Source organism: Coregonus clupeaformis, chromosome 8 (assembly GCF_020615455.1).
Source record: "Coregonus clupeaformis isolate EN_2021a chromosome 8, ASM2061545v1, whole genome shotgun sequence".
NCBI classification, from domain to species: domain Eukaryota; kingdom Metazoa; phylum Chordata; class Actinopteri; order Salmoniformes; family Salmonidae; genus Coregonus; species Coregonus clupeaformis.
Window position 1 is genome coordinate 60,358,752 of NC_059199.1, and position 70,019 is coordinate 60,428,770.

General features: G+C 45.9%; 4 protein-coding genes, 1 long non-coding RNA gene and 1 other non-coding gene across 6 annotated transcripts; 2 read left to right on the forward strand and 4 right to left on the reverse strand.

Annotated features, from left to right (window-relative positions):
- Nucleotides 1-1,740: 1,740 nt before the first annotated feature.
- Nucleotides 1,741-15,943, reverse strand: LOC121559233 (transcription factor E2F3). Its single transcript, XM_041872521.2, has 7 exons — nucleotides 15,452-15,943; nucleotides 10,466-10,571; nucleotides 6,076-6,295; nucleotides 5,579-5,740; nucleotides 5,222-5,336; nucleotides 3,103-3,280; nucleotides 1,741-2,594 (listed from the first exon to the last, which is right to left on the reverse strand). The coding sequence occupies exons 1-7, from the start codon at nucleotides 15,698-15,700 to the stop codon at nucleotides 2,302-2,304; spliced, it is 1,323 nt and encodes a 440-aa protein (XP_041728455.1). The 5' UTR covers nucleotides 15,701-15,943; the 3' UTR covers nucleotides 1,741-2,301.
- A 1,918-nt stretch (nucleotides 15,944-17,861) lies between these two features.
- On the reverse strand, nucleotides 17,862-22,525 carry LOC121559235 (serum response factor-binding protein 1-like). Its single transcript, XM_045222294.1, is given in 6 exon segments — nucleotides 17,862-19,472; nucleotides 19,962-21,140; nucleotides 21,266-21,460; nucleotides 21,881-21,926; nucleotides 21,928-22,309; nucleotides 22,513-22,525. Coding segments are annotated over 6 exon segments (1,851 nt in total). The 3' UTR covers nucleotides 17,862-19,436.
- Nucleotides 22,526-22,887: 362 nt separating this feature from the next.
- LOC121559234 (macoilin-1-like) lies at nucleotides 22,888-33,380 on the forward strand. Its single transcript, XM_045222120.1, has 11 exons — nucleotides 22,888-23,149; nucleotides 24,363-24,504; nucleotides 24,932-25,058; nucleotides 25,405-25,528; nucleotides 25,820-25,998; nucleotides 27,306-27,906; nucleotides 28,220-28,378; nucleotides 28,687-28,869; nucleotides 30,968-31,088; nucleotides 32,538-32,712; nucleotides 33,128-33,380. The coding sequence occupies exons 1-11, from the start codon at nucleotides 23,070-23,072 to the stop codon at nucleotides 33,328-33,330; spliced, it is 2,094 nt and encodes a 697-aa protein (XP_045078055.1). The 5' UTR covers nucleotides 22,888-23,069; the 3' UTR covers nucleotides 33,331-33,380.
- Nucleotides 31,341-31,417, reverse strand: trnaa-agc. The gene has a single exon. It is a non-coding gene; the product is annotated as a tRNA-Ala (tRNA).
- A 1,926-nt stretch (nucleotides 33,381-35,306) lies between the features above and the next one.
- Nucleotides 35,307-38,034, reverse strand: LOC123491539. Its single transcript, XR_006661368.1, has 3 exons — nucleotides 36,217-38,034; nucleotides 35,379-36,129; nucleotides 35,307-35,348 (listed from the first exon to the last, which is right to left on the reverse strand). It is a non-coding gene; the product is annotated as an uncharacterized LOC123491539 (long non-coding RNA).
- A 311-nt stretch (nucleotides 38,035-38,345) lies between these two features.
- LOC121559238 (low density lipoprotein receptor adapter protein 1-A) lies at nucleotides 38,346-56,856 on the forward strand. The gene is made up of 9 exons (XM_041872526.2): nucleotides 38,346-38,537; nucleotides 45,919-46,061; nucleotides 46,467-46,579; nucleotides 47,034-47,148; nucleotides 51,798-51,897; nucleotides 53,920-53,985; nucleotides 54,857-54,993; nucleotides 55,088-55,122; nucleotides 56,291-56,856. The coding sequence occupies exons 1-9, from the start codon at nucleotides 38,453-38,455 to the stop codon at nucleotides 56,442-56,444; spliced, it is 948 nt and encodes a 315-aa protein (XP_041728460.2). The 5' UTR covers nucleotides 38,346-38,452; the 3' UTR covers nucleotides 56,445-56,856.
- The last annotated feature ends 13,163 nt before the right edge of the window (nucleotides 56,857-70,019 follow it).

Genomic DNA, 70,019 nt, shown 5'->3' on the forward strand with positions numbered 1-70,019 from the left:
GCCAAGGCCATCTCCAGACTGGTAGCCAAGGCCATCTCCAGACTGGTAGCCAGGGCCATCTCCAGACTGGTAGCCAGGGCCATCTCCAGACTGGTAGCCAAGGCCATCGCCTGACTGCCTTAAAAAGCAGCTTCTGGTACAGTACCTTAGAATGGCTTACATTTAAAATACCCATTTCTGTAGGCGACAATAGAGCATATAGTTCCATTCAGGACATGTCTGTTCTCCGACATACTTTCATATCAGTCAATTGACTCAAAATGACTTCTTGGTAAGTTCTGTCATTAACCCTTAAAAGTCGTACACTACACAAAGGAACTAGGGTGTCATCTGGTAAAGCACTGCTCCAAAACCAAGTAGGTTTAGCCCTCAAAAGACAAGCAATGCCCCCAATCGAAAGCGGAACATATTTTAGTATTAGCGATTAGTAGTACGGTTGGGTAGTCTAAAGTTTACATGTCTATACCAATCGAAGGGTAAATTAAAAAGTTGATCTACATTTTTCATCAATGGGTTAATGTAGTAAAAAAAAAAAAAAAAAACATTTTAACTCATTAAAATATCTGGCACAAAAACATTCATTAGAATCCATTTGTATATTTTAATTAAGCAACAAAATTGTATTTCATGTAGAAAGCTATTTGGGAACCCTGAGAAATGACTGAAGCCAAGAGTTGGTTCATAAGTTAGTTATTCAATAAGTAAAATGGGTGGTAGCATGGCTGCAGTGGCTAAAACAAAATGGGGGCTCGTCCACGTGACTCTTATAGGTGTGTGTGTGTGTGTGTGTGTGTGTGTGTGAGAGAGAGAGAGAGTGAATGCGCTGGATATCGATGCAGTTTATGGATGGCAGTAGAGGACACAGGTAAACAGGAGCAATATTCACGTCCTCCTCTCAACAAAAAAAACATGCACAAATATGTGTAGTAAACCGTTGCATCAGGAGAACTGACGCATCCTAGGGTCATCTTTCACTACATACTGTGGTTATCCAAACAATACCAGTCAGTATTGTGTCAGAAGGCTCCATGTGGAAGACCAGGGGACTCGCAAAAAATCGATGCCCAGGCAGACATCACCATCCTGGGGCATAGATATCAGGTCTGTTCCACTCTGGTGAACAGAGAACCAGGACCTATCCTAGGGTCCACTACATCACATTATAAAACACAAGTTCACAGATAACAGTCACACAATTGTAGATATGGGTAAGAATCTGAGTCCAGGGGGTTAACATCCATAACCTACATGGAATCATGTAGTAACTCCAAAAATATATTTTATATGAGATTCTTCAAAGTAGCCACCGTTTGACTTGATGACAGCTTTGCACACTCTTGGCATTCTCTCAACCAGCTTCATGAGATAGTCACCTGGAATGCATTTCAATTAACAGGTGTGCCTTGTTAAATAAGTTAATTTGTGGAATTTCTTTCCTTCTTAATACGTTTGAGCCAATCAGTTGTGTTGTGACAAGGTAGGGGGAGTATACAAAAGATAGCCCTATTTGGTAAAAGACCAAGTCCATATTATGGCAAGAACAGCTCAAATAAGCAAAGAGAAAAGACAGTCCATCATTACCTTCAGACATGAATGCCAAGAGTGTGCAAAAGCTGTCATCAAGGCAAAGGATGGCTACTTTGAAGAATCTAAAATCTATTTTGATTTGTTTATCACTTTTTGGTTACTACATGATTCCATATGTGCTATTTCATAGTTGATGTCTTCACTATTATTCTACAATGTAGAAAATAGAAGAAAATAATAATAACACTTGAATGAGTAGGTGTCCAAACTTTTGACTGGTGCTGTATATGTCTGTAGGGACAATCTGTGCTTTCAGACGAGAACAGTTCATTAAGAGAAGTCCGCTATGGGGAGTGATGTGTGTGGGATGTTGTTTTGCCTGTCAGTGCAAGTGTCGGACAGACCAGAAAGGCAGGCTTTTGAGAAGGGGTTTGTCCGTTCTTTAGGCTACAGAATTCTCCCCTACAGGAAGTGTCTGAATGGAAACAGGCTTACTTCCTTTGATCAACTCTATACCAAGAGCAGGTAATTCCTTTCTCTCATCACTGACCAGGGGTCAATTACACAGCAGGTTCTCTATGAGCAGTCCAGTCAACAAGGTCAAGAAAACAAAGTCTGTCTCCAAAATGGCTGCTGAGCTGCATTCCATAGAGCCCACTGGGCTCTAAACTAGTTATTTATAACTGTAAAAAACGACCACATTGGGACCATGAGTCTGGCTCCAAAATGGCCAAACTCAAAACCCCCAGAATGGCCGCTGAGTTTCCATTTCACTCAATTACAGAGCAGGTCGTCTAGTGGAAGCCGGTCCAGATCGTAGGAGAACAGGTCGCTGATGCCTTCGTCTTCCCCCAGGCTGAGCAGGTAGTCATCCCCCCCGGGGGAGAGGGGGAGGGAGGGGGAGAGGGTAATGAAGGGCTCCTGGTCGACGTCCTGGAGGGGGAGGAGGGAGGAGAGGGAGGAGGGCAGGGGGGAGACAGGAGTGACCGTCACCGCTGAGCATGCTGGGAGCCTGGACATGGCATTGGATAAACTGTTACTGGAGTCACCGGCGGAGTTATTACCCTCTGGTGAGAGAGCAAGAGGGAGAAAAACAGAGTGAGTGAAAGAAAGAAGTAGTTCACCCAAATAACCAACCCACCACAGAATTAGGTCTCAAGGTTTAGCTCACCCATAGAGATAGATAGAGAGGACTCTAGGACTCTGTTTAAGCATGGGCAGCACCATTGAGGACTTTGATCATTTTGAAGTAGTCAACTGGGCGCGACTTCAAATGGGTTTTAAGGAAAGATCACATGATTCCAGCCAGGTGAACAGGAGGGATCAGCCAAATAATTATACTTGTCAGCAAACACTCCATAGCTGTAGGCGGAAGTACACCGTGGCTTTATACCTGCTCAAAAACTACAGGTGGCAGTACGCACCCTTTCAGTTTGTTTGCCAACTCATAAGTATTGGAAGAAGAAAACGGACTACTTCAAAATGGAGATGGCCTCAATGGTGCTGCCCGTGCCCACAGACGTCATAACGGGACAGATACAATGACGCGATGTCTATCTGAGTCTATGGGCTCACCTTGTGACACCTTGAGGAAGGAGGAGGAGTTTCCATTGACATACGATGAAGATGAGGGGGGATGTCCATTTCCGTTCAGCGTCGAGTTGTTTTTCAGCGGGGAGGAGGGGGCGTGATCATCAGAGCACAGGAAGACTTCTATTGGACCCTGGGTGCTGCTCAAGTGGACCTGGAGACTCTGATAGGTCAATCAATAAATTAATCAACCAATTATACACTACATGACCAAAGGTATGTGGACACCTGCACGTCGAAAATCTCATTCCAAAATCATGCGCATTAATATGGAGTTGGTCCCCTCCTTTGCTGCTATAACAGCCTCCACTCTTCTGGGAAGGCTTTCCACTAGATGTTGGAACATTTCTGCGTGGACTTGCTTCCATTCAGCCACAATAGCATTAGTGAGGTCGGCACTGATGTTGGCCGATTAGGCCTGGCTCGCAGTCGACGTGCCAATTCATCCCAAAGGTGTTCGATGGGGTTGAGGTCAGGGCTCTGTGCAGGCCAGTCAAGTTGTTCCACATCGATCTCGACAAACCATTTCTGTATGGACCTCGCTTTGTGCACGGGGGCATTGTCATTCTGAAACAGGAAAGGGCCTTCCCCAAACGGTTGCCACAAAGTTGGAAGCACAGAATCATCTAGAATTTCTACTGCCAATGTTTCTCTATGCAGATTGCATGGCTGTGTGATCGATTTAATACACCTGTCAGCAACGGATGCGGCTGAAATAGAATCCACTAATTTGAAAGGCTGTCCACATGCACTATATATATACAAAAGTATGTCAAATGAGCCAATCAATAACTGTCTGCAGAATCAGCCAATCAATAACTGTCTGCAGGGACTCGACACTAGAGGAAGTGTGACCACGATCACAGTTTGGTCTCTATTTACATTTACATTTTAGTCATTTAGCAGACGCTCTTATCCAGAGCGACTTACAGGAGCAATTAGGGTTAAGTGCCTTGCTCAAGGGCACATTAACGTCATTTAGCAGACGCTCTTAGCCAGAGCGACTCACAAATTGGTGCGTTCACCCTATAGCCAGTGGGATAACCACTTTACAATTGGGGGGGTAGAAGGATTCCTTTATCCTATCCCAGGTATTCCTTAAAGAGGTGGGGTTTCAAATGTCTCCGGAAGGTGGTGAGTGACTCCGCTGTCCTGGCGTCGTGAGGGAGCTTGTTCCACCATTGGGGTGCCAGAGCAGCGAACAGTTTTGACTGGGCTGAGCGGGAACTATGCTTCCCGCAGAGGAAGGGAGCCAGCAGGCCAGAGGTGGATGAGCGCAATGCCCTCGTTTGGGTGTAGGGACTGATCAGAGCCTGAAGGTACAGAGGTGCCGTTCCCCTCACTGCTCCATAGGCAAGCACCATGGTCTTGTAGCGGATGCGAGCTTCAACTGGAAGCCAGTGGAGTGTGCGGAGGAGGGGGGTGACGTGAGAGAACTTGGGAAGGTTGAACACCAGACGGGCTGCGGCATTCTGGATGAGTTGTAGGGGTTTAATGGCACAGGCAGGGAGGCCAGCCAACAGCGAGTTGCAGTAGTCCAGACGGGAGATGACAAGTGCCTGGATTAGGACCTGTGCCGCTTCCTGTGTAAGGCAGGGTCGTACTCTCCGAATGTTGTAGAGCATGAACCTGCAGGAGCGGGTCACCGCCTTGATGTTGGCGGAGAACGACAGGGTGTTGTCCAGGGTCACGCCTAGGCTCTTCGCACTCTGGGAGGAGGACACAGCGGAGTTGTCAACCGTGATGGCGAGATCATGGAACGGGCAGTCCTTCCCCGGGAGGAAGAGGCTTTATGGGGTGTGTGTGTGTGTGTGTCTGTGTGTGTGTGTGTGTGTGTGTGTGTGGTGTGTTTGTGTGTGTGTGTGTGGTGTGTGTGTGTGTGTGTGTGTGTGTGTGTGTGTGTGTGGGTGGGTGGGTGTGTGTGGGTGTGGGTGTGTGTGGGTGGGTGGGTGTGTGTGTGTGTGGGTGGGTGGGTGGGTGTGTGTGGGTGGGTGTGTGTCTGTGTGTGTGGTGTGTGTGTGTGTGGTGTGGGTGTGGGTGTGGATGTGTGTGTGTGTGTGTGTGGTGTGTGTGTGGGTGGGTGGGTGGGTGTGTGTGTGTGTACCTCAGCAGGGTCTGGCACCTCCAGTCTGGTTTCAGCAGGGGCTTTGACCATGATGACTGTCTGGTCATTCAGACTAGGAATCCTTTTCACGTCATCATACGATATGTACGCAAACGTACCCAGAGGTTAAGGAAAGAGTAGTCACACACTCTGGACAAGAACACACACAGGACAAAAACACACTTAAAACACAAGTGTGCTGAGAAATAAATAAATAAACTGTAAACGCAAACCGATTCACACACAGGACAAGAGCACACACACACACACACACACACACACACAGGACAAGAGCACACACACACACACACACACACACCATTACATCCACACAGCAGGGTTGTAAAGGAAGGCTATTTCCTTGTGGGTGTGTCTTCAGTCATCTGTTGGACGATGAGTGTGCAGGAGTGTATGAGTTCATCCAGTCTCTTCTCCTCTTGGGTCAACTCCAGCAGCTCTTTACCCACAGACCCAGGGGTCTGGACACTGGCCACTCCCTCTGGAGACAGGCTACAGCCCCTGCACAGAGAACGGCACGTTTAAACACACAGGAGGAGAGCACAGGAGGAGAACACATGTTTAAACACACAGGAGGAGAACACATGTTTAAACACACACGAGAGAACACATGTTTAAACACACACGAGAGAACACATTTAACACTCAAATGGGAGAGAACACACATTCCACGCACACATTCTTTCACACACGTTACACCCGTCGCACTGCCGTGCCGACTCCAATCTTAACGGCTCGGATATTGTCCTTTACAGCACGGTTCCAGCAACTATGGTGCATTTCTAACCAGACCAGTGCAATACAACTTGGTCGTACACAGACCCCCCCCCACTCACATCCACTGGATGTTATTCTTGGACTTCTTCTTGATGAGATGCACCCCCTCCAGTACGTTGGTGATGTCATAGAGGCGTCTCTTCTGGACCTTGAGGGACTCCGCAGCCCGGTTGAGATCCACCACCCCATCACTGGACTGGCCCAGCAGCTGGAGAAACTTCTGGGTCAGGAGTCCTAGAGAGGTGTCATACCTGGTCTTCTCTAACGGGGAGGGAGGAGCTGGAGGGAGGGGAAAGGAGACGGGTTAGTTAACAGACAGGAGCTGGAGGGAGGGGAAAGGAGATGGGTTAGTTAACAGACAGGAGCTGGGGGGGGAGATGGGTTAGTTAACAGATAGGAGCTGGGGGGGGTTAGTTAACAGACAGGAGCTGGAGGGAGGGGGAGAGGAGATGGGTTAGTTAACAGACAGGAGCTGGAGGGAGGGGAGAGGAGATGGGTTAGTTAACAGACAGGATCTGGAGGGAGGGGAGAGGAGATGGGTTAGTTAACAGACAGGAGCTGGAGGGAGGGGAGAGGAGATGGGTTAGTTAACAGACAGGAGCTGGAGGGAGGGGGAGAGGAGATGGGTTAGTTAACAGACAGGAGCTGGAGGGAGGGGAGAGGAGATGGGTTAGTTAACAGACAGGAGCTGAAGGGAGGGGGAGAGGAGATGGGTTAGTTAACAGACAGGAGCTGGAGGGAGGGGACAGGAGCTGGAGAGAGGGGAGAGGAGATGGGTTAGTTAACAGACAGGAGCAGGAGGGAGGGGAGAGGAGATGGGTTAGTTAACAGACAGGAGCTGGAGGGAGAGGGGATGTGTTAGTTAACAGACAGGAGATGGATGGAGGGGAGAGGTGATGGGTTAGTTAACAGACAGGAGCTGGAGGGAGGGGAGATGGGATGGGTTAGTTAACAGACAGGAGCTGGAGGGAGAGGAGATGGGTTAGTTAACAGACAGGATATGAGGGAGAGGCAATGGGTTAGTTAACACAGGGTTTCCCAAACTCGGTCCTGGCCCCCCCCTCCCCGGGTGCACGTTTTGGTTTTTGCCCTAGCACTACACAGCCTCTTCAAATAACCAACTCATCATCAAGCTTTGATTATTGTAGTGTTAGGACAAAAACCAAAACATGCACCCAGGGAGGCCCCAGGACCAAGCTTGGTAAACCCTGTGTTAACAGAGTTAGTGGATGGTTTCAGTAGACTACTAGAGTTAGTGGAGGGTTTCAGTAGACTACTAGAGTTAGTGGAGGGTTTCAGTAGACTACTAGAGTTAGTGGAGGGTTTCAGTAGACTACTAGAGTTAGTGGAGGGTTTCAGTAGACTACTAGAGTTAGTGGAGGGTTTCAGTAGACTACTAGAGTTAGTGGAGGGTTTCAGTAGACTAGAGTTAGTGGAGGGTTTCAGTAGACTAGAGTTAGTGGAGGGTTTCAGTAGACTACTAGAGTTAGTGGAGGGTTTCAGTAGACTACTAGAGTTAGTGGAGGGTTTCAGTAGACTACTAGAGTTAGTGGAGGGTTTCAGTAGACTACCAGAGTTAGTGGAGGGTTTCAGTAGACTACCAGAGTTAGTGGAGGGTTTCAGTAGACTACTAGAGTTAGTGGAGGGTTTCAGTAGACTACTAGAGTTAGTGGAGGGTTTCAGTAGACTACTAGAGTTAGTGGACAGTTTCAGTAGACTACTAAAGTTAGTTAGTGGAGGGTTTCAGTAGACTACTAGAGTTAGTTAGTGGAGGGTTTCAGTAGACTACCAGAGTTAGTGGAGGGTTTCAGTAGACTACTAGAGTTAGTGGAGGGTTTCAGTAGACTACTAGAGTTAGTGGAGGGTTTCAGTAGACTACTAGAGTTAGTGGAGGGTTTCAGTAGACTACTAGAGTTAGTGGAGGGTTTCAGTAGACTACTAGAGTTAGTGGAGGGTTTCAGTAGGCTACTAGAGTTAGTGGAGGGTTTCAGTAGACTACTAGAGTTAGTGGAGGGTTTCAGTAGACTACTAGAGTTAGTGGAGGGTTTCAGTAGACTAGAGTTAGTGGAGGGTTTCAGTAGACTACTAGAGTTAGTGGAGGGTTTCAGTAGACTACTGGAGTTAGTGGAGGGTTTCAGTAGACTACTGGAGTTAGTGGAGGGTTTCAGTAGACTAGAGTTAGTGGAGGATTTCAGTAGGCCCAAATGAGAGGGGGCTACTAGAGTTAGTGGAGGGTTTCAGTAGACTAGAGTTAGTGGAGGGTTTCAGTAAGCCCAAATGAGAGGGGGCTACTGGAGTTAGTGGAGGGTTTCAGTAGACTAGAGTTAGTGGAGGGTTTCAGTAGACTACTAGAGTTAGTGGAGGGTTTCAGTAAGCCCAAATGAGAGGGGGCTACTGGAGTTAGTGGAGGGTTTCAGTAGACTAGAGTTAGTGGAGGGTTTCAGTAGACTACTAGAGTTAGTGGAGGGTTTCAGTAAGCCCAAATGAGAGGGGGCTACTGGAGTTAGTGGAGGGTTTCAGTAGACTAGAGTTAGTGGAGGGTTTCAGTAAGCCCAAATGAGAGGGGGCTACTGGAGTTAGTGGAGGGTTTCAGTAGACTAGAGTTAGTGGAGGATTTCAGTAGGCCCAAATGAGAGGGGGCTACTAGAGTTAGTGGAGGGTTTCAGTAGACTAGAGTTAGTGGAGGGTTTCAGTAAGCCCAAATGAGAGGGGGCTACTGGAGTTAGTGGAGGGTTTCAGTAGACTAGAGTTAGTGGAGGGTTTCAGTAGACTACTAGAGTTAGTGGAGGGTTTCAGTAGACTACTAGAGTTAGTGGAGGGTTTCAGTAGACTACTAGAGTTAGTGGAGGGTTTCAGTAGACTACTAGAGTTAGTTAGTGGAGGGTTTCAGTAGACTACTAGAGTTAGTTAGTGGAGGGTTTCAGTAGGTCCAAATGAGAGGGGTCTACTAGAGTTAGTGGAGGGTTTCAGTCGGCCCAAATGAGAGGGGGCTACTGGAGTTAGTGGAGGGTTTCAGTAGACTAGAGTTAGTGGAGGGTTTCAGTAGACTAGAGTTAGTGAAGGGTTTCAGTCGGCCCAAATGAGAGGGGGCTACTAGAGTTAGTGGAGGGTTTCAGTAGACTACTAGAGTTAGTGGAGGGTTTCAGTAGACTACTAGAGTTAGTGGAGGGTTTCAGTAAGCCCAAATGAGAGGGGGCTACTGGAGTTAGTGGAGGGTTTCAGTAGACTAGAGTTAGTGGAGGATTTCAGTAGGCCCAAATGAGAGGGGGCTACTAGAGTTAGTGGAGGGTTTCAGTAGACTAGAGTTAGTGGAGGGTTTCAGTAAGCCCAAATGAGAGGGGGCTACTGGAGTTAGTGGAGGGTTTCAGTAGACTAGAGTTAGTGGAGGGTTTCAGTAGACTACTAGAGTTAGTGGAGGGTTTCAGTAGACTAGAGTTCGTGGAGGGTTTCAGTAAGCCCAAATGAGAGGGGGCGACTGGAGTTAGTGGAGGGTTTCAGTAGACTAGAGTTAGTGGAGGGTTTCAGTAGACTAGAGTTAGTGGAGGGTTTCAGTAGACTACTAGAGTTAGTGGAGGGTTTCAGTAGACTACTAGAGTTAGTGGAGGGTTTCAGTAGACTACTAGAGTTAGTGGAGGGTTTCAGTAAGCCCAAATGAGAGGGGGCTACTGGAGTTAGTGGAGGGTTTCAGTAGACTAGAGTTAGTGGAGGGTTTCAGTAGACTACTAGAGTTAGTGGAGGGTTTCAGTAAGCCCAAATGAGAGGGGGCTACTGGAGTTAGTGGAGGGTTTCAGTAGACTAGAGTTAGTGGAGGGTTTCAGTAGACTACTAGAGTTAGTGGAGGGTTTCAGTAGACTACTAGAGTTAGTGGAGGGTTTCAGTAGACTACTAGAGTTAGTGGAGGGTTTCAGTAGACTACCAGAGTTAGTGGAGGGTTTCAGTAGACTACTAGAGTTAGTGGAGGGTTTCAGTAGACTACTAGAGTTAGTGGAGGGTTTCAGTAGACTACTAGAGTTAGTGGAGGGTTTCAGTAGACTACTAGAGTTAGTGGAGGGTTTCAGTAGACTACTAGAGTTAGTGGAGGGTTTCAGTAGACTACTAGAGTCAGTGGAGGGTTTCAGTAGACTAGAGTTAGTGGAGGGTTTCAGTAGGCCCAAATGAGAGGGGGCTACTAGAGATTATTGAGATAAGAGAGGTGGTTGTTTTTTCTACTAAACTGAGCTAAATGCACAGTTAGTCTAGCCTCATATACCAGACTGATTACCGCTGCACTATCAGTTAGCGAACCATTCATGTAAGCTCGCGAGGTTACTGTAAGTCGTCCTGGATAAGCAATGCTGAGCTGTAATTCACTCTGGATAACAGTTTCTGCTTGATGACAAAAATGTAACATCACTTAGCATGGTAACTAAACTACCCCCATACTGTCCCCCCTCCCCCAGTGAGTCTTACTCTTGGTTCTTCTGAGGGAGTGTGTGGTGGTTCTCTTAGTTCTGGGTTTACTGATAGTCTCACTGGTGTACTGGTCCCGTTCTTCCAGCTCCAACCGACGCTTCGCCTGAGACAGAAGAGTTATACAAAGTTGAAAATCTGGATCACTTCAGATGGAAAATAACCAGTCCTCAAGGGTCAAAGCACACATCGTCTTCCTGAAGTTTGCCTAGGCAGAGACCTGTAAATAGTTTACATTTAAAATATTTGGAAAGTGGGTTTTTTTTGTCTTCCGTTTTTTTTTAAATCACTATATCTTGTGGTCTTGACTCTGAGTTGCAGGATAGTGATGCAAAGTTATGGCTTGACAGCTAGCTGTTTGGATTTAAATAATGCAGGTTTTTGTTCAATTTGTTTGGAAGTATTACACCAAGACTGCATGCTGTGTCCAGAGAAAGTTCAGGGACTGTTCAGGGAATGCGCCTAACCACTGCGGAGTTGTGGTGGCTTTTCCCACTCTTTTCAGCAGCCGTGGCATCACCCAGGAAGGGGCTACATTCCTGTCAATGGAGGACCAGTAGCAGAGGAGCGGCTCCAACGGAGTGACTGATCATTCAGAGAAGCGGCTCCAATGGAGTGACTGGCCATTCAGAGAAGCGGCTCCAATGGAGTGACTGGCCATTCAGAGAAGCGGCTCCAATGGAGTGACTGGCCATTCAGAGGAGCGGCTCCAATGGAGTGACTGACCATTCAGAGAAGCGGCTCCAATGGAGTGACTGACCATTCAGAGAAGCGGCTCCAATGGAGTGACTGACCATTCAGAGAAGCGGCTCCAATGGAGTGACTGACCATTCAGAGAAGCGGCTCCAATGGAGTGACTGACCATTCAGAGAAGCGGCTCCAATGGAGTGACTGACCATTCAGAGGAGCGGCTCCAATGGAGTGACTGACCATTCAGAGGAGCGGCTCCAATGGAGTGACTGGCCATTCAGAGAAGCGGCTCCAATGGAGTGACTGGCCATTCAGAGAAGCGGCTCCAATGGAGTGACTGACCATTCAGAGAAGCGGCTCCAATGGAGTGACTGGCCATTCAGAGGAGCGGCTCCAATGGAGTGACTGGCCATTCAGAGAAGCGGCTCCAATGGAGTGACTGGCCATTCAGAGAAGCGGCTCCAATGGAGTGACTGGCCATTCAGAGAAGCGGCTCCAATGGAGTGACTGATCATTCAGAGAAGCGGCTCCAATGGAGTGACTGATCATTCAGAGAAGCGGCTCCAATGGAGTGACTGGCCATTCAGAGAAGCGGCTCCAATGGAGTGACTGGCCATTCAGAGAAGCGGCTCCAATGGAGTGACTGGCCATTCAGAGAAGCGGCTCCAATGGAGTGACTGGCCATTCAGAGAAGCGGGTGTTGTGGGCTGTTGAAGAGAGCCTGTTGTTTCAGGCTGTCTTTGTTTTTCCTTGGCTGTCCCATCGATTCCCCCTCCACTTCCTTTCCAGCCCAAACGGCCTCAACTAGCTAGCTAGCTGTTTAGCTTGCTAGCACATTCAATCATTTTTTGAAAACAATTAGCAAGCTAGTTAGCTACCATGTGTTCTTGTCAAACTGTCAACAAGACATGCCTAATAAGTCTAAAAAAAACACTTGAGGGCCAATAAAATCACATGCCCAGGAATCAAATTAGGTGATTTGAAGTGTAGCTTGAAATACGATGATCCCACCACCTGAGACAATGACTACGTTCACATGCATACAGTATTCCAGATAGTAGCTCATATCCCACTTAAGGTCTTATTCAGGATAAGCTGTTTACATGCACCTTTGATATCCCGCTCATGAGTATCCCTGTTCCATGAATAAACAGAATATTCCTCATTTAAGTTCACATGGGTTAAATGGAATATTAACTGAAATATGGACACTGACTGTAGGCTTATAACCTCTCACATGTAGCATAATATCATATGCACTTGTGCAGTATTATGCAGTGAAATTATACAACAAATGTTTAATTGTTTCGGGAACAGAAGCGGAGAAATTTGATTTCTTTCAGCATCTCGAGAAAATGTGAAGGCGCTTGTAATGTGTTATATTTGACACTTACGCAAGCAGACAGTATTTCAAACACAAAATATGCACCCAAGACGAACTGAAGTCTTTGTGTTTCTCAGCTTTTAATTTCATTAAAACCGGTCAAACTGATGACATTTGGACATTTTGCACAGGACCAATCTTTTTGTTTTGGAGTTATTGTGTTTCTCCCCGGTCCCTAATAGAAACAGAGAACTTTACCAGTGTTAAATACACTGAACAAAAATATCAACACAACATGTAAAGTGTTGGTCCCATGTTTCCTGAGCTGATATAAAACAAATCCCAAATGTTCCAGTCGCACAAAAAGCGCATCTCTCAAATGTCGTGCACAAATTTGTTTACATCGCTGTTAGTGAGCATTTCTCCGGAAGCCAAGATAACCCATCCACCTGACAGATGTGCCATATCAAGAAGCTGATTAAACAGCACGATCATTACAGGTGCACCTTGTGCTGTGGACAATAAAAGGCCACTTTAAAATGTGCAGTTTTGTCACAACGCAATGCCAGTGACAGTTTAAGTTTTGAGGGAGCATACAATTGGCATGCTGACTGCAGGAATGTCCACCAGAGCCGTTGCCAGAGAATTTAATGTTCACTTAGATTTAGATTCACTTCTCTACCATAAGCTGTCTCCAATGTTGTTTTAGAGAATTTGGCAGTACATCCAACCGGCCTCACAACCGCAGACCACGTGTAACCGCACTAGCATAGGACCTCCAGATCTGGCTTCTTCACCTGCGGGATCGTCGGGGGGGTATTTATGTCTGTAATAAAGCCCTTTTGTGTGGATAAAACTCTTTCTGATTGGCTGGGCCTGGCTGCCAAGTGGGTGGGCCTATGCCCTGCCAGGCCCACCCATAGCTGCACCCCTGCCCAGTCATGTCAAATCCATAAATTAGGGCCTAATTCATTCATTTCAATTGACTGATTTCCTTATATGAACTGTAACTCAGTAAAACGGTTGCGTTTATATTTTTGTTCAGTATAGATTACTAATGCATTAATTCTATCCGTGTAAGACATTCTGTTGAGCACTACTTTATTTAGTCTCACGGGGCAACAAGTTATGACAGAAGAGAAGCCGCATGTATCTATAGTTGACAAACAAACGGCCTACCAAATGTTGGAAATTATAAGCAGAAAATTGTCTAAATTAGGGATGAAAGTAGCTACTAAATTCATTACGGTAGACTAAATTCATTACGGTTGACTAAATTCATTACGGTAGACTAAATTCATTACGGTAGACTAAATTCATTACGGTAGAATAAATTCATTACGGTAGACTAAATTCATTATGGTGGATCGAACTGTGTGGGTAGCCTACTTTTTGAAATGATTTGTTTGACAATCAGATGAAAACATCACAACACCCATGATTTGCTAAACTGAGCCTGCGCAGAAAGCGAAAAAACGAGAGGTTTACATGCCACAGTATCCAGTCTTAGATCAGCATTTCGCAGGCATCTTATCCAGGTTTCTCATAAACGGGATAGGATGCTTATACGCGTCAACTGAGAAACATAATACTTGAGTATCCCGAATAATACCAGGATACTGGTGTGCATGTAAACATGGACACAGTTAAACCTAGTGGTCATATTTACCTCATAAGGAGAAAAGCTGGCAGGTCTATAGAGCATTATTGGCTATAGCACCTCTCCATCCACATTGATGATTTGTTTCCTTTACATAGGTACATTGGTTGTCATGAATGTTGCAAGTTGCTTGATTCTTTGAACTGTGGTCAAGTATGTTTCGGTTGGAGTCAGTCACCTACCCACCTCAATGCGTTTGCATAAATTAATTTTTCAGTGCGAGTTCACAACTCAAAAATGGGCTGTTTGTGGCATGTAGCTTGCATGTGCATGCTTCCAAGATATCAAACTTTCAGAATATCACAACAAATCTGAAATGTGTTAAGACTTCTTCATGGTATGACTCCATGTTGGCTAGCAAATAATAGCTATCTAGCTACGTCACAGACGTGGAAGATAGTTCGTGTACTTTCCGTTTTATGACAACGAGGGGACTATGGTAAATAATTTAAGTTTGATCCCACAAGCGCTCTTTTGAGCACCTGGACCGAAGGATTACAAAATGGGGGAAACACAACCAACAAGCTGAGTAAGAAGCTTGCGTCCCACAGGATAACATTGGGAGTAGATTCACCCCATCCCCCTCCAAGCGTCGTTTACGGCCTAGCTTCTTTCTGGTGGTTTAAAAAAAAAACATATTCCCTTGCTTTAGCTAGCCCATGGTCATTTACTAGCTAGGTACCATAAATAAAGACACGTTTTTGTTTGCCGATTTCTTTTATTTTTTTATGATTGATTGGGGGTTATTCTTACGATATCATTTCTGCAGGTCAAAACTTTAGTAATATGCCTGCTGCTGGATATCGAAAAACAACGAGGTGGATTGATTTAAAGTGTCGTTAGCGTGTCAAACAAGCCCATACTTATCTAGCTAGCTGTGTTGGCTATCCAACCATCGCGTGTATACTTACTCTCTAGGGATCTAAACCTAACGTTAGCTAGCTAGGGCTCTTCGATAACCCTTATACATCCACTGTCAAAAGGGACATCTCATGTGGGAAAAGTTACAAGTGCTGCATCACAAAAACATAACTAACGTTAAAAAACTACATGCAGAAAGAGTCAACGTGTGACATGTGCAATAAAACAGTACTGTATTAAGCTAAAAAGCTAGCACTGTAAGTTATACTACTAACGTTAGTTAGCAATAGTAGCTAAATAGCTAACGTTACTCAAATCGCTAGGATTAGTCACTAGCTAGTTCTCACTAGTTAGCGAACCTAATGCACAGTTGTTTGCTAACTGGTCACCTTGCATTAATGTGACTGCATTTAATATTGTATGCCAAAAGAGCCATCGCGTTATGAATTACCGGGGGTCTTCCGAGGGCTGGTCGCGGTCCTGTCCCGTTTGTAGACACCCCGATGGGTGTAGTGTAAAGCTGACTCACGGTCGGGTCTACGACACCGACATTGTTAGTCTGGTTCGGGCAGGGCGGAGGTGTTAAGATCTGATAATATGTCGCATTGCTGTACCGGGTCAGAACCGTTTGTTTTTGGTCCATGGAGGAGCCCCCGACCCCTGAAATTAGGACTTTTTCTGGGACACCCCCCTTTCTCATCTTAAGGCTTGAATGTCCGTTTGTCCCTCCGCTACTTTGGACCACTTTTTCTCAAAGTCCTCCTCGGCTCGACACAAAATAATCAGGGATATCGTTACACTAATATCTTACATGCCCGTTTGTTCAAATTGTATAAATGATATGTTTCTAAAACGTGAAGATGCAACGGATTTCATTAAGTGGCGAGATCCGTTCTGCTTAAAAAATGGCTCCAGGAAGCTGACAATGAATCAGGGGATGCAGTTTACGCGCGAAGGGCCCTCCCGCGAAACTCAGATTTCCCGGGAATTATTTAAACGAGATTTGCATATGGAATGCTATTGGTCACCATCGTAGCAGTCTCCCTATACGTAATTGCGTCGGCGTGTTTGACCAATGGGTGAGGATTTTCGACACAAAGCAACGTCCTGTACTTGTGTCTGCTGAATGTCAAAATCAATCATGTCAGGTAAGCGCCATATATATATATATATACGATTAATACACACTGGTTCACTGACAACTGTTATTCACACAAACTGGTTATCTTTGGAATAAGACTATAATAGGATTCAAACGGGCGGCAGGTAGCCTAGCGGTTAGAGCGTTGGGGCAGTAACTGAAAGGTTGCTAGTCTGAATCCGACAAGGTGAAGAATCTGTCGATGTGCCCTTGAGCAAGGCACTTAACCTTAATTGCTCCAGGGTTGGCGTTGATAATGGCTGACTGTGACCCAACTCTCCAAAGGTGTCTCAGGGGGATTTGGGACATGCACAAAACACATTTCAAAATCAAATCAAATGTTATTGGCCACATGCGGCGAATACAACAGGTGCAGACATTACAGTGAAATGCTTACTTACAGCCCTTAACCAACAGTGCATTTTTTTAAAATAAAAAAGTAGAATAAAACAAAAAAGTGTTGAGAAGTGCAAATAGTCAGGGTAGCTTGGGGGTAGAAGCTGTTGAGCTATTGAGAAGTATTTTGGACCTAGACTTGGCACTCCGGTACCGCTTGCCGTGCAGTAGCAGAGAGAACAGTCTATGACTAGGGTGGCTGGAGTCTTTGACAATTTTGAGGGCCTTCCTCTGACACCGCCTGGTATAGAGGTCCTGGATGGCAGGTAGCTTGGCCCCAGTGATGTACCCTCTGTAGTGCCTTGCGGTCAGAGGCCAAGCAGTTGCCATACCAGGCGGTGATGCAACCAGTCAGGATGCTCTCGATGGTGCAGCTGTATACTTTTTTGAGGATCTGAGGACCCATGCCAAATCTTTTCAGTCTCCTGAGGGGGAATAGGCTTTGTCGTGCCCTCTTCACGACTGTCTTGGTGTGTTTGGACCATGATAGTTTGTTGGTGATGTGGACACCAAGGAACTTGAAGCTCTCAACCTGTTCCACTACAGCCCTGTCGATGAGAATGGGGCGTGCTCAGTCCTCTTTTTTTTCCTGTAGTCCACAATCATCTCCTTTGTCTTGGTCACGTTGAGGGAGAGGTTGTTATCCTGGCACCACACGGCCAGGTCTCTGACCTCCTCCCTATAGGCTGTCTCATCGTTGTCGGTGATCAGGCCTACCACTGTTGTGTCGTCGGCAAACTTAATGATGGTGTTGGAGTCGTGCCTGGCCATGCAGTCATGGGTGAACAGGGAGTACAGGAGGGGTCTGAGCACACACCCCTGAGGGTTATATCTGCATATAATACAGATATAATACAAGTACATCTGTGAAATAGGACAAATATAAGCAACCAACAAATAATTGCATTTATTATTAATAAACCTTGCATTCTTCATGCAAGGTTCCTTCTTGTATCAAGTCTTGATTATTCTTGCATTGATTACTTTCCTGTGTGACCCTAACATCTAGCAAAAATAACATTTTTTTTTTTTTTTATTTCACCTTTATTTAACCAGGTAAACCAGTTGAGAACAAGTTCTCATTTACAACTGCGACCTGGCCAAGATAAAGCATAGCAGTGCGATAAAAACAACAACACAGAGTTACATATGGGGTAAAACAAAACAAAAATCAAAAAAATACAACAGAAATACAATTAATATACAGTGTGCAAATTTAGCAAGTTATGGAGGTAAGGCAATAAAATAGGCTATAGTGCAAAATAATTACAATTTAGTATTAACACTGGAATGATGTGCAAGAGATGATGTGCAAATAGAGATACTGGGGTACAGATGAGCAAAATAAATAACAATATAGGGATGAGGTAGTTGGGCGGGCTAATTTCAGATGCGTGTGGCTGTATCCCATAAAATGCAATGTAGTCATTAATGTGCATGAATGCCATACTGAATGTTACATTAGAAAACATTTATTCTGGATGCAACATGTACAATTCACACCGTCAGTTGATCAGTCACTAACAATGTTTGAAAATTGTTTTAGTAAATCTAGTAGTCCAACATAAAACAGTCACAGGAACAAAGAATTTGACATTTCACCCTTGAATTTCACAACTGCGGACTTATCCATGTTAATTTGAGACATATATGAATTACTTTATGTGCTCATATTAACAAATACACAAAATACAAAAACTAAGTTCCAAAAACACAACAACAGGATCACATTGTTGAATGATAACAGTAATCCTTTTTTGCCTTTTGAATGTAAAATATAGCACACCCTTTACAAATGACCTATTGTTAGCATTGGGAATAGGAAACAAATGCCTGCTCAGAGAACTTCAATGCAAACACCTAACTCCCTAATGTCCATCCTTTGTTTCATGACCACTGACAGATATCAGGGATGAGGACTTGATCATTGTTTACTCCCAAATAGCTGTCACCTTCAATAACCTTTCATGAAGGGAAGAAAGGACACAAAGAAAGGAAGATATTTAAGACTAATGGGATACAGCCACACGCTTCATTCTAAATTAGGCCCTAGCCCCAACCCCTACTCTGGCCAGTACTTCCTCTACCAATGGGATACAGCCACACGCTTCATTCTAAATTAGGCCCTAGCCCCAACCCCTACTCTGGCCAGTACTTCCTCTACCAATGGGATACAGCCACACGCTTCATTCTAAATTAGGCCCTAGCCCCAACCCCTACTCTGGCCAGTACTTCCTCTACCAATGGGATACAGCCACACGCTTCATTCTAAATTAGGCCCTAGCCCCAACCCCTACTCTGGCCAGTACTTCCTCTACCAATGGGATACAGCCACACGCTTCATTCTAAATTAGGCCCTAGCCCCAACCCCTACTCTGGCCAGTACTTCCTCTACCAATGGGATACAGCCACACGCTTCATTCTAAATTAGGCCCTAGCCCCAACCCCTACTCTGGCCAGTACTTCCTCTACCAATGGGATACAGCCACACGCTTCATTCTAAATTAGGCCCTAGCCCCAACCCCTACTCTGGCCAGTACTTCCTCTACCAATGGGATACAGCCACACGCTTCATTCTAAATTAGGCCCTAGCCCCAACCCCTACTCTGGCCAGTACTTCCTCTACCAATGGGATACAGCCACACGCTTCATTCTAAATTAGGCCCTAGCCCCAACCCCTACTCTGGCCAGTACTTCCTCTACCAATGGGATACAGCCACACGCTTCATTCTAAATTAGGCCCTAGCCCCAACCCCTACTCTGGCCAGTACTTCCTCTACCAATGGGATACAGCCACACGCTTCATTCTAAATTAGGCCCTAGCCCCAACCCCTACTCTGGCCAGTACTTCCTCTACCAATGTATAGGCATTAGGCGGGTGTAATGAAATGTAGCTAGCTCAATCGTCATCAAACTTGATCTTCTTTCCCTGGAAAGAGACCTGAGCCCTAGGACCATACGTCGGGACTACCGGCCGTGGTGACTCCTTGCTGTCCCCAGTCCGCCTGGCCTTGCTGCTATTCCAGTTTCAACTGTTCTGCCTGCGGTTATGGAACCCCTACCTGTCCCAGACCTGCTGTTTTCAACTCTTAATGATCGGCTATGAAAAGCCAACTGAGATTTATTCCTGATTATTATTTGACCATGCTTGTCACTTATGAACATTTTTGAACATCTTGGCATGGTTCTGTTATAATCTCCACCCGGCACAGCCAGAAGAGGACTGGCCACCCCTCATAGCCTGGTTCCTCTCTAGGTTTCTTCCTAGGTTTTGGCCTTTCTAGGGAGTTTTTCCTAGCCACCGTGCTTCTACACCTGCATTACTAGCTGTTTGGGGTTTTAGGCTGGGTTTCTGTACAGCACTTCGAGATATTAGCTGATGTAAGAAGGGCTATATAAAATAAAATTGATTGATTGATTGGAAGGCCAGTATCAGAGTCTGCTGCTCCTTCCTCTTCTTACTGGCCTCCCATGACGGGTGCAGAGCCTGCTGCTCCTTCCTCTTCTTACTGGCCTCCCATGACGGGTACAGAGCCTGCTGCTCCTTCCTCTTCTTACTGGCCTCCCATGACGGGTGCAGAGCCTGCTGTGGTGGCTGAGATGAAGGGTTAGTGGAGATCCCGCTGCGTTCCTGTTGCCTGCCAAAGTCTCCCCTTCCCCGGCCTCTTCCTCTGCAAGAACCCCCGTCATGTGTCCCAGGACCCCGAGACGGGCCATCATGTCCCCCTCTGCCCCAGTTCTGGAAGTCCCTTCCTCTACCCCCTCCTCGGCCCATACCCCTGCCTCCACCTCTACCTCCACCCCTGTCTCCGTCTCTCCCACCTCTGGAACCAGACAGAGTGGAGCAGTAGACAGACCTCCCCCTGGAGTTCAGCCTGGCCTCCAGTTTATCCAGTTCCGTCTGGTGTGGTTCTAAGCTCGCCAATGGTTCCAGCAGTGGGTTTTTCACCAGCGCGCTGCTCTTCCCCTCCCCTCCTCCTGGTGGCACCGTAGCCGCGTCACTCTTCTTCTTCTTGAACTTGGTGACTTTCCCCAGGAAGAAGTCGTCATTGTCGCTCTCTTCCGACTGGGAGGACTGTTTACGGAAACGCTCCTCCGTGCTGTCGTCAAAATACTCCTCCTCGTCGTCCGAAGACTCCAAGCCGCTCTCCTCTTCCTCCTCATCGTCATCATCCTCCTCTTCTCCTTCTTTGTCCCCCTCCTTGTATTTAACATCCTTATTTTGAGGTTTACAGTCTCTCTGGGGTTTGGGGTCATGAGTCTTCTGAGTGGCTGGAGTGTCCTTTGTGAGTTTCTGGGTTACTTGCTTCTGTGGTGTGTTTTTCATGGTTGCTATGTTCTGTGTTACTATGTTCTGTGTAGGTACTATCTGTGGGGCCTCTATTGTGAAGGGAGTGGATGAGTCTATCAGAGTCTTATCAGCCTTTGTCATCTCCTTGGGCGGAGGGTCAGATACTGTACTCTCTATGGGGGACTCTTTATTCTCTATTGGCGACGTTTCTTCTTCTTTAACCCTAACAGTCTTATCAACAGGTTGCTTTTCTATAACAGCTGGTTCATCAACCATTAGACTCTGGCTCTCCATCTTCCTCCTCATCCATCTCTTCTTCATTTACCACCACCCCTCCCTTCCCCCCCTTCCTCCTCTTCACCTTCTTCCACCCCTCCTCCGCCACTGTCCTCCGACTGCTCGATCACCTCTACCACCTTTAGTGGCTGTTTTTTAACCGTTCCCTTGTCTCCTTTCTCTACTGTCATCCTTTCGTCCTTGAAGGCTTTGATGGCAGCTTTGATGGTGTCTATCTTCTTGCTGAACTGGGGGTGAGTGGCGATACGGGTTATAGCTCGGTCAGAGATGGTGGCCTTCGGATTCCTACAGACAAACTCAAAACTCAGGTTCTTCTGGAGGGCAGCCTTGGTCACCTAGAAATAACAAACAACCATAATTACGATATCTGGTTTTGGGACTATGTTGTGGTTCATATAGTTTTGGCCTGACATGAATACATGAGTATGTGCTGCGGTATTCCAACTTCCAAGTACAAAATAATGTATCTGATATGTAATTGGTGAAGTACACTTCACTAAAGAGTTTGTACTTTCCTGATACATTAATACTTATCAGGACTTATCAGGATACTTTTACTCAAAGTAAAAAAAACAAAGAAATGTTACAATACATTGTATAAAAGGAATTCACTCCTTCCACCAGCAATGTGTATCAGCACATATACAAAGGCGTGGGAATTAAATTAATTCACGCACTAAACATGAGCATGCAGTATTCCAAATAAGGAAGTAAAAATAATGTACGTCAGATGTAATTGGGGAAGAAGCACCCACCGGATCAGGTTTGAGTGTCTTCATCTCATGGATTTCCTCCAGCAGTCTGCCTACCCTCCTCCTCCTTCCCCTTCTTCTTCTTCAGACCTGCTATCTGCCTGGTCAGCTTCCTGATGACCAGCGCCCTCACCCTCTTCACCTCCTTCCTCATCCTCACCACCTCGTTGTTCAGGTTTAATGGAACTGGCTTACTGGGATCATCTGGTTTCTTCTTCCTTCTCGGAATCTCAGGCTTCTTCTTCTTTTTCTTCTTTGGAACCGCCAGATTATTGTATTTAGTCGGAAGCCCTGGTTTCTTGTCTTTCGTCGGAAGCCCTGGTTTCTTGTCTTTCAACGGAAGCCCTGGTTTCTTGTCTTTCGTCGGAAGCCCTGGTTTCTTGTCTTTCAACGGAAGCCCTGGTTTTTCTTGTCTTTCAACGGAAGCCCTGGCTTATCGTCTTTTTTGGGGAGTTCTGTCATTTTCTGTTTATTTGGATCCTCAGGGATCGTCTCGGTCTTCAGAACATCTGGCATTGTCGCTTGCTGTGTGTCGGTTGATGACATCTGTGGGTGATGCAGTTATGGGCAGAAGAGTGAGTGCACAGAACGGAACAGCTAAATACAGTAGGTTCTCTTCTCTCTGTGGGTGATACCTGTGAACGACATAGCTAGTATGTAACAGACGCATACAGTAGGAGTAAAGGTAAATACAATGGGATAATAACAGCTACCTTAGAGGTACATTACAGTTATTATGGTGGCTAGCTAGCTAACGTTAGCATATTTACAAGCATGGCCGAGGAAGCAGTATGCTAGTGCATTTGTTAGGACTTTGAAGTCAACAAAACAATATATAGAGATGACAGCTTTATTTTTAATAACACACTACAGTAATCACAGCACAAATTGAAATGTAATCAAAATCACTCATACCTTCAAAGTATAAACATTGAAATTGGATAAAGATTTACTCCATCCTTGGGGGCAGCCATTTTTCTTACTACGGAGACGTATGAATGACGTGTGTGCGTCGTGGCGTTGGATGAAAAGGGGGAGGGCCCAGGATACAGTGTTTTTCTTTCTTTCTTTGTTTCATATCCAGAAAACAACAATGGTGTATATTTGAAGAAATGTCCATATCTGATCGTTCGCGTGACATTTTCGTAATAATTACCGGATTTATATCAGAACCGAATCCACAGGAGGGAGGATGAAGCGGCGCAATGCGGACTGCAGCAAGCTCCGACGGCCGTTAAAACGGAACCGAATCACCGAGGGTATATATAGCAGGTACGAACGAAGAAAGTGGCTTTAGCTAGGGACATGATCGTACAATAATGGCGTCTGAGACATATCAGACAAGACACTCAGCTGTCTTGTAGAGTGTCAAATAACCCCCGCTTTAGCGTTACTATTCATGTGTCGTTTTCGAATGTCTAATAGCCTGGTTCCGAAGGCCAAGCTATGTAACGTTAGCTAAGTAGCAGCTGCTAGTTAGTTCGCTTGCTATTCTGACAGTTTCAGGGATTTGTTCCGAAACGTAAACAACACTGACTGCATTCACATTGACGACAATCAAATGGCATTGGAAAACGTGCTAAAATGCGTACACAGATCATTATTTTATTGCACGGTTGATTGATTACTGTCCGCTTACAGTTAGCTGGCCATCCAACCCAAACATGACAACATGATCTTGTATTACTCACTCACTGTCTGGTAGTCCTGTATTACAAGCTAGCTAGTTATCCAAAGCTTGACGGTTATTGTACGCTTGTGGCACTTCAGTGCATTGTCAGCAGCAAACCTCCATTCATTACACAGCGTGGGAAAAGCAGCTGTTGAAAAGCCAACATGCACACAGGTTTTAATGTTCTCTTCAATCTTCTCATAGTCCTACGCCACTGTCTGGCACTGTGTTAGGCTATGCATTTCTGGCCTTGTACAGTATGAACAAAGAGTATAGCTCTGGACCTGAGCTAGGTATGAAGGGACTGAAATCAGTACAATTGTACAACCATGAATCTGTATATCAACTAGTGGGGACTAAGTGAGGATACATTACAGGCCAAATTTGAGTGAATTTCTTCCATTATTCAGTGCAAATACCTATTTTGAAAACATTGGAAAACGTGTGATCCTGTCGTTGCAGATTACCTCTAATCGTGACTGAACTCAGGATAAAGATGTTCCATCTATAAACACAGTGTTGTTTCTATGAATGACTGTGTTACTGATCATATCACAGGGAGTTTTTGTCTAGCTCTGGTCCAGGGCGGTAGTGCGACGGGTTCCCGTACTAGTTAGTAGAGGAGCACAATAACACCTTGGACCAGAGCTAGTTTTCATCCAGCCTCTTTGATTTTACTGTTTGGCTCCCTCTCTCTCTCTCTCAGGTTGTGTCTAAAGAAATCCCACAATGTTTCTCTCTCTCCCGCTCTCTATCTTTCTCTCTCTCTCTCTTTTCTTTTTCTATTTCTTTGTCTGTCGCTCTCTCTCTCAGTACGTTCCTGTATCTGAAGTTTCTGGTGGTGTGGGTACTGGTGCTGCTGGCAGACTTTGTGTTGGAGTTCAGGTTTGAGTACCTGTGGCCCTTCTGGCTCTTCATACGCAGTGTGTATGACTCCTTCAGATACCAGGGGCTGGTAAGTGTGTGTGTGTGTGTGTGTGTGTGTGTGTAAGTAAGAGTGAGTGTGTGTGTGTGAAAGACAGAGCTTACTCATGAGATTTTGACACGAAAGATGGCTGCGCAATTGTATATTATTGCACACTGACTACATTTCTCTCTCTCTCTCCATCCCTCTCTCTCCATCCCTCCCTCCCTCCCTCCCTCTCTCTCTCTCTCTCCCTCTCTCTCTCCATCCCTCTCTCCCTCCCTCTCTCTCCCTCTCTCCCTCCCTCCCTCCTCCCTCCCTCTCCATCCCTCCCTCCCTCCCTCTCTCCCTCCCTCCCTCCCTCTCCCTCTCTCCCTCCCTCCCTCTCTCTCCCTCCCTCCCTCCCTCCCTCCCTCCCTCCCTCCCTCCCTCCCTCCCTCCCTCTCCCTCCCTCCCTCCATCCCTCTCTCTCTCTCAGGCGTTCTCAGTGTTCTTTGTGTGCGTGGCGTTTACATCTGACATCATCTGTCTCCTCTTTATCCCTGTCCAATGGCTGTTCTTTGCTGCCAGCACCTACGTCTGGGTCCAGTACGTCTGGCACACAGGTCAGTTAACATCAGCTCTCTGTCCCATATTTAGATAGATTTCTCTTTCCTACTGGCTTAATCCTGGGTGGCATGTGATTCACATGTGTATGTATACCCAGTTATCAAATGTGTATGTACTGTACATTTATATATTCAGATATGCATGTACAAAATACATTTGTATTTCTTTGTCTGCTTTTACACAAGCAGCCCAAATCTGATATTTTTTCCACTAATTGGTCTTTTGACAAATCAGATCAGCTCCTGCCAATAATTGGGCAAAAGATCAGAATTGGTCTGCCTGTGTAAACACAGGCTTTAACTCTCACACCGTCTTCCATCTGGGCCCTTCCCCCTTGCACAGAGAGAGGAGTGTGTCTACCCACCGTATCGCTATGGATACTGTTTGTGTACATGGAAGCTGCCATCCGCTTCAAGGACCTGAAGAACTTCCACGTGGACCTGTGTAGGCCCTTCGCCGCTCACTGGTAACCTGTCACCTGTTTTTATAACCTTACCTGGCCAATGTTATTGCATTGTGTCATTGGGCCTTTTCTTGCACACGAACAAGCACATTGTATTTGCTCAGGCAATGTTCTTTAAATAATTAGTCAAACAGTCCCACTTGTTACCTGTAAGCTCTTCAACAAAAGTGAAACTGTTCTTCTTCTAAGCTGCACATTAAGTAGAAAGCTTTTGTTTTTTTCCCCGTCATTATTTCACTATGACTGGTAACCATAACAACACTCTTGTTCCCCCCCCACTTCTCCCTCTGTCAGTATTGGCTACCCCGTGGTGACTCTGGGCTTTGGCTTTAAGAGCTACGTCAGCTACAAGATGAGACTGAGGAAACAGAAGGAGGTGCAGAAGGAGAATGACTTTTACATGCAGCTCCTGCAGCAGGCCCTGCCCCCAGAGCAACAGATGCTACAGAGACAGGAGAGAGAGGCAGAGGAGGGTGAGTAGGGCCCTAAAACATCAGTCCTATGTTTTTGCCCCGATTCTGTAATTTTTCTTCTTCTCCAGTTTTTGTTTTAGACAGTTTTTCCCCACACCGTTTTAATAGAAAAAAAAAAAAAAAATCCACAACAGTGCTTAAACCACATCAGGAGACTACTTTTGTGGTCTGGGAAAAAAATGTAAGACATTTTGAATTTTGGGTGTAGTTACCCTTTAATGCAAGTGTGCACCAGCCAGAGACTGTTGTTTGGTTAGCTGTGTTTCTGTAGCGGTCATGTGATTGCAGAGTTTGCAAAACAAATGGCCACTGGATTGATGCAAATAATCATGATGTCCAATTCGGGGCGGCAGGTAGCTTAGTGGTTAAGAGCGTTGTGCCGGTAAACGAAAGGTCGCTGGTTCTAATCCCCGAGCTGACTAGGTGAAAAAATCTGTCGATGTGCCCTTGAGCAAGGCACTTAACCCTACTTGCTCCTGTAAGTCGCTCTGGATAAGAGTGTCTGCTAAATGACTAAAATGTAAATGTAATGTCATTCTGCCAGGTAGACATAGGCTACTTTGCGGTTAACATTTCATTGAGAAAGTTTTGGGGAAAGCCTTTCCAGCTCTACCAGAAGAAGGTTATCATTAGCATCATCGCTAACGGCTACACAAAGTGGACACACAGACAGTCATTCCTGTGCCGTTTTCAGAATGTTGCAGGAAAATATGAATCACTGGTACATTTTGTTAATGTCTTATGGTCCTCTGTAGCTCAATTGGTAGAGCATGGCGCTTGTAATGCCAGGGTAGTGGGTTTGATCCCCGGGACTACCCATACGTAAAAATGTATGCACACATGACTGTAAGTCGCTTTGGATAAAAGCGTCTGCTAAATGGCATATTATTATTATTATTATTATGATTATCTTGGGCAAATTAATGCATTTTTGAAAAAGTTCAATACATTTAGTCGATTTCCTACTAAGTTCAATACATTTTTGAATATTGTTGAATTCCATTTTAATGTCTGCACACACACACACACACACACACACACACACACACACACACACACACACACACAGACGAGTTTCTACAACAGGCTCTATTTTCCCTCTCACACCCTTCCCCTAGCCTGGTTACCCTCTCACACCCTTCCCCTAGCCTGGTTACCCTCTCACACCCTTCCCCTAGCCTGGTTACCCTCTCACACCCTTCCCCTAGCCTGGAGTAGCACATGCTCCAACACCTTCCATCAGTAGGAAAGTGAGATACAAACACACTGCTGCTATCTTCCTAACCTTGCTTCATCTTTCTTCCTAGCTGCCATGGCTAAAGGTGTATCATCAGAGGTGGACCTAGCCCCTTCGGTCTCCCAAAACGGGTCTACTCCCGGCAAGAAGACCTCCGTTAACGCTTCTGTCCCCTTACCGGAACTGGAGTACCGGGAGAAAGGGAGAGACGGGAACAGCAAGGAGCGGGAGGGCAAACAACAACAACAACAACAACACACCATAGGAATCAACAACAACAGTATCCTCCACACACTGGACTCCACATTACAGGAGACAGAGTATATGGAGAACATGGGGGGGAAGAGACTGAACAACGACCTCGGAGGAGGAGAGGGCGCACACACAGGCAGCACACACACTCCCAAAGAGGAGATGGGGGGAACGGGAGGAGGAGGAGGAGGAGGAGGAGGAGGAGGGAAGAACTACAAAAACACCAGCGGAGGCGGTGGGGTCACCAACTCCTCACCTCGGAATCACAGCTCCACCAATGGGAGCGTGCCGTCGGCTGGCTCGTCCAATAAGAACGAGAAGAAGCAGAAGTCTGCGGGGAAGGGAGCAGCCAATCAGAAGGATCCCGTGGAGAACTGCATTCCCAACAATCAACTGGGCAAGCCAGACGCTCTCGTGCGGTAAGAAAAACACAATCATAGCCAACGTACGCACACACACACCCACATTCATATAGACGGGCACAGAGACATGTGCAGACCTACACGGGGAGGGAAGACAGGTTTCGCACCCCCCTTGGTGGCGTTTCAGGCCGCCTACATGGCAGTGGTCGCGTGTGCCACGTCAACAACTGTGCCTGTCGAGCGTCAGATCTCATACGATGTGTGTAGCTGTTATGTTAAACACCTGTTCGTGTGTTTCTGAGTTCTGGCAGGAAACTGCAATGTGGTGAAAAGCTGAAACATCGATCCTCTCTTCCCTTTCCCTCTCTAGGCTGGAGCAGGAAGTGAAGCGTCTGAAGGCAGACCTGCAGGCGAGCCGTCAGTTGGAGTCAGAGTTACGTTCTCACCTCTCCTCCCTGACCACTCAGGACAGGAGTCTGCGCTCAGAGCTGGGCCAGCTGCGACAAGACAACGAGATGCTGCAGAACAAGTAAGAGAACACACACCACACACACACACACACACACAGACTCACACACACACACACACTCGAGGCCTGGGACAAAGCCAAGATTCTCAAACTATTAGCGCGTTGGAGGGATCGGCCTGAGCATAATCACTAATCTTGATCACATAACAAGTGTTTTTATTTTGGATGCAAGGTGATCTGTATATCAGGAATTCTGATTCTGTATTCCCCTGGAACATACAGATTCATTCTAACTTAGAAACTCAGGGAACAAACTTTTTGGCTGTGTGTGTGCATCTCTAACTGTGTGTGTGTGTTTGTGTGTGAAGGCTCCACAGTGCTGTGCAGGCCAAGCAGAAGGACAAGCAGACCATCTCCCAGCTAGAGAAGAGACTGAAGGCAGAGCAGGAGGCCCGGGCCCTGGCGGAGAAACAACTGGCCGACGAGAGGAAGAGGAAGAAGATGGAGGAAGCCACCGCTGCCCGGGCTGTAGCACTAGCAGCAGTCTCCAGGTATCCTGCTGTCTGTTTTGGATTTCCCCTCTCCTTCTATCCTCTGCTCTCTCCTTCTATCCCCTCTCCCCTCTCCTTCTATCCCCTCTCCCCTCTCTCCTTCTATCCCCTCTCTCCTTCTATCCCCTCTCCCCTCTCTCCTTCTATCCCCTCTCCCCCTCTCCTTCTATCCCCTCTCTCCTTCTATCCCCTCTCCGCTCACTCCTTCTATCCCCTCTCTCCTTCTATCCCCTCTCCGCTCACTCCTTCTATCCCCTCTCTCCTTCTATCCTCTGCTCTCTCCTTCTATCCCCTCTCCCCTCTCCTTCTATCCCCTCTCCTTCTATCCCCTCTCCTTCTATCCCCTCTCCCCTCTCTCCTTCTATCCCCCCTCTCCTTCTATCCCCTCTCCCCTCTCCTTCTATCCCCTCTCCCCCTCTCCTTCTATCCTCTGCTCTCTCCTTCTATCCCCTCTCCCCTCTCCTTCTATCCCCTCTCCTTCTATCCCCTCTCCCCTCCTTCTATCCCCTCTCCCCCTCTCCTTCTATCCTCTGCTCTCTCCTTCTATCCCCTCTCCTTCTATCCCCTCTCCTTCTATCCCCTCTCCGCTCTCTCCTTCTATCCCCCTCTCCCTCTCTCCTATCCCCCCTCTCCCCCCTCTCCTTCTATCCCCTCTCCCCCCTCTCCTTCTATCCCCTCTCCCCCTCTCCTATCCCCCTCTCCCCCCTCTCCTTCTATCCCCTCTCCCCCTCTCCTTCTATCCCCTCTCTCCTTCTATCCCCTCTCCCCCTCTCCTTCTATCCCCTCTCCGCTCTCTCCTTCTATCCCCTCTCCCCCTCTCCTTCTATCCCCTCTCCCCCCTCTCCTTCTATCCCCTCTCCCCCCTCTCCTTCTATCCCCTCTCCCCTCTCTCCTTCTATCCCCTCTCTCCTTCTATCCCCTCTCCCCCCTCTCCTTCTATCCCTCTCTCCTTCTATCCCCTCTCCCCCTCTCCTTCTATCCCCCTCTCCCCCTCTCCTTCTATCCCCTCTCCCCCCTCTCCTTCTTACCCCTCTCCCCCTCTCCTTCTATCCCCTCTCCCCCTCTCCTTCTATCCCCTCTCCCTCTCTCTCCTTCTATCCCCTCTCCCCCCTCTCCTTCTATCCCCTCTCCCCCTCTCCTTCTATCCCCTCTCCCCCTCTCCTTCTATCCCCTCTCCTGCTATCCCTCTCTCCTTCTATCCCCTCTCCTTCTATCCCCTCTCCCCCACCTCTCCTTCTATCCCCTCTCCCCCTCTCCTTCTATCCCCTCTCCCCCTCTCCTTCTCTCCCCCTCTCCTTCTATCCCCTCTCCCCCTCTCCTTCTATCCCCCTCTCCTATCCCCTCTCCTCCCTCTCCTATCCCCTCTCTTCTTCTATTCCCCCTCTCCTTCTATCCCCTCTCCGCTCTCTCCTTCTCTCCACTCTCTCCTTCTATCCCCTCTCCCCTCTCTCCTATCCCCTCTCTCCTTCTATCCCCTCTCCCCTCTGTCCTTGTCTCCCCTCTCTCATATCCCCTCTCCCCCCCTCCTTCTATCCCCTCTCCTCTCCTTCTGTCCTCTCTTCTCCTTCCATCTCCTCTCTCCTTCTATCCCCTCTCCCCTGTCTCCTTCCATCCCCTCTTGCCTCTTCCCTCTCTCCTTCTATCCCCGCCCCTCTCTCCTTCTATCCCCGCCCCTCTCTCCTTCTATCCCCTCTCTCCCCTCCTTCTGTCCCCTCTCTCCCCTCCTTCTATCCCCTCTCTCCTTCTATCCCCGCCCCTCTCTCCTTCTATCCCCGCCCCTCTCTCCTTCTATCCCCTCTCTCCCCTCCTTCTGTCCCCTCTCTCCTCCTTCTATCTCCTCTCTCCTTCTGTCCCCTCTCTCCCGTCTCCTTCTATCCCTCTCTCCTTCTATCGCCCCTCTCTCCTTCTATCCCGCCCCTCTCTCCTTCTATCCCCTCTCTCCCCTCCTTCTGTCCCCTCTCTCCCCTCCTTCTATCCCCTCTTCCCTCTCTCCTTTTATCCCCTCTCCCCTCTCTCTTTCTATCCCTTCCTCTCTCTCTGTTATACAGATATATTGAATAGTGTTTCTTCCCCCTGTAACTCCTTTTGTCTCTGTCAGGGGTGAGTGTACTGACTCCCTGCGTGGTCGGATCAGAGAGTTGGAGACGGAGTGTAAGAAACTCGGCATCGACATGAAACTCAAAGAAGAACACATTAGAGAGCTGGAGGGGAAATGCCAGGTGAGTTACATTACTTTACATACTTCCTTCAATTTTAGAAATGCATCCTTTGTATGAGCTCACTGTCTCATAAATGATGTATCAGGAGAACCTAAGCAGGGTGCCGCTGATTCCTTACTGGGAACGTTGCTGAAACTAGACTGTGGCTGAAAACGTCTTCCTCTTATTCCTTCTCTTCATTTTCATTTGAGTAATTTCTGTTCCAGAGCGACTTACAGTAGTGAGTTCGTACATTTTCTTAATTTTTCATACTGGACCCCCGTGGGAATCGAACCCACAACCCTGTCGTTGCTAGCGCAATGCTCTACCAACTGAGCCACACTGGACCCCTTATGAGGAGTTAGCTTGTGTTTTCAAATGCTCATGATGAGGTATGGCTGTTTAATTTCTATTCTCTCTCTCTTTCTCGCTTTCTCTCTCCCCCCCTCCTCTCTCTCTCCTCTCTCTCCCCCCTCCTCTCTCTCTCCCCCCTCCTCTCTCTCTTCCTCTCTCTCTCCCCCCTCCTCTCTCTCTCCCTTCCTCTCTCTCTCCCCCTCCTCTCTCTCTCCCCCCTCCTCTCTCTCTCCCTCCCTCTCCCCCCTCCTCTCTCTCTCCCTTCTCTCTCTCTTCCCCCTCCTCTCTCTCTCCCTTCCTCTCCCTCTCTCCTCTCCCCCTCCTCTCTCTCTCCTCCCCCTCCTCTCTCTCTCTCCCCCTCCTCTCTCTCTCCCCCCTCCTCTCTCTCTCTCCCCCTCCTCTCTCTCTCCCCCTCCTCTCTCTCTCCCCCCTCCTCTCTCTCTCCCCCTCCTCTCTCTCTCCCCCCTCCTCTCTCTCTCTCCCCCCTCCTCTCTCTCTCCCTCCTCCCTCTCTCTCCCTCCTCCTCTCTCCCCCCTCCCCTCCTCTCTCTCTCCCTCCTCCTCTCGCTCTCCCCCTTCTCTCTCTCCCCCCTCTCTCTCTCCCCCTCCTCTCTCTCTCTCCCCCCTCCTCTCTCTCTCCCTCCCCCTCCTCTCTCTCTCCCTCCTCTCTCTCTCCCCCTCCTCTCTCTCTCCCCCCTCCTCTCTCTCTCCCCCCTCCTCTCTCTCTCCCTCCTCCTCTCTCTCTCTCCCCCTCCTCTCTCTCTCCCTCCTCCTCTCTCCCCCCTCCTCTCTCTCTCCCCCCTCCTCCTCTCTCCCTCCCTCCTCTCTCTCCCTCCTCCTCTCTCCCTCCCTCCCTCTCCCTCCCTCCTCCTCTCTCCCTCCCTCCTCCTCTCTCCCTCCCTCCCTCCTCCTCTCTCCCTCCTCTCTCTCTCTCCCTCCTCTCTCTCTCCCTCCCTCCTCCTCTCTCCCTCCCTCCTCCTCCCTCCCTCCTCCTCTCTCCCTCCCCTCCTCCTCTCTCCTTCCTCCTCTCTCTCTCCCCTCCTCTCTCTCCCTCCCCTCCCTCCCCCCTCCTCCTCTCTCCCCCCTCCTCCCTCTCTCTCCCCCCTCCTCTCTCTAGGAGCTGCGTAAGTACAAGGAGAATGAGAAGGACATGGAGGTGTTGATGACAGCGCTGTCAGCCATGCAGGATAAAACCCAGCACCTGGAGAACAGCCTGTCTGCTGAGACCAGGATCAAACTAGACCTCTTCTCTGCCCTTGGGGACGCCAAGAGACAGCTGGAGATTTCACAAGGTACAGTTCCCTTACCTGACCCACTACCACAGTCCTACAGCCACTGGCATCTAGCCGAGCCGTTGTGTTCATAGACTCTAGGATCAAACTCTGACAGCTGGAGATTCCACAAGGTACACTAGCATTTACCTCAGGGTTTTATCTACCATTACATAAACCGGGATGCTCCAGAAGGTACACTAGGTGCTCTGCTACTCGACCCAGAGATGTAAACATGAAGACAATAGCAACAATGTGAGAAGACACATTTTCTACTGTCATCTAACCCTCCTCTCTCTCTCTCTCTCTCTCTCTCTCTCTCTCTCTCTCTCTCTCTCTCTCTCTCTCTCTCTCTCTCTCTCTCTCTCTCTCTCTCTCTCTCTCACTCTCTCACTCTCTCTCTGTGTCTCTCTCTCTCCCCCCCTCCCCCCCCCAGGTCAGATCCACCAGAGAGAGCAGGAGATAGCAGAGTTGAAGCAGAAGATAGCTGAGGTGATGGCGGTGATGCCCAGTATCTCCTACAGCAACGACATCAGCAGCCTCAGTCCCGTTACACCACACTACTCCTCCAAGTTCATGGACAATAGTCCCTCCTCCCTGGATCCCAACGCTTCTGTCTACCAGCCGCTCAAGAAGTGACACCAACACGCACATTAATACACGCACATTAATACACAAGAATACAGATTTACAAAGATAGCATACGTAGTCACATCCACTCATTCTCATACATACAAAGACACACAAACACTTCTGATCATGTTTTTGGTCGTGTTTTTTTGGAAGCGATTTGGAAATGATCTCGGAGCTGTCAAGTACTAGCCTCAAATAAGTGTTGGTCATGTTTTGGTTTTGGTTGTGTTTTGGTTGTGTTTTTAGAACCAGTTGCGGTCGGAGTCCCAGCCCCCTTCTGTTATTTTCAGTTTGTTCCCATGGTCCATCCTTAGTTTTCTGTGTGTTGTGTAAATCTACAGTAGGGAAGATGTTGATGTTTTGGGATTGAGCCATTCTGATTTAACTGGTAAGAGAGACATAAAGGGACATCAGGTTGACAAGGGCTCCATCCCAAATGGAACCCTATTCCCTATATAGGACACTACTTTTGACCAGGGCCCATAGGGAGTTCTCTGAGGGTAGATAGAGGCAGATGAGGACTGTCTGGTTAGTTGGTATGAATGTCTAGAAAGACCCATAATATGGTCTCTCTCTCTCTCTCTCTTTCAGTCAGTGCTTCATGCTCTCTCTCTCTCTCTCTCTTTCAGTCAGTGCTTCATGCTCTCTCTCTCTCTCTCTTTCAGTCAGTGCTTCATGCTCTCTCTCTCTTTCAGTCAATGCTTCATGCTCTCTCTCTCTCTTTCAGTCAGTGCTTCATGCTCTCTCTCTTTCAGTCAGTGCTTCATGCTCTCTCTCTCTCTCTCTCTCTCTTTCAGTCAGTGCTTCATGCTCTCTCTCTCTCTTTCAGTCAGTGCTTCATGCTCTCTCTCTCTCTCTCTCTTTCAGTCAGTGCTTCATGCTCTCTCTCTCTCTTTCAGTCAGTGCTTCATGCTCTCTCTCTCTCTCTCTCTTTCAGTCAGTGCTTCATGCTCTCTCTCTCTCTTTCAGTCAGTGCTTCATGCTCTCTCTCTCTCTCTCTCTTTCAGTCAGTGCTTCATGCTCTCTCTCTCTCTCTCTCTCTCTCTCTTTCAGTCAGTGCTTCATGCTCTCTCTCTCTCTCTCTTTCAGTCAGTGCTTCATGCTCTCTCTCTCTCTTTCAGTCAGTGCTTCATGCTCTCTCTCTCTCTCTTTCAGTCAGTGCTTCATGCTCTCTCTCTCTCTCTCTTTCAGTCAGTGCTTCATGCTCTCTCTCTCTCTCTCTCTTTCAGTCAGTGCTTCATGCTCTCTCTCTCTCTCTCTTTCAGTCAGTGCTTCATGCTCTCTCTCTCTCTCTCTCTTTCAGTCAGTGCTTCATGCTCTCTCTCTCTCTTTCAGTCAGTGCTTCATGCTCGCTCTCTCTTTCAGTCAGTGCTTCATGCTCTCTCTCTCTCTTTCAGTCAGTGCTTCATGCTCTCTCTCTCTCTCTCTCTTTCAGTCAGTGCTTCATGCTCTCTCTCTCTCTCTCTCTTTCAGTCAGTGCTTCATGCTCTCTCTCTCTCTCTTTCAGTCAGTGCTTCATGCTCTCTCTCCTCTTTTTTTCCTGTTTCTTTCTCTCTCTCTCTCCATCAGAAGGTTTCTTTCTCTCTCTCCGTCAGCAGGTTTTGACCTAGTAATTGTATGATGGGACTATTATCCTACTCTACATGAGAGGAAGCTGAAACGTTTTAAGTGGTACCTTCTGTGAATTTCATAATGAATGAAAAGTACTTTGTCAATGTTTTGGTATTATCACCATGACTTAAGTGTGATTGTTTTTTTAAACAACACATTTCAGTTTAGTTATGACGATAACAATGGTAATGTACATTTTTTCTGTACCAATAATCTTGGAAAGATCGACAATTTGTACATCACTCCATTTTGAAAACGGATAACTCAAATTCACGCATGTCAATGCTGGAGTAACTGACTCCAAACAACGTCCGGGATTATCAATGAACTCAAACACTCTTGATTTCTGGCGTTTCAACACTGATTCAAGAAATGCACAAACCTTTCAGAATTGGATTGTCAATAGAGAAGACCTGGTACTGTCTAAAGGTTAAAGCTATGACCTGGTACTGTCTAAAGGTTAAAGCTATGACCTGGTACTGTCTAAAGGTTAAAGCTATGACCTGGTACTGTCTAAAGGTTAAAGCTATGTCATCTGTTTGCTGCAAATGCACTCAAACCTGTCTTTCCTTTTGGACCAAATTAGAATCTGTTGTTAGGCCGTATGACTAAAACCCTACTGGATTTAATGATGTCTAGGGAACTGATATTTACCAGTTGTCAATTTCACTGTGCCTTGCAATTCCTTTCTTTGAAAGTAGTTAGTATAATGGGTTACTTTGCCAATCTTGGTATAGGACCCTCCCCCCAGGCTGTGTCTCAATAGTGTGATCTTGGTATAAGACCCTCCCCCTGGGCTGTGTCTCAATAGTGTGATCTTGGTATAAGACCCTCCCCCCGGGCTGTGTCTCAATAGTGTGATCTTGATATAGGACCCTCCCCCCGGGCTGTGTCTCAATAGTGTGATCTTGGTATAAGACCCTCCCCCCGGGCTGTGTCTCAATAGTGTGTTCTTGATATAGGACCCTCCCCCCGGGCTGTGTCTCAATAGTGTGAGCTTGATATAGGACCCTCCCCCCCAGGCTGTGTCTCAATAGTGTGAGCTTGATATAGGACCCTCCCCCCCAGGCTGTGTCTCAATAGTGTGAGCTTGATATAGGACCTCCCCCCCAGGCTGTGTCTCAATAGTGTGAGCTTGATATAGGACCCTCCCCCCCAGGCTGTGTCTCAATAGTGTGAGCTTGATATAGGACCCTCCCCCAGGCTGTGTCTCAATAGTGTGAGCTTGATATAGGACCTCCCCCCAGGCTGTGTCTCAATAGTGTGAGCTTGATATAGGACCTCCCCCCCAGGCTGTGTCTCAATAGTGTGATCTTGCTTCCTTTTCATTGTACCCTTTCCTCCATGATCTCTGATCTGGTAAGTGGAAGCAACATATGGTGAAAGCCTATCCAGGCCTTTCACCTATCATTAATAATGAAGGAAAAGGAGATGAAGGAAGGAAGCCAGTAAAGTGGATTGAGACATCCCCTATCTCTTACCATCGCCCATGCAGCCCCAGTCTCCTTTACGTTAGGCCCCTCACTCTTAGACACAGCCGTTGTTGTGTTGTCTGAAAAAGTCAAGGAAACAATAGATTTTGTATAGGAAGTAGGAATGAACCTGGTCTGCCAAACATCTATTAACTATGTCTGGGGCCTAAAGTTTTACCTGGTCAGGCCAAGTGGTCAGTAGAACAAACTCCAGGCCCTTATGTCCACTACTACGGTGGCCCAGAGTGGACATCTATCTGTTTACAACCAGGGTTGGGGTCAATTCCATTTCAATTCCAGTCTATTCAGGAAGTAAATTGGAATCTTTCTGAATTGAAATGGAATTGACCCCAACCCTGTTTACAACCATGTACATTATTACATACCGAGGAATGTTCTAGTATTTCAGTTCAAAGTGCCAAGTTTCGGTGTTTCATATTACATATCCCTCCATTCATTAGATTGATGTATCTCTAGCTTGCATTAGGTTTTGATAAAAGCATCAGAACACACATTGTTGTGCTCATGTATTTGACATGTAGTTTTTGACATTCTGTTCTGATTTAGGTTGATCAGAAAAGCGACTACAGTAGTGGTTAGGATTGACTCACTGCGTTGTTGATTTGTTGCAGACGTTTTTCTCTTGCATCATTGTTTGAATTCTCTCCCATCTCTTTCTAGCCTGATCCCAGATCTGTTTCTGTTCATGCCAACTCATTATGGAATTGTCATGCCAAACAATTGGCTTGACAACTACATTGAGTTGGCAAGAGCACAAACCGATCTGGGATCAGGCTAATCTCTTTCCAACAGGGATGATGATGATGATGATGGTGGTGGTGTGAAGTTTTGTATTGGGAAGTTACACCCTGCCCACTGGGCACACACTTGTTGAATCGACGTTGTTCCCCTGTAATTGCAATGAAATTACGTTGAGCCAACGTGAAATAGACGTTCAGTTGACGTCTGTGCAGTTTGACCATATGCCGTGTTTTTTGCTGTAGGGTGAAGTTGCCCCTAGACGCTGATCTTGGGTCCGTTTTACATTTCCCCACTATTGTTAAAGTTAGGATTAGGGGAGCGGAATCTGATCCTGGATCGGTACCTAGAGGAAACGTGACCTCGGCGCCCTGTTTTCTCATGTATCCTACATGGAAAGTATTGGTGTGGATCACAATAATGGACTTGTGACCTGTTTTGAAGATGTTCTACATGTTTTTAGTGGGAAAGGAAAAAGTGTTTTGTTTCTCTGTTTTCGTTGTTCCACCATGTTGTTTTCTCTCTATCTCAGAGTGATGATGATGATGTCGGCTGCGTCCAGACTCCTCTCACTTTGGGGCCATCACCTGGAATTAAAAACATAATCTTGCAGGCGATGATGATGCAAGCTGTTTGAGAACAATCTGTGTTTTGTATTTCTTCCTCTCTCAGATATTCACATCCCAGATGTTGACGTGTACCTATTCATCAGGCCCTTGTTAAGACTACTAATGCACCAGAGCATTGAAACGTTGTACCTCCAATGAGTGGGAAACTTGAGGAGAAACCTAGAGTTCCTATTTGTCTATGAACATACCTTATTCCTCTGGTTTACTTAAATACTGAATACAGATTAGACATTTATGCAGCAGGATTTAAGCAAAAGTTTATTAGCACAAGGTGGCGACAGTACATTATTTTTTTGTTTTTAACTCATGACTGTTGCACTTAGATTAAAAAAAAAAAAAAAAAAACATTGGGACAAGTAGACTCGCATCTTTGTTATCCCTTGTTGATATCACTTGTTGCAGATAACAGGTAATAAAGCAAAGGCAGTTATTTTTTATCAAACGCCGCTTGACACTATTTTGACCTCTTGGGATTCCCTCGCGCTTGACGTATGCCTGCATTGGGATTGCCCATTCGGTTGATTGGCAGATATAGCACCGCCCACTGGGTCTAAATTTAAAGTCGTCCAAAGAATCAAAGCCAACAACATTCTTGGAGCTCTGCGGTCTAGAAAGACTACAAACACTTTGTCAAGTTTCCTGGTCCTAAAGGCGGCGATGGATGCCATAAGGTCGGCTGGAAGAGCTATCATTCGAAGTCCAAGTATAGCGAAACGGTCTTGGAATTCGGGCAAACATAAAAGTAAGATTTGTCTGAAGTGAAAACTTCCTGTAATATTTGCTTCACACATGCATTGTAGTGAACAAAGCATTTGACAAAACATTGTTTTAGTAGTGTGAACACAGCGAATTATTAACACATTTGTATGTTTGTGGGTCAAATGTTCATGATATGCCGAATGTATTGTAGTTTGTCTACTGTATAACACTTGTTACATCCAGTGCAACATTTTCATCAATCATATCCATTGCATGTTTTTCATTAGTTCACTCACTAGGCTAGTCTACTGTTGTCATGATTTGTGGCACAATTAGGCCTAATCAATTAAGTAAAAAACGAACACGTAGCAACCACGTGTTTCCTATCAAATTAACCAGGTTGCAATGTGAAGGGATTTCGACAAGAATGTCCTCAGAACTGGCGGTGTAGGCTATCCAGTGATCCACTATCCTCAAGTATTCCCAATTTATGAGCTCAGAGCCTGAAATGCACCACCCTTGATAACCATATTCCTCTCATGCAATTACCGAATTGCATGTTTTGGTAACAGTACTCTATACTATATTACAGTCCATCCATTGTGACACCAATGTTTGAATCAAGTCTAGCCTTCTCTCGGTAGTTTTAAATGTCCGTGTAGCATTTTAAGCTCCTTTCCATTGGAATAGTTTCTCACCCAGTTTGGAACCGGAACACGACACCTGTGGCTGTTTTGAAGGCTAATGTAGCAACCACACGGCACCGTATGGCATAAAAAGGTCAGTTGGCCACCCTATTCGCTACATAGTACACTATTTCTGATCAGAGCCCTATGGGACCTGGTCAAAAGTAGTGCACTATATAGAGAATGGGATACATATTGTATCCTAAATCTCACTTGATCCTGGGCGAGGGGGTGATTCGGTGGCGGCCGAGGAAACTATAACTACTTATCACTATAACCATGGTAACAGCTACTACAGAAGTGCTCCAGGTCAGTAAATCCACACACAGATGATACATTTGATTGACCAGATACTCAAGTGACCGCTCTAACAACGAACAGAAACGTCTTTAAAAAAATGGAAGGCGAAGATCAGGTGGGACCATTCTAGCCAATGAGAGGGCAGATACGCATGTGATCAACAGGCACAACTCTGATATAAAGTGCTTTTTTTTTTCTCTCAGTTATTATAATCAGTACACTCGTAACAACCTAAGCATTACGAAACTTCTATTCGATCAAATAAGCCGCACATAGCAAATAAACCTTTTTAAATGTTTCGTTAACCACATTCGACACTCTCATTAACCTCCATACAAAAACTCCTCGCTTGGTGAGCTTAAAAAAAATAATACAGAAACGCCACCACCTGCCGGAGAAGACAGATTTTGGGCCCAGTTATCCCTCTTACCTCTTCCCCTCTGGTCCACAGCATGGCTGGGTTCAGATTCAAGTTTGGGAACTGCTGGTGCTTCTTCCATTGTTAACACACACACACATTTATAGGCACACTTACTGATGTTGGTTTTATATAAACAACTCATGAAATCATGATCAAGTTAACACAAACTGTGATGTAGAGGTAGGTAATGTTGATTTAACTGTGATGTAGAGCTACAGGTGACGAGTGACCTGTTTTCCAGTGTCTAATCTACAGTAGGCTTTCTGAATCTGTTCTCCAGGTTGGGGCAAAAGTCCTCATCACTACTGATCCATATCGTTCAGCCTGCAGGACTGGCCATGGTCAGGCATGTAGACTGGGGACAATATCTTCCTTTGGATAGAAGTTGCCCTCAGGCACAGATGTATAATCCATTTACAGTTTCCAAAAATCCTAAACTCAACCAGGGGAGAAAATGCCAAAGTGACCTTTTTTAGATTAAACTTCTGTTTTTCATTTTTCTCTGTAACGCCCAGGGGCAATGTATACAACACCTCACCCTCCTTTTCCTCTTGTCCCGTGTCAAACAGATTGTTTTTGGGTTAGAGAGGGTTTTTAGAAATTGGTTGAGGTAAAGCCACCTTGGCAGAATTTTCCACATCCTCTGGTGCATGGACCATTTGAGCAATATTGCTCACTTTTTGAGTCCACATCACTTCCATATTAGTTCATATTACCGACAGTATCGTTTGTCCTCTTTCCCATAACCTATTATTTTACGTACAGTACTACAAGGTTCTGCTTATTCCAATAGTACATACCGTAGAATAACGAACTATAATACTAGTCATTTATCAATTCAATCATATTTGTTCAGTCACTCCTATGGTATATATACCTACTTCTGTGAAATCCATTTAGTTCTAACCCCCATTCTTATAGTACGTGTTGACTTCTAGGATGTAGTTGACAGAGTTCTGAGAATTTGCTATTATTGTTTGTTCAGTCATTCATATCCACCTTGAAATCCCTGGATTCTGATTGGCTGTTGTGTGTTTGATAGAGGGGCTGTGATGTTGTGTGGTTTCCTGTTGCTGTGGTAACATTTCTGTTATCTTTGGTCTGCGTTGGGACAGAGTGGTCGACCTCCCTGCGTTATCGCGTGTGTCACTATAGTCTAACCTATAGTTCCAACTTACATTCAGAAACCTCACATGAACTTGAACCCTCTGGTCTTCTAAGAAGCAGTGTTTTCATTGGGCATAACCCTCAGGTCTTCTAAGAATCAGTGTTTTCATTGGACATAGCCCTCAGGTCTTCTAAGAAGCAGTGTTTTCATTGGAAGTTAGCCCTGCCAGAAGTTAGACCCTTGTCCAATGTCCCTAGATAACATAGACTTTATGTAGCTCAGTTGGTAGAGCATGGCGCTTGCAACGCCAGGGTTGTGGGTTCGTTTCCCACGGGGGGCCAGTATGGGAATGTATGCACTCACTTAACTGTAAGTCGCTCTGTATAAGAGCGTCTGCTAAATGACTAAAATGTAGACTGTAGACCTAAAGTGATCCACTGGGTCTATATGGCAGAAACTCATATCCTAGCCTTCTCCGTTTTCTCCCTCTACTGTTCCCCTAATTTCTCTCTCTCCCTCTTCCATTCATCATTGTATCCCTCATACTTGAAGACTCCCTCACTGACCCCTGAACCTGAAGCCCTCCATCTTGTTATCTGGTCATCAGGCAGTCAGTCAGGGTCCCATGCTGCTGCCTGCTCTTGCTGGGACCTCCTCTCAAACTGCACGTTACTACACACACACGCCATACAGTGATGTCTGAGTGAATGATGTTACGGTCATTAGTCCGAATCACGGTTAACAAACCAGAAAACAGCGGGGACTGTTTCTAGTTTTAAATATAACCGTTCTGGGGATGGTGTGAATGTGTTAGCGCTCGTCCCGCGTGAGAGAGAGAGAGAGAACGTCATTGTGCGCGTGTCTGCATCAAATCAAATTGTATTTGTCACATACACGTGTTTAGCAGATGTTATAGCAGGTGTAGTGAAATGCTTGGGCTTCTAGCTCCGACAGGGCAGTAATATCTAACAATTTCACAACATATACCCAATACACACAAAACTGGTAAGGAATGGGATTTAAGAATATATACATATATGGACAAGCAATGACAGAGCGGCATGGACTAAGATACAGTAGAATATTATAGAATACAGTATATACATATGAGATGAGTAGTGCAAGATATGTAAACATTATTAAAGTGACAAACTCCCGAGTGGCGCAGTGGTCTAAGGCACTAGCTGTGCCACTAGAGATCCTGGTTCGAATCCAGGCTCTGTCGTAGCCGGCCGCGACCGGGAGACCCATGGGGCGGCGCACAATTGGCCCAGTGTCATCCAGGGTAGGGGAGGGAATGGCCGGCAGGGATGTAGCTCAGTTGGTAGAGCATGGCGTTTGCAACGCCAGGGTTGTGGGTCCAGATTCCAGTAGTGAAAAAAATAAATTAAAAAATGTATGCACTCACTAACTGTAAGTCGCTCTGGATAAGAGCGTCTGCTAAATGACTAAAATGTAAATGTGGTGTTCCATTTCTTAAAGTGGCCAGTGATTTCAATAGGCAGCAGCAGCCTCTAATGCTAGTGATAGCTATTTAACGGTCTGATGGCCTTGATAGAAGCTGTTTTTCATTCTCTCGGTCCCAGCTTTGATGCACCTGTACTGACCTCGCCTTCTGGATGATAGCGGGGTGAACAGGCAGTGGCTCGGGTGGTTGATGTCCTTGATGATGTTTTTGGCCTTCCTGTGACATCGGGTGCTGTAGGTGTCCAGGACCCAGTTGCACAGGGCGGGGTTCAGACCCAGGGCCCCGAGCTTAATCATGAGCTTGCAGTGTACTATGGTGTTGAATGCTGAGCTATAGTCAATGAACAGCATTCTTACATAGGTATTCCTCTTGTCCAGATGGGATAGGGCAGTGTGCAGTGTGATGGCGATTCATCGTCTGTGGATCTATTGGGGCGATAAGCAAATTGAAGTGGGTCTAGGGTGACCGGTAAGGTAGAGGTGATATGATCCTTGACTAGTCTCTCGAAGCACTTCATGATGACAGAGCTACAGGGCGATAGTCATTTAGTTCAGTAACCTTTGCTTTCTTGGTTACAGGAACAATGGTGGCCATCTTGAAGCATGTGGGGTCAGCAGACTGGGAAAGGGAGAGATTGAATATGTCCATGCTCTGAGGGCGCAGCTAGGGATGCCGTCTGGGCCGGCAGCCTTGCGGGGGTTAACACGCTTAAATGTCTTAATCACGTCGGCCACTGAGAAGGAGAGCCCACAGTCCTTGGTAGTGGGCCTCGTCAGTGGCGCTGTGTTATCCTCAAAGCGGGTGAAGAAGGTGTTTAGCTTGTCTGGAAGCGAGACGTGTGAGAGAGAGAGAGAACGTCAGTGTGTGTGTGAGAGAGAACGTCTGTGTGCGCGTGTCTGCATCTGTGTGTGAATAGCAGTGTGCACTAGATCTCCAGTGTGCACTAGATGTGCACTAGATCTGCACTAGATCTCCAAGGAAATCTCTGCTAACAGATTTCTGGAAGGCTACAGACACGCAGAACAGATAAGGAATGAGGGAATGGCCTTTAATAGTTAAAATTACTCACTGTCCCCCTGTTTGGCTTTCTGTCTTTCTCCTTCAAAACAACGTGAAAGTAGGAGGAAGTTACCTACGGTGAAGGTTAGGTTTAATTGGCTACCCATCCACATCACTCCCCCCCCCCCCAATAACGTTTCTTCTCCATGATGAATGTAGCTAGCGATAGATAGCAGTAGGCTAGAAGTCGTCAGGCAAAGGTTTCATAGAGGGTAGCTGGTCCTGGATCTGTCACTATATGGATAGCTTACACCAGGCTAAAAAGAATGAAAACATTGATGGGGACACTGGAACAGACATCTTTCTCTTATCATTGCTTGTTAAAGTTAGTGTACCAGACTATTCATTTTCCACTCTCCTTTCTCTCTCTCTCTCTCAATATTTCTTCCCCTTTCTCCCTCTCCTTAATATTTTGCCCTCTTTTACAGGTCAGCTATAGGTTAGTTCTGAATGAAAATATTTACTTTTGCGTTCAGTTCTTCCACCCTGACCGATAGTGTTTTTGAAACAGTTTCAGCTTTTTCAAGTAATTTTTTAAAACCTTTTACAGGACTTTGTTTTGAATATCTTTAGCGCCACAAATTCACACGACAGACCAACACTGACGCAATACCAAACACTATCTCAGAGACAAACGGATAGATGTAGCCACCTGTATCGACCTTATACATAATATTGACCCTGTTCTCAAACATGATTTGAATATAACATCTGAACGTTGACCCACCTAGCTGCTTGGACCTGGACGGATACATGTGAGAACAACCTGGAGGTCATGACCTACTACTGATCTTGACCCCATAGAGGATGTATCTCTATGGTTCAATCAAAGTTATTCTAGTTTTGATTTAATATTAGTTTTTATTTCTATTAGTTTTTAGATTTTAATTTGAAATTCAGTTTAGTTTCAGTCAGTTTTCTGACTTGATTTACTGGTTATTTTGTTTCAGGTTGATACACACTTTATGTTTTGGTTTTAATATTATTTAGTGTTTGGGGCAGAAAGTAGCCGTGGGGGGCTAGGAGCCATTTATGTGTTTTTTGGGGATGTCACTTCTTGCCACTAGGGGGCAGTAATGCATAAGGAGAAGGGACCATAGACTTGGCTAGACAACATCTCTGTATCTGTGTCATGCTGGTGGCTGTGGGAGCATGGGCTGCACCATTGAGGCAATCTCCATCTTGAAATAGTACATTTTCATCGGCTGATCCTTCCTTATGACACGGCTGTCATGACTCCAACCGGGTCATCAGGTCATGCCAACTGGGTCATCAGGAGGGATCAGCCAATGAAGTTGGACGTCCTGCCCAGTTGACTAAATAAAAATGGCGAAAGCCCGCAATGGCGCTGCCCATGCTAACTCTGGCTTTTGGGCACGTTTCTGTTCAACCAAACAAGATGTTCTGGTTCATCTTCAAGAAGATTCTGCGTTCCAGAGAGGTGGTCGTTCGGTTTCTCAAGCCTGGTGACAGTTGTCCTACAGACAGAATATTCTCTCCACGAACGCTTGGGATGCAGGGGAAGAAACCAGTGCCACAGGGCACAGCTTTGGATAAACAGCAATCCTTGCCTGCCAGGACTGGAGAGGTGACTTTGTAAACATGCCCACCTTTACCTCTTCCAGGTATTTCCGCAGCTCACACAGGGCACTTAATGCCCTGCCAGGTTGACCCTCCGGCTGGACAGTGACCTCAGACACAATCTTCGATACAAGTTTAGCTATATTTCTGAAGCACTGGTCGAGATGCTTGCTTGATTGAAAGTGCTGGCATCTTGCTTGGGTCCTGCTGCTCCACGGCTGTATTCTCTGATTTGCTGAAGTACAAAAGACTGCTTCCCTCATCAGTGGCTCCATCTGTGTTGAGCGAAGTGCCTCGCTCTGCAGCAGCTTGCAGAGCGAGAATTTGAAGTTGTCTGTCAGAGGAGTCAGTATGCATGCGAAGCGCTCACGCAGTGACTTCAGGAGAACCTGTGCCGACTGTTTTGCAACAGTAGTTGACTGCACGTGTGACTCGAGGTTGAGAAGGCACGGCACCACATCAAACAACGACTGGCTGTCAGTTTGAAGTTGGTGTTGATTTACGAACTGCTCCGGCAAACTTCACAAGCTGCTCAAGCTTGTCACGCTCCATGCTCGCCCTCGGATTTCTTCGGTGTTGTCTAGTGATGGATAGTGATGGCTAGTGAAAATGATGCACAAGCTAGGCCTATTTGTAACATCGCCATCTACTGGCAGCATTTTCCCGCCAGATTCAGAAGCTCTTAAACCCCATTTAGATTTTTGGCCAAAGTTTAAAAGATAATATTACCATCAAATTCAGTTTACTATAATAACCTTGCTATGGTTGACCCCCCATTCCTTACAATCTTATAACCTCTAGAACTTCCTGAGAACTGGACAGACACGAGGGAGACTGTTGTAGATGGCATGACCTTTAACATCCGCCACCTAGGCATGACCCTGGTGGACCAGCCCAAAGGAGAGGACCTATCAGCAGCCGCTGTCAAGAGGATCGTTGCCACGGTGAGCTGTGATGTCATACAAGTAGGAGGGATTGGAAGTTCAAAGCACCGGAAGTTTCCGAAGCACTTGATTTTAGATGATATTTTTGGAGTTGCTCTTGATTTGCTTCTGCTCTCAAGAACAGCATTTTTCTTAAGTGCCTCAAGTTAACTGAATAACATGGCCTGCCCCTTAGAAACAATGATCAATTAGCTGACTCTTATTGGTATTATTATATTGTTGATCATCTTTGATCTTAGATCTATCTATCATCAGTAATCATCTTACTTTTATTGTGATATAATTTTAAGATCTTCGTCTAATTATTGTTGTTATATTATCTCATATCGATCCAGGCCAAAGCCATTAGGAAGAATTGATTTGTAATGAATCTATGTTCTCTGTCATCAACTCTATCCCCTCCAGGCCAAAGCGGGAGGTAAGAAGCCTCAGAAGGTGTCTCTGAAGGTTTCTCCTCAGGGTATTATGCTGTACGACAGTCTGACCAACCAGCTACTAGACAACGTCTCCATATACAGGTAGGGGTGTGTGTGCTGTGCATCGTACCACAGTGGTTGCAAATTGTATTTGTGTTGTGTGACCTCTAACTTGACAAAAATACACAAATATTTACTCTGTGGATACAAACACATCTGGCCTACTTCTCAGACTTTTGTTTCTCTATGAAGGGAAACCCCAACGGGGGATGGAGAGGGGGGAGAGGGGGGAGAGGTGGGAATGTCTTTGAAAATACAGCTCCCTACAGGAGACCTCATCTGCACAGAGCTGGGTGGCCACACACACACACACACACACACACACACACACACACACACACACACACTCTCTCTCTCTCTGCCAGAACCTTTGTTCCCACACAAGCTTTTATGGCATCCTGGTTTGTCTCAGAGGACACTTGCCATTTGAACCATAACTGTGACCGCTGACTTTATTTTGCCCTCTGACCTTTGCCCTTTGCCCTGTGTCCTGCAGGATATCCTACTGCACGGCGGACAAGCTGCACGACAAGGTGTTTGCCTACATCTCCCAGAACACCCTCAACGGAACACTGGAGTGCCACGCCTACCTCTGCTCCAAGAGGAAAGTGGTGAGTCTGAGCTGGCACACAACAACCCCCTATCTGAAAGTACTGGACGGGGTGTAAGCAATATTCTTATGGCTCTACTTGGACCTCCTGTAGGCTCATTTCAGTTTTTAGTTATCTACACTGAACAAAAACATAAACGCAACATGTGAAGTCTTGGTCCCATGTTTCATGAGCTGAAAGAAAATATCCCAGAAATGTTCCATACGCACAAAAAGCTTATTTCTCTCATTTTTTTGTGCACAAATTTGTTTACATCCCTGTTAGTGAGGATTTCTCCTTTGCCATGATAATCCATCCACCTGACAGGTGTGGCATATCAAGAAGCTGATTTAAACAGAATGATCATTACACTGGTGCACCTTGTGCTGGGGACAAAAGTGTCACAACACAATGCCACAGATGTCTAGTTTTGAGGGACCGTGCAATTGGCATGCTGACTGCAGGGATGTCCACCAGAGCTGTTGCCAGAGAATTGAATGTTTATTTCTCTACCATAAGCTGCCTCAACGTCATAAAAAAAATTATGGCAGTACGTCCAACCGGCCTCACAAACGCAGACCACGTGTATGGCATCGTGTGGGTGAGCGGTTTGCTGATGTTAACGTTGTTAACAGAGTGCCCCATGGTGGAGGTGGGGTTATCGTATGGGCAGGCATAAACTACGGACAACAAACACAATTGCATTTTATTGATGGCAATTTGAATACACAGAGATCCCATGACGAGATCCTGAGGCCCATTTTTTTTAAAGGTATCTTTGACCAACCGATGCATATCTGTATTCCCAGTCATGTGAAATCCATAAATTGGGTCCTAATTTATTTATTTCAATTGACTGATTTTCCTTATATGAACTAACAGTAAAATCTTTGAAGTTGTTGAATGTTGCGTTTTTTTAATATTTTTTTGTTCAGTATAGCTATCTTTCAGATCTGAACACTAAAGGGTAGGGGGATTGGCACAGAAATGAATCCTATGAAAACTACTGGGTGTGCAGAGTTTTGTTCCAGTCCTGCTCTAACACAGCTGACTCTACTAATCAGCTGCTCAACGGGAATCTGGTGTATTAAAGCAGGGCTGGAACAAAAGCCTGCCTTAAAATATGTTTGCTTCCAATATAACCCCTACATCTGACTGTGGCCTTCTCTCGTTCTCCCGGGGGAAACATTAGGAGGTCTGACTGTGGCCTTCTCCCGGGGGAAACATTAGGAGGTCTGACTGTGGCCTTCTCGTTCCCCCGGGGGAAACATTATGAGGTCTGACTGTGGCCTTCTCGTTCCCCCGGGGGAAACATTAGGAGGTTGCACTCCTCGTCCCCTTTTTGACTTCCTGTGTTGCTGGGAATCTGGAGGACACTTCCCTCCCTCAAGTCACCACGCCGTCTCTCGTATAACCCAATACTCTTTCGCAAGTCTCTCTCTCTCTCTCTCTCTCTCTCTCTCTCTCTCGACACAACTCTCTCTCTCTCTCTCTCGACACAACTCTCTCTCTCTCTCGACACAACTCTCTCTCTCTCTCTCGACACAACTCTCTCTCTCTCTCTCTCGACACAACGCTCTCTCTCTCTCTCTCTCGACACAACGCTCTCTCTCTCTCTCGACACAACGCTCTCTCTCTCTCTCTCTCTCTCTCGACACAACTCTCTCTCTCTCTCTCTTTCACTCTCTCTCGACACAACGCCTCTCTCTCTCTCTCTCTCTCTCGACACAACGCTCTCTCTCTCTCTCTCTCTCGACACAACGCTCTCTCTCTCTCTCTCTCTCTCTCGACACAACGTCTCTCTCTCTCTCTCTCTCTCTCTCTCGACACAACGCTCTCTCTCTCTCTCTCTCTCTCGACACAACGCTCTCTCTCTCTCGACACAACGCTCTCTTCACTACATCTCTCTCTCTCTCTCTCTCTCTCGACACAACGCTCTCTCTCTCTCTCTCTCTCTCGACACAACGCTCTCTCTCTCTCTCTTCGACCAACGCTCTCTCTCTCTCTCGACACAACGCTCTCTCTCTCTCTCTCTCTCTCTCTCTCTCTCTCTCTCTCTCTCTCTACACAACGCTCTCTCTCTCTCTCTCTCTCTCTCTCTCTCTCGACACAACGCTCTCTCTCTCTCTCTCTCTCTCTCTCTCTCTCGACACAACGCTCTCTCTCTCTCTCGACACAACGCTCTCTCGACACAACGCTCTTCTCTCTCTCTCTCTCTCTCTCTCTCTCGACACAACGCCTCTCTCTCTCTCGACACAACGTCTCTCTCTCTCTCTCTCTCGACACAACGCTCTCTCTCTCCTCTCTCTCTCTCTCTCGACACAACGCTCTCTCTCTCTCTCTCGACACAACGCTCTCTCTCTCTCTCTCTCTCTCTCGACACAACGCTCTCTCTCTCTCGACACAACGCTCTCTCTCTCTCTCTCTCTCGACACAACGCTCTCTCTCTCGACACAACGCTCTCTCTCTCTCTCTCTTTCGACACAACGCTCTCTCTCTCTCTCTCTTCGACACAACGCTCTTCTCTCTCTCGGCTCTCTCTCTCTCTCTCTCGACACGCGCCCTCTCTCTCTCATCGTCTCTCTCTCTCTCGACACAACGCTCTCTCTCTCTCTCGACACAACGCTCTCTCTCTCTCTCTCTCGACACAACGCTCTCTCTCTCTCTCGTTACAACTCTCTCTCTCTCTCTCTCTCTCTCTCTCTCTCTCTCTCTCTCTCGACACATCTCTCTCTCTCTCGACACATCTCTCTCTCTCTCGACACATCTCTCTCTCTCTCTCTCTCTCTCTCGACACATCTCTCTCTCTCTCTCTCTCTCTCTCTCGACACATCTCTCTCTCTCTCTCTCTCTCTCTCGACACATCTCTCTCTCTCTCTCTCTCTCTCTCGACACATCTCTCTCTCTCTCTCTCTCTCTCTCTCTCGACACATCTCTCTCTCTCTCTCTCTCTCTCTCTCTCTCTCTCTCTCTCGACACAACGCTCTCTCTCTCTCTCTCTCTTCTGACACAACGCTCTCTCTCTCTCTCTCTCTCTCTCGACACAACTCTCTCTCTCTCTCTCTCTCTCTCGACACAACGCTCTCTCTCTCTCTCTCTCTCTCGACACAACGCTCTCTCTCTCTCTCTCTCTCTCTCTCTCTCTCTCTCTCGACACAACGCTCTCTCTCTCTCTCTCTCTCTCTCTCTCTCTCTCTCGACACAACGCTCTCTTCTCTCGACACAACGCTCTCTCTCTCTCTCTCTCTCTCTCGACACAACGCTCTCTCTCTCTCTCTCTCTCTCTCTCGACACAACGTCTCTCTCTCTCTCTCTCTCTCTCTCTCTCTCTCTCGACACAACGCTCTCTCTCTCTCTCTCTCTCTCTCTCTCTCTCTCTCTCGACACAACGCTCTCTCTCTCTCTCTCTCTCTCTCTCTCTCTCTCGACACAACGTCTCTCTCTCTCTCTCTCTCTCTCTCTCTCTCTCTCTCGACACAACGCTCTCTCTCTCTCTCTCTCTCGACACAACGCTCTCTCTCTCTCTCTCTCGACACAACGCTCTCTCTCTCTCTCTCGACACAACTCTCTCTCTCTCTCTCTCTCTCTCTCTCTCTCTCTCTCTCTCTCTCTACACACAACGCTCTCCCAGCTGTGTGAATGTATCCACAGTGGTGTTTTTCTATGCTTTTCTACTGACTGAGAGAAAATAATTTGTTAGTCAATCAAGGTTGACAAGGTCATTGAAAATAAACAATGTCTCAATGCATGGTCTTTAAACCTTTATCTCTCATTGGCCCCAAGGGTAGCTCCAATTACAGTGGCTTTGACTCTTAAAGGAGTAGTCCACTCAAACTATCTTTTTGGTGTTTTTTTTTTTTGTCATTTGTCCACTGTTGAAAAAGTCCCAAAATGTTTCACACATCTCTCTGAGCAAATATTTTTTGGGTGTGTTTTTATTCAGATTTATAAATTGGGTGGTTCGAGCCCTGAATGCTGATTTGGCTGACAGCCGTGGTATATCAGACCATTTTATTCAGTTGTATAATTTGATTGCTCTGCTCAGTTTTGAATATTTGTTTGTTTGAGTCATTTATATAATGTGCCCTGTAGCCTCTGTGGTTTAGAGCGCTCGTACTCTAGAGCAGGGTTTCTCAAACTTGGTACCGGGGCCCCTCCTGGGTGCACGTTTTGGTTTTTGTCCTAGCACTACACAGCGGATTCAAATAATCAAAGCGTGATGATTTAATTGCTTATTTGAATCCGCTGTGTAGTGCTAGGACAACAACCAAAACGTGCACCCAGGAGGGGCCCCAGGACTGGGTTTGGGAAACCCTGCTCTAGAGGAGTCATATTCAAACTTTTTCAGCAGGGACCCCATTATTATTTTTTTACTCGCATTTCTAAGGACCCCATTTATTTATTTTTTTGGCCAGGAATTCTGCCCGACACCCACAACCAATCTAATGACAACCTTCAAATCGTTAAATTTAGGTTTTCACATCAACAAATAACCTTCAAATCATTACAATTTCATCTCTCCTATCAAAATTAAATGAACCAATACATACATTTACTCAATACAATTATACCCCCCTCCCCCTTTGATTGCTAATGAAAGTTAATGTTGTGTCATTGGGGCTTCTAGCATCATTATAACAGCCTCGTGTATTGTCTTCTTTTCTCCCTAGGCCCAGGCAGTGACTCTGACGGTAGCACAGGCCTTTAGAGTGGCCTTTGAGTTCTGGCAGGTTGCCAAAGAAAGTGTTCACCCCAGCTATTGTCCAGAAGGTGAGGACTGTACAGGTGCATCAAAGCTGAGACTGATAAACAGCTTCTATCTCAAGGCCGTCGGACTGTTAAATAGTCACCACTATCCAGCCCTCCACCTAGTACCTCGCCCTGAACTTTAGTCACTGTCATTAGCCGGCTACCACCCGGTTACTTTACAATGCATATTAGAGGCTGCTGCCCTATGTACATAGACATGGAACACTGGTCACTTTTAATAATGTTTACATACTGGTTTTACCCATTTCATGTGAATATACTGTATTCTAGTCAAGTCCATTCTATTTAACTATTGCTGTACATATACTATTCTATACTACGTATTCTTCAGATATACTACATATTCTATCCATGTACAGTACCAGTTAAAAGTTTGGACACAGCTACTCATTCCAGGGTTTTTCTTTCTTTTTTTCTACATTGTAGAATAATAGTGAAGACATCAAAACTATGGGAATCATGTAGTAACCAAAAAAAAGTGTTTAGTGTTAAACAAATCAAAATATATTTGAGAGAATGCCAGGAGTGTGCAAAGGGTGGCTACTTTGAAGAATCTCAATTATTAAATATATTTTGGTTTAACACTTCTTTGGTTACTACATGATTCCATATGTGTTATTTCATAGTTTTGATGTCTTCACTATTATTCTACAATGTAGAAAATAGTAAAATAAAAAACCTTGAATGAGTAGGTGTTCTAAAACCTTTGACTGGTACTGTATTACTGTACATATGGACTCTGACATTGCTCGTCCTAATACTTTATAGGTTGTTGTGTACTGTTCGATACTACTGCACTGTTGAAGCTAGGAACACAAGCGTTTCGCTACACCCGCAATAACATCTGCTAAATATGTGTTTGCGATTTGATTAAATGTTGCTATACAAACCCCATTACACACAACCCTGGAGAGACACACACACACACAACCATGGTGAGACACACACAGTCCTGGAGACGGACGGACGGGGACACACACACACACACACACACACACAACCCTGGAGACGGACACACACGCCAAACACGCGTCACAGTTTAGCATTTCTATATGACATTTTATTTGTCACATGCCGTGAATACAACAGGTGTAGACTTTACCGTGAAATGCTTACTTACAAGCCCATTTCCCCGAAATGCAGAGTTAAAATGTAAAACATTTACAAAAGGGGGGAAAAAAAGAAAATAGTTAGTCCAGCGAGTGTGTGTGGGTGGAGTCCAGCGAGTGTGTGTGTGGGTGGAGTCCAGCGAGTGTGTGTGTGGGTGGAGTCCAGCGAGTGTGTGTGTGGGTGGAGTCCAGCGAGTGTGTGTGTGGGTGGAGTCCAGCGAGTGTGTGTGTGTGGGTGGAGTCCAGCGAGTGTGTGTGTGGGTGGAGTCCAGCGAGTGTGTGTGTGTGGGTGGAGTCCAGCGAGTGTGTGTGTGTGGGTGGAGTCCAGCGAGTGTGTGTGTGGGTGGAGTCCAGCGAGTGTGTGTGTGGGTGGAGTCCAGCGAGTGTGTGTGTGGGTGGAGTCCAGCGAGTGTGTGTGTGTGTGGGTGGAGTCCAGCGAGTGTGTGTGTGTGTGGGTGGAGTCCAGCGAGTGTGTGGGTGGAGTCCAGCGAGTGTGTGTGTGTGGGTGGAGTCCAGCGAGTGTGTGTGTGTGGGTGGAGTCCAGCGAGTGTGTGTGTGTGGGTGGAGTCCAGCGAGTGTGTGTGTGGGTGGAGTCCAGCGAGTGTGTGTGTGGGTGGAGTCCAGCGAGTGTGTGTGTGGGTGGAGTCCAGCGAGTGTGTGTGTGTGTGTGTGTGGGTGGAGTCCAGCGAGTGTGTGTGTGTGGGTGGAGTCCAGCGAGTGTGTGTGTGGGTGGAGTCCAGCGAGTGTGTATACAGCCGGTGCAAGAGTCAGTGCATTTTTTTTTTTTAAAGCCGGTCAATGCAAATAGTCTGAGTAGCCATTTGATTAACTGTTCAGCAGTCTTATGGCTTGGGGGTAGAAGCTGTTCAGTAGCTGTGTGTGTGTTGACGGTAATATTTTGTGTGTCTTGTAGAGAAGCGGGTGAAGTCCGGCTCGGCTGGAGAAGCAACCAGCAGCCTGGCTAGTCTGAAAGGACGAGGTAAGGGGGACATGCAGAGTGTCACTGAGGCTGCGTTTACACAGCCAGCCCAATTCTGATCTTTTTTTTTAACCAATCCGATCAGCTCTGAAAAATATCAGAATTGGGCTGCCTGTGCAAATGCAGCCTCAGACACACACGCACTCAGCCTTTTATATTCAGAAGACACAAAATACCTTCTTTATTTACATTTACATTTTAGTCATTTAGCAGACGCTCTTATCCAGAGCGACTTACAGTTAGTGAATACATCTTTTTTTATACTGGCCCCCCGTGGGAATCGAACCCGCAACCCTGGCGTTGCAAACGCCATGCTCTATCAACTGAGCTACATCCCTGCCGGCCATTCCCTCCCCTACCCTGGACGACGCTGGGCCAATTGTGCGCCGCCCATGAGTCTCCCGGTCGTGGCCGGCTGCGACAGAGCCTGGATTCGAACCAGGATCTCTAGTGGCACAGTTAGCACTGCGATGCAGTGCCTTAGACCACTGCGCCACTCAGGAGCTTAGTATAATGTGCATCAGATTTATGTTAAGATGAATGCACTAATTGTAAGTCTCTCTGGATAAGAGCGTCTGCTAAATGACTACAGTGTAAATCAGAGTAACACTTACTGAATGTTATTTAGCAATGAACGCTATGAAATGTCTTTCTGATTATCTTCTCTCTTCCTCCTACATTTTACATTTTAGTCATTTAGCAGACGCTCTTATCCAGAGTGAGTGCATACATTATTTTATTTTTCATAATGGCCCCTCCTACTGTGGCCTTGGTTGGATCCATGGGATTCAGGCCCGAGTCTTTATGTGAGCTGTTGGAATCAAACTGTAAATACTCCCAACATTTACTGATTGGCTGATTGTCTCCATAGATGTTGCCACGGGTAACCTGCTAGACCTGGAGGAACGGACTCATGTTGCTGTGGTTCTGGAAACCAATGGCAACGAGGAGTTCCAGGTGGACAACCGCACCGCTCCCGAGAACATTGAAAACAACAACACTGTCTGGGTACGTCTCAATCCTCCATCAACCATTTCTCTCTGCACTTAGAATTAATGAGAGCGAATATTTGGGCTACAAAAACTCAATCTCTCTCTTGCAGGAAATTGAGGAAGACTTGGACGTGGCTTTTTCTAGGTAAGACAATCGTCCTAAATGTATCTGTTGTCAATAAGCTAGTCTCTTCTTGCTGCTGATTGACCACAGAAATCAGCTCATTGATTTGCTCAGATCAGATTTCGCTGAGAGTGATTGCAGCTTTTGGAGAATGTGACTCTACAGCTCCGTCCAGAATAAGCCTCAGACTTACAGGTTAGAATAGACTACAGCTCCGTCCAGAATGAGCCTGACTTACAGGTTAGAATAGACTACAGCTCCGTCCAGAATGAGCCTCAGACTTACAGGTTAGAATAGACTACAGCTCCGTCCAGAATGAGCCTGACTTACAGGTTAGAATAGACTACAGCTCCGTCCAGAATGAGCCTGACTTACAGGTTAGAATAGACTACAGCTCCGTCCAGAATGAGCCTGACTTACAGGTTAGAATAGACTACAGCTCCGTCCAGAATGAGCCTGACTTACAGGTTAGAATAGACTACAGCTCCGTCCAGAATGAGCCTGACTTACAGGTTAGAATAGACTACAGCTCTGTCCAGAATGAGCCTCTGACTTGCAGGTTAGAATAGAAAGAGAGGTAGAGATCATCGAGAGAGCATGGTTGATTCGAGAATGCCTCAAATGTAAATTCTTGAATTTGAATTGAAGCAGAAAACAGGATCTAGAATTGCAATTAGAATTAAAGGAAATATGATTAAATTATAAATGCCTCTTATGATCTATATTAGGTGTAGTCTGTACAAATATATATATTTTACGTAAAACATCAAACATGTCGTTATATAAAATATTGTTGAAACAATAGATTTTTAGGACACTCTTAAAATGAATCAAGGAAAACAAAACCTGTATGCAAATGTTCTTAAATATTACATTTTAATTAATCGGTTACATTTATGTTCAATAAAGAAGCCAAACAAATGAAATGGTTTGGTGGAAATGTGTAATTGGCTATTGTAAGCACTAAGGTTTCAAGAGTATATGAACATTGTTTCCAGAGAGAAGTGATATTCTTTGAAAGTACTTGGCCTTTACGCTGTGACTACATCCCCCCCCCCCACCTCTCACCCATTCCGTATGAAAAATGTATGCACTCACTAACTGTAAGTCGCTCTGGATAAGAGCGTCTGCTAAATGACTAAAATGTAAATGTCACACTGTCCCCCGTCCCCCCCCCTCCTCCCTCCAGACTGGCGGTGTCCCGTACTAACCCCCAGGTCCTGGACATTGGGGTGACCCCCCAGGATTGGCTGACAGAACCTGACTGGGCCAATGGAAACACGTGCAACCAGAACACATCGAACAAGAACGCCACCAAAGGAGATGACTTCTTTGTCTTCTGATTGACCACTGGAGGGCGACCGAGAGGCACAGCTTTTTGGTTCTTTGGCCCAATCCCAAATCAACCCATAGGCCCTACGCTGGAGCTGTCATCCTCTCAGGTCTCCACAAGTGCATAGGACACAGGGTCTAGGAGTCGATTTGAGATTGGGCCATAGAAGAGTTGAAGAGTTCCATTCCAAACCGATCCCTTGCCTCTGTCCTTATTCCCTAGTTGACTCCCTCCCCCTTATAGATCTGAAAGGACTGCATAGGTTGAGAGCTTTGGCTGAGATTATGTCATATTGCTTAAGTTTCATCCAAGTTTTTATAGATCTACATGGGGCCGCCAGGAAGAGTCTATGGGTAGAGGCTAGGGATTTGATTTGGGACCCCCCCCACACACACACACACACACACACACACACACACACAACAAAGCAATAATACAGCCTATAATTCCAGTGTACATTTTCTATCATACACACAATGTGTCAACCTACATTATTTAGTTTTGTTTACTTTGTTCTTTCATTTCTATGTACTATGTAGTAGTCTATAGTATTACTATTTGGACCATGGTAGTAGAAGCTGGTACTATTTGGACCATGGTAGTAGAAGCTGGTACTATTTGGACCATGGTAGTACTATTGGGACCATGGTAGTAGAAGCTGGTACTATTGGGACCATGGTAGTAGAAGCTGGTACTATTTGGACCATGGTAGTAGAAGCTGGTACTATTTGGACCATGGTAGTACTATTTGGACCATGGTAGTACTATTTGGACTATGGTAGTACTATTTGGACCATGGTAGTAGAAGCTGGTACTATTTGGACCATGGTAGTACTATTTGGACCATGGTAGTAGAAGCTGGTACTATTTGGACCATGGTAGTACTATTGGGACCATGGTAGTAGAAGCTGGTACTATTGGGACCATGGTAGTAGAAGCTGGTACTATTTGGACCATGGTAGTAGAAGCTGGTACTATTTGGACCATGGTAGTACTATTTGGACCATGGTAGTACTATTTGGACTATGGTAGTACTATTTGGACCATGGTAGTAGAAGCTGGTACTATTTGGACCATGGTAGTACTATTTGGACCATGGTAGTAGAAGCTGGTACTATTTGGACCATGGTAGTACTATTTGGACCATGGTAGTAGAAGCTGGTACTATTTGGACCATGGTAGTACTATTTGGACCATGGTAGTACTATTTGGACCATGGTAGTAGAAGCTGGTACTATTTGGACCATGGTAGTACTATTTGGACCATGGTAGTACTATTTGGACCATGGTAGTAGAAGCTGGTACTATTTGGACCATGGTAGTACTATTTGGACCATAGCAGTACTATTTTGACCATAGTAGATGGTAGTACTATTTGGACCATGGTAGTACTATTTGGACCCTAGCAGATAGTAGTACTATTTGGACCATGGTAGAACTATTTGGACCATAGCAGTACTATTTTGACCATAGTAGATGGTAGTACTATTTGGACCATGGTAATACTATTTGGACCATGGTAATACTATTTAGACCATGGTAAATTTTAGTACTATTTGGACCATAGTAGAAGCTGTAACTATTTGGACCATTTTAGTACTATTTGGACCATACTAGATGGTAGTACTATTTGGACCATAGTAGATAGTAGTACTATTTGGACCGTAGCAGTACTATTTGGACCATAATCAGTATTATTTACCTATATGTATTTATTTTGTGTTGGTTATAATTTATAGTTTTTCTAATTAAAGATGGGATGTATGATTTCAGTCAGATTTATATTGAGATTTAGAGCTGAACTATTCTTCATCCGTCACATTAAGCTTTGGATTAGTCAGTCGGTACAGCAAAGCCTCAATACAGACCAAGCAAGACAATCAATTTTGGTACTCCCTACTTTCTATAGTTTTATAGGGGATGTATTCTTGACATACTAGAGTTTGGTTCAGTTGCCACAAAACAGCAGACTTCCTGTATTTTTTTCCAACTTGTTCAAAACTATTTATCCTGTTTGTGCCTACTTAACGTGACCTAGGAAAGTGATGTACTATATTGAATTCCTTCCTACCATGGCCAGTTTCACCCTGTTCAGTAACCTATCTCGACCTGTCCAATGTGCCATGTAATACTATATACCAGCATAACTTTGAATAAAACATTTTAATAATGCATATGAAATGAAATTGATGTTTGGTCTACTTCTAGGAAAGGATCTTTACTGTTGCATAACACCCTCTGACAGAGGAGGGTGTTGCTGCCAGGGATTTCCAGAAATTACTGATTTGAGTGTTCTGGAGTTCCTGCTAATACCCTACCTATTCCAGGAATCCTCCAATCTGAATTTCTGGAAAACATGGGAATTTTGGGATAGTTGCTGGAATTTTGTAATCAAATTGTATTTGTCATATACACGTGTTTAGCAGATGTTATAGCGGGTGTAGTGAAATGCTTGGGCTTTTAGCTCCGACAGGGCTGTAATATCTAACAATTTCACAACATATACCCAATACACACAAAACTGGTAAGGAATGGGATTTAAGAATATATACATATATGGACAAGCAATGACAGAGCGGCATGGACTAAGATACAGTAGAATATTATAGAATACAGTATACACATGAGTAATGCAAGATATGTAAACATTTATTAAAGTGACTAGTGTTCCATTTCTTAAAGTGGCCAGTGATTTCAATAGGCAGCAGCAGCCTCTAATGTGCTTGTGAAGGCTATTTAACAGTGATGGCCTTGAGATAGAAGCTGTTTTTCATACTCTCGGTCGCAGCTTTGATGCACCTGTTCTGACCTCGCCTTCTAGATGATAGTGGGGTGAACAGGCAGTGGCTCGGGTGGTTGATGTCCACAGTCCTCAGTGGTTTCCTCTCTTCTCTCCTCCATCACTGAACTGACAACAGTAGCATGAGATAATGCGTGCCCACTGGGAATTATTTTGAACAAAAATCTAAATGCAACATGCAACCATTTCAAAGGTTTTACTGAGTTACAGTTCATATAAGGAAATCAGTCAATTAAAAAATATTCATTAGGCCCTAATCTATGGATTTCACATGACTGGGCAGGGGTGCAGCCATTGGTGGGCCTTGGAGGGCATAGGCTCACCCACTTGGCAGCCAGGCCCAGATAATCAGAATGAGTTTTTCCCCACAAAAGGGCTTTATTACAGACAGACATACTCCAATTTCCACATTATTTATTACAAGATTTAGTTGAGGTTTAGGGTTTAGTGAATGATTTGTCCCAAATACAATACTTTTAGTTTTTGAAATATTTGGGACTAATTTATTCCTTAACATCCATTCTGAAACTAACTGCAGCTCTTTGATAAGTGTTAGTTATTTCAGTCGCTGTAGTAGCTGACGTGTATAGTGTTGAGTCATCCGCATACATAGACACACTTGCTTTACCCAGCAGCAGACTATGATCGATAACGTCGAAAGCCGCACTGAAGTCTAACAAAACAGCCCCCACAATCTTTTTATCATCGATTTCTCTCAGCCAATCATCAGTCATTTGTGTAAGTGCTGTGCTTGTTGAATGTCGCTGAAAGTCTCTTGTCAACGTGTTTACTGAAAAATAGCATTTTATTTGGTCAAACAATTTTTTCCAAAAGTTTACTAAGGGTTGGTAACAGGCTGATTGGTCGGCTATTTGAGCCAGTAAAGGGGGCTTTACTATTCTTGAGTAGCTGAATGACTTTTGCTTCCCTCCAGGCCTGAGGGCACACACTTTCTAGTAGGCTTAAATTGAAGATATGGCAAATAGGAGTGGCAATATCGTATGCTATTATCCTTCAAGAGAAAAATGAAAACTAACTGCAGTATGTTCAATACATTAGGACTAATTCATTAATGGTTGGAATACACTGTGTATGTAGGAGTCCCTGGAGTTGGATACGTTTAAATGACCAAAGAAATCCATAACTCAATTTTCCTATCTAATGCATGGCAAATGCACTTTATGTAGAACGTATTGAATGAGTGAGATGATGGAATGAAACAACATTGATTTGACATAGCGCCTTCCTCTAGACATTCTGACAACATAGGGCTGTGGTGAAATGATGGAGGGAGAGAAAAACAGGGAGATTTAGAGAGAGGAGGTTAAAGACTTCAAGGAGCGATGGAGCAGACAGAGGAATGAAAGCACACAGGCTTAGGGTCTCACTGATGCCTTGTCTGATCTCCACTTGAGTGACGGACAGGCAGAGAATATTAAGCTTTCCTTCCTAGACATTTAAAGTAACTGTCCAGTGAAAATCTAACTTAAAAAAAACTCTTAATCTGTTAACTCAGACCCACATAATGTTGTTGACTCGTCATATACAGATATAGGATCTTAATTTGATCACCCTGTTGCAGTAGAACTTTCCTACAATGCAGGGAATTTAAAACGTTTAGTGTGTTTGAGGTTTAAAAAGGCTTCTGAAGTTTGTAACTTCCACTTTGAAATTTCAGACTTGATTTTCCCTTACAAAAAATGTATCAACCCCTACAAAAATGTCCATAAATTGTAATCCACAAGATAATTCACATTTTCCTGCTGTAGTAAATTGGCTCAAAGTAAGATCCTACATCTGTATTTGTGGCCAAAGCATACATTTGAGAAAAAACACTTAAAAACCCCCACCTCAAACTTGATCTCAAACCGTTAAAAAAATGCTTGCTATTTCCTCATGGAGGATGACGTCATGTTTTTGTCCGAGACATCTTATTGGCTCATTGGCATTGTTTACTTGTCATTCATATTTTTATTGACCGGTATACGCCCACACCATTCAAACACAGAACAGTGTTTTTTAAATATATTTTTGGAAGGAAAACTATTTCACTTATAATGGAAATAATTATACATCATATGTCATAGAAATCTGGAAAAATTCCAAGGATCGTTGTTGCCTCATTTGAATATATATAAACCTTTTGTCTTCATTTTCATATTTTGTGAAAGTTCATTTTCATTAGTGTCATTGAGATTTTCCATTATCACTTGTGTTAATTTGAAGTGAACTGTGTAATCTCAGTGGCTTAATGTAATTTGCTTCATGTCATGCAGTATGATAACACTATGGGTGGGTGTATGCCAATGTGTGTGTGTGTCAGTGAAATCTCACTGGACAGTAAAGCTAATTTATTCTTTTGGTTCCGTTGAGCTCTCAGGGGGGACATGTTTTATTGTTTTATTTATCGGACCTCAAGGCTGCCTGGATTAAACACGGCCGGTCAGACCTGCATCCATCATAAAGCACTGTGATGGATAAACTGTGCCCAATATGCACTGTGCCCCTCACAGGGAACAACGCTGGCCATCTTACCCTTCATTCCCCTTCTAGACAAACAACAGCAGTACTGTACGGGGTGTCATTTTGTTCCTTTATTTTTCAAATCGAAACAAATGCACGTGCAATGTTCGTACACACACACACACACACACACACAGTACCAGTCAAAGGTTTGGACACACCTACGAATTCCAGGGTTTTTCTTTATTTTTTACTATTTTCTACATTGTAGATTAATAGTGAAGACATCAAAACTATGAAATAACACATATGGAATCATGCAGTAACCAAAAAAGTGTCAAACAAATCAAAATATATTTCGTATTTGAGATTCTTAAAAGTAGCCACCCTTTGCTTTGATGACAGCTTTGCACACTCCTGGCATTATCTCAACCAACTTAATGAGGTAGTCACCTGGAATGCATTTCAATTAACAGGTGTGCCTTGTTAAAAGTTAATTTGTGGAATTTCTTTCCTTCTTAATGCGTTTGCGCCAATCAGTTGTGTTGTGACAAGGTAGGGTTGGTATACAGAAGATAGCCCTATTTGGTAAAAGACCAAGTCCATATTATGGCAAGAACAGCTCAAATAAGCCAAGAGAAAAGACAGTCCATCATTACTTTAAGACATGAATGTCAGTCAATCCAGAAAATGTCAAAAACTTTGAAAGTTTCTTCAAGTGCAGTCGGAAAAACCATCAAGCACTATGATGAAACTGGCTCTCATGAGGAGCCCCACAGGAAAGGAAGACCCAGAGTTACCTCTGCAGCAGAGGATAAGTTCATTAGAGTTAACTGCACCTCAGATTGCAGCCCAAATAAATGCTTCACAGAGTTGAAGTAACATACACATCTCAACATCAACTGTTCAGAGGAGACTGCGTGAATCAGGCCTTCATGGTCGAATTGCTGCAAAGAAACCACTACTAAATGACACCAATAAAAAGAAGAGACTTGCTTGGGCCAAGAAACACGAGCAATGGACATTAGACCGGTGGAAATCTGTCCTTTGGTCTGATGAGTCCAAATTTGAGATTTTTGGTTCCAACCGCCGTGTCTTTGTGAGACACGGTGTGGGTGAACGGATGATCTCCGCATGTGTGGTTCCCACCGTGAAGCATGGAGGAGGTGGTGTGATGGTGTGGGGGTACTTTGCTGGTGACACTGTCTGTGATTTATTTAGAATTCAAGGCACACTTAACCAGCATGGCTACCACAGCATTCTGCAGCAATACTCCATCCCATCTGGTTTGGGATTAGTGTGACTATCATTTGTCTTTAAACAGGACAATGACCCAAAACACACCTCTGGGCTGTGTAAGGGCTATTTGACCAAGAAGGAGAGTGATGGAGTGCTGCATCAGATGACCTGGCCTCCAAAATCACCCAACCTCAACCCAATTGAGATGGTTTGGGATGAGTTGGATTGCAGAGTGAAGGAAAAGCAGCCAACAAGTGCTCAGCATATGTGGGAACTCCTTCCAAAGCTTTCCCCATGAAGCTGTTTGAGAGAATGCCAAGAGTGTGCAAACTGTCATCAAGGCAAAGGGTGGCTACTTAAAATATAAAATATATTTGGATTTGTTTACCACTATTTTGGTTACTACATGATTCCATATGTGTTATTTCATAGTTTGATGTCATTTTTACAATGTAGAAAATTGTAAAAAAAAAAAGAAAGAAAAACCCTTGAATGAGTAGGTGTTCTAAAATGTTGTGTGTCCAAACCTTTGACTGGTACTGTACATATACACACATACAAACACACACACACACACACACACACACACAAACTCAATATGTCCTTGCTCATCAACAAACCCACTGTAGATAAAACATCAACACCCAACCACTGTGACTGAAAATATGACATAATTAGTATTTTCTTGTGTTTGAATACATAATTCGACATTCATTTAATGTTTATTATTTTCATAGAAATAGTATAACTTCATGACAGCCCTCATGAAAGTTTTGTGTTATGAACATCGAAATGCTTCAACACAGACTTGATGGTTTTACATAAAACATGAACTCTTTATTAACTCCTCATGAACTACTAATTAACTCTCACTCTCTCTCTCTCTCTCTCTCTCTCTCTCTCTCTCTCTCTCTCTCTCTGTCTGTCTGTCTGTCTGTCTGTCTGTCTGTCTGTCTGTCTGTCTGTCTGTCTGTCTGTCTGTCTGTCTGTCTGTCTGTCTGTCTGTCTGTCTGTCTGTCTGTCTGTCTGTCTGTCTGTCTCTCTCTCTCTCTCTCTCTCTCTCTCTGTCTCTCTCTCTCTCTCTCTCTGCTCTCTCTCTCTCTCTCTCTCTGTCTCTCTCTCTCTCTCTCTCTCTCTCTCTCTCTCTCTCTCTCTCTCTGCCAGTATTCTCTCATCCCTCATTAGATTTTCACCTTGAACTACCGCTGAGCATAGTCATGCGGAAACAGAGAGAAAGAGAGAGAGGTGTGGGGGGAGAGAGAGAGAGAGTGGGAGGGAGGGAGGGAGGGAGGGAGGGAGAGAGAGAGAGACAGCGAGAGAGAGGGATCTGTCTGGCTTATCAGACCTGGTTCCTGTCACCTCTGCATATGTCCGTTTGACTTCGGCTCAGAGCAACACAACTGCGCGTGTGCGTGCGTGTCTGGGCTCTGTCCAGCCTTCTTCAACTCAACACACCTACAATATAACGAAGATGACAGAGAACACAGAGGTGAAGAAGGAGGAACTAAAGGGCCAATCCCAACTCCCACTTAAGTCACATTTCCACGTCATATTGATGTGACTAGAGTAGTGGAAATTAGGATTCACCTGTAAAGCTCAGCCACGCAACGCCACATGCACTCCAAACATTACATTAAAGTTGTACTCCGCAGTCTAGAAGAAAATAAGGTATTAAACCAGCTCTCTGTCATTCAGTGAAGGTTTTACTGTCAAAAGGACTGCTACAAATATATGACAGAAAGGTTGTCAGGGCTTAAACTGACAACCACTCACAGATAAGTGATTTAGGTAAACAAAGTGTGTGTGTGTGTGTGTGTGTGTGTGTGTGTGTGTGTGTGTGTGTGTGTGTGTGTTGGCTGCAGATGTGGACGTGTTTAATCTTGTGGGGACTCAGTAAACAACAAAAATCTGACCAACTGGGGACATTTTGTTAGTCCCCACGAGGTCAAATGCTATTTCTTGGGGGTTTAGGGTTAAGGTTAGAATTAGTGTTAGGGTTATAATTATGTTAAGGGTTAGGGTTAGAAGCTAGGGTTAGTTTTAGGGTTTGGGTTAAGGTTAGGTTTCTGGGTTAGAGTTAGGGTAAGAATTAGGGTTAGGTTTAGGGTTAGGAAAAATAGGATTTTGAATGGGACTGAATTGTGTGTCCCCACAAGGTTAGCTGTACAAGACTGTGTGTGTGTGCGCGTGTGTGTGTGTGTGTGTGTGTGTGTGTGTGTGTGTGTGTGACTGGCTAGCTTTCTCAGGTCTGATGGTGTTTCTCTGCATAATAGCTGTAATGCTGGGTAATGTAGCAGAACATTGCTTGGAAATATTGTGGCTGCTGCAAGTCATAGTGCATAGATGCTTATTGCCACTGTTGAGTAGGTCTCTCTCTTCTCTCTCGCTCTCTCTCACTTTCTCTCTCTCAATTCAATTCAATTTCAATTTAAGGGCTTTATTGGCATGGGAAACATATGTGTACATTGCCAAAGCAAGTGAAGTAGATAATAAACAAAAGTGAAATAAACAATAAATATGTCACGATCGTCGAACAGAGAGGACCAAGGCGCAGCGTTGCGGGTGAACATATTTATATTTATTACTAGATCACACGATCAAAACAAAGAACGAAACGTGAAGTCCTTTGATACACAAACCAAAAGGAACAAGAAACCACAAAACACAAAGTGCAAGACAAACAGTTAAATATGGCTCCCAATCAGAGACACCCAGCTGACACTCGTTGCCTCTGATTGGGAGTCACTCAGACCAACATAGAAAATTAAACATAGACTTACACACCCTGGCTCAACATAACATAGTCCCCAGAGCCAGGGCGTGACAGTACCCCCCCCCAAAGGCGCGGACTCCGGCCGCGCCAAACAACCACAACAGGGGAGGGACCGGGTGGGCACTCCGCCTCGGCGGCGGATCCGGCTCCGGACATGACCCAGGCACGGGTTGTGCTGGACTGACGACGCACACCCCTGGCTTGATGCGTGGAGGAGGAACGGGCCGGACCGGGCTGACGAAGCGCACCCCTGACTTGATGCGGGGAGCAGGAATGAGCCGGACCGGGCTGGCGACGCGCACCACAGACTTGGTGCGGAGAGCAGGAACGGGCCGGACAGGGCTGACGACGCACACCACTGGCTTGGTGCGGGAAGCTTGGATGGGCCGGACTGGGCTGGCGACGCGCACCACAGACTTGGTGCGGAGAGCAGGAACGGGCCGTGCCGGACTGACGACGCACACCACTGGCTTGGTGCGGGGAAGCTTGGATGGGCCGGACTGGGCTGGCGACGCGCACCACAGACTTGGTGCGGAGAGCAGGAACGGGCCGGGCTGGGCTGTCGACGCACACCGTAGGCTTTGTGCGTGGAGCAGGGACAGGCCGGGCTGGGCTGACGACGCGCACCACTGACTTGGTGGGAATGGCAGGAACAGGCCGGGCCGGCTGACGACGCGCACCACTGACTTGGTGGGAATGGCAGGAACAGGCCGGGCTGGGCTGACGACGCGCACCACTGACTTGGTGGGAATGGCAGGAACAGGCCGGACCGTACTGGGGACACACACCACTGGCCCCACGCAGGGATCAGGAACGGGCCGGACCGGACTGGTAACACACCCCAGTACCTCTCGCCGTGCCTCCACACTTTCCCTCTCCTCTGTGCCCAGTGGCCCCCTAACCTGGCGGCCTTCTCTGCCAACGCTTTGCACCGCTCTAACCCGTACACCTGCTGGCCCGACGTCGTGAGCCCCCCCCTAAAAATTTCCTGGGGGTCTCTCCTCCCTCTTGCCAGACTCGCAATCATCTCCTCCCACGTCCATCCTCTCTCCTCGTCACGCTGCTTGATCCAGTCGAGGTTGCCACGGAGATCTGCCAGCGATGGCTCCTGAACACGCTGCTTGGTCTGGTTAAGGTGGTTTCTTCTGTCACGATCGTCGAACAGAGAGGACCAAGGCGCAGCGTTGCGGGTGAACATATTTATATTTATTACTAGATCACACGATCAAAACAAAGAACGAAACGTGAAGTCCTTTGATACACAAACCAAAAGGAACAAGAAACCACAAAACACAAAGGTCAAGACAAACAGTTAAATATGGCTCCCAATCAGAGACACCCAGCTGACACTCGTTGCCTCTGATTGGGAGTCACTCAGACCAACATAGAAAATTAAACATAGACTTACACACCCTGGCTCAACATAACATAGTCCCCAGAGCCAGGGCGTGACAAAATATTAACAGTGAACATTACACTCACAAATGTTCAAAAGGAATAGAGACATTTCAAATGTCATTGTATGTCTATGTACAGTGTTATAACGATGTGCAAATAGTTAAAGTACAAATGGGAGAAATAAATATACATAAATATGGGTTGTATTTACAATGGTGTTTGTTCTTCACTGGTTACCCTTTTCTTGTGGCAACAGGTCACAAATCTTGATGCTATGATGGCACACTGTGGTATTTCACCCAATAGACATGGGAGTTTATTACAATTTGATTTGTTTTCGAATTCTTTGTGGATGGCTGTAATCTGAGGGAAATATGTGTCTCTAATATGGTCATACATTTGGCAGGAGGTTAGGAAGTGCAGCTCAGTTTCCGCCTCATTTTGTGGGCAGTGTGCACATAGCCTGTCTTCTCTTGAGAGCCAGGTCTGCCTACGGCGGCCTTTCTCAATAGCAAGGCCTCTTTCCTCTCTCCCTCTCCCCTCTCTCTCTCTCTCTCTCTCTACTCTCTTCATGCATCATTCTCCCTCCATCTAAACATCTCTCCTTCTGTTTGCTCAAACAAAACAGTGTTGATGTGGAAACAGAAGAGTGATAGAGCAGGAGAGAACTGAGGAGAAACAGAAGGGAAATAAACAGTGGAGGGGGAGAGCGGGGAGAGGGGGAGAGGAGGAGAGGGAGCTAGGAGGAGAGGGAGAGAGGAGGAGAGGGAGCGAGGAGGAGAGGGAGAGAGGAGAGAGGGAGAGTGAGGAGAGGGAGAGCGAGGAAAGGGAGAGCGAGGAAAGGGAGACAGAGGTGAGGGAGAGAGGAGAGAGAGGAGAGGGAGGGGAGAGAGATAGGGGAGAAGGAGAGAGGGAGAGGGAGAGAGGAGAGATTGATAAACGAGTGTGCAGGACCTGGTGGAAAAGCAAGCGAGGAGAGAGAGATGGTTTTCAGGGCGAGGGAGTATGTGAGGGGAAAAGAGGGGAAAAAGAGAGGGAGGTTGAGAGATGGGTGATGGGGAGAGGGAGAGAGGAGAGGGAGGTTGAGAGATGGGTTGAGGGGAGGTTCCATGAGAGAGAGAAAGGGGAAGTGCAGACATGGAGAAAGACAGAAAGATAGAAGGAATGAAAGCTGAGGCAAGTATAAATTAGAGAATAGAGAGAGAGAAAGAATGAGAGAGAGAGAGAGAGAGAGAGAGAGAGAGAGAGAGAGAGAGAGAGAGAGAGAGAGAGAGATGGGCATTGGGGTAAGGGTTCAGCACATTAGCTAAATGGATGATGGAGATGGGAAAGTAATGGCCGTCTCTCTGGCACACCGGGTCTTTAACGGCTCTCTGAGATGTGTCTCTTCCCGTGTGCGTGTGTGTGAGTGTGTGTGTGTGTGTGTGTGCTCTGTGTGTGAGTGTGTGTGTGTGTGCTCTGTGTGTGTGTGTGTGTGTGTGTGTGTGTGTGTGTGTGTGTGTGTGTGTGTGTGTGTGTGTGTGTGTGTGTGTGTGTGTGTGTGTGTGTGTGAGTGAGTGTGTGTGTGTGTGTGTGTGTGTGTGTGCTCTGTGTGTGAGTGTGTGTGTGTGTGTGTGCTCTGTGTGTGTGTGTGTGTGTGTGTGTGTGCTCTGTGTGTGTGAGTGTGTGTGTGTGTGAGTGTGTGTGTGTGAGTGTGTCCACCACTCGGTTGTGTCCCTCTCCATCTGCTCTGATTAAGGCTGTTTAAGGCCTTGTTTCTGGCAAAAACTTAGTGCACTACATAGGGGATAGGGGATAGGGGATAGGGTCTCCAGCTAGTCTTCTCCCTGACTCTGATTCGAGCCGTCGTAAAAACAGTGTCAGATTTTATCTTTCAGAATGCATACGATGACGTAAACTAACAAGGGAACAAGGTTCAGCCCAGGGAAGAGAAAGAGGAGGAGGGGAAGTCATTTTGATGCAGATGTTCAGGTTCCCCTCTGGATGGTGGGTGATTGTGGTCCACTGTGGGCTGTTGTGATTGGCTGGGCTGGGTTCCTGGGCGGGGCTGTGCTGTAGTCTCTGAGGTGCTGATTGGTGGAGGAGATGGTGTAAGGATTCTTAGCTCGGAGCTGGAGAGCTCATCATCATCGTAGTGGTGATCGTCATGTTGCGGACGACATGCACGGCCTCTCGCTCGGAACCAAACAAACACATCCCAGCCTCATGGACGTCAGTCAGGCCACTCTGAAACCAGGGGTCATGTTCAATATGTGCCAACGTTTCCAAATTTTTCCAAATGGATGGTACATACTGTCATTCAGACAGTTGGTGATCCAGGCTCAAGATGTTGACCGGTGGCCATTTTGGATCCATTGTCAGCCATTTTCAATCCATTGGCCACACAGTTTCCAGGAACCAGGGGCTTCCTAAATTCAAAATAGTTCCCCCTTATTAGTGTGGCAATGAACAGATTATGTTTGCTTCGAAGACAACTGGGCCCAGATTCACAAAACCTTCTTAAGAAGAAACTTCTTCTTAACTGCCATTTTTTTCTTAACTATAGACTTATGAAGAAAGTTAAGCAAAGTTGCTATTCCTCAAAAAGGCTCTTGAAAAATGTATTGTGCTATTTCTTATGTTTCTCCTTAAGCAAAAACAAATTGGATTCTTGAAAATAAAGTTATTGGAAATGTTTTGAAACCCTTGTCTTAAACTCAGGGCAGTGAGAGAATAAGCTCATGAAAGCAATTGAACATGTTTAATTCCCTCACAAACTTAATCTGAAAGTTTCAGTATTGATTATTTTAAACCCAAGAACATGTTTTAGAACAGTAATCTCCGTACGAAATATGCTAAGATGATTGCCATTGCCAGCTAGATAGCTAGCTAAATCGCTTGCCTAGCAACAAACATCTTAAGAAGATTAGTAA

What these genes read in the sequence shown, in the direction of transcription:
- LOC121559234 (XM_045222120.1), top strand. Translation starts at nt 23,070, where the DNA reads ATGAAGCGGCGCAATGCGGACTGCAGCAAGCTCCGACGGCCGTTAAAA. An exon ending in ACCGAGGGTATATATAGCAG is followed by an intron (nt 23,150 to 24,362) that starts GTACGAACGAAG and finishes TCTCTCTCTCAG; the next exon opens with TACGTTCCTGTATCTGAAGT. An exon ending in GGAGAGAGAGGCAGAGGAGG is followed by an intron (nt 25,999 to 27,305) that starts GTGAGTAGGGCC and finishes CTTTCTTCCTAG; the next exon opens with CTGCCATGGCTAAAGGTGTA.
- LOC121559233 (XM_041872521.2), bottom strand. Translation starts at nt 15,700, where the DNA reads ATGAGAAAGGGGGGTGTCCCAGAAAAAGTCCTAATTTCAGGGGTCGGG. An exon ending in CAGCCCTCGGAAGACCCCCG is followed by an intron (nt 10,572 to 15,451) that starts GTAATTCATAAC and finishes CTTCTGTCTCAG; the next exon opens with GCGAAGCGTCGGTTGGAGCT. An exon ending in GAAGACACACCCACAAGGAA is followed by an intron (nt 5,337 to 5,578) that starts ATAGCCTTCCTT and finishes ACCTCTGGGTAC; the next exon opens with GTTTGCGTACATATCGTATG.
- LOC121559238 (XM_041872526.2), top strand. Translation starts at nt 38,453, where the DNA reads ATGGATGCCATAAGGTCGGCTGGAAGAGCTATCATTCGAAGTCCAAGT. An exon ending in TCTGCTCCAAGAGGAAAGTG is followed by an intron (nt 47,149 to 51,797) that starts GTGAGTCTGAGC and finishes TTTTCTCCCTAG; the next exon opens with GCCCAGGCAGTGACTCTGAC. An exon ending in AAAACAACAACACTGTCTGG is followed by an intron (nt 54,994 to 55,087) that starts GTACGTCTCAAT and finishes TCTCTCTTGCAG; the next exon opens with GAAATTGAGGAAGACTTGGA.